General features: G+C 41.0%; 1 protein-coding gene across 1 annotated transcript; it reads left to right on the forward strand.

Moving 5' to 3' along the window:
• The first annotated feature begins 7,758 nt into the window (after positions 1–7,758).
• On the forward strand, positions 7,759–34,052 carry LOC126455497 (hemolymph lipopolysaccharide-binding protein-like). Its single transcript, XM_050091248.1, has 5 exons — positions 7,759–7,841; positions 10,222–10,355; positions 10,434–10,560; positions 26,011–26,310; positions 33,647–34,052. The coding sequence occupies exons 1-5, from the start codon at positions 7,829–7,831 to the stop codon at positions 33,799–33,801; spliced, it is 729 nt and encodes a 242-aa protein (XP_049947205.1). The 5' UTR covers positions 7,759–7,828; the 3' UTR covers positions 33,802–34,052.
• The last annotated feature ends 38,037 nt before the right edge of the window (positions 34,053–72,089 follow it).

The following is a 72,089-nucleotide window of genomic DNA, read 5'->3' on the forward strand; positions in this document are numbered from 1 at the left end:
ATACTTCATACATAGTACAGAAATGTTCAGTAACTAGGCGATGAGTGCCACCAATTACTCAAATCAGTTGATAGACTAGTGTAATTCTCAATGATGACTGGCATAAGACTTAATATCCTTCACCTTCTGACCTAATTACCAGAAATTACTGCAATATCCGTTTGTCCTCTCTAACTTCATAATCATGGAGCACTATATTTGGTTTTAGCACTAATTCTATGTTGGTGTACCTTACAAGAACGTGGTGTTGACACGACATGCTGTCCACCACCTTGAGCGATGGAGATACTATTATGGTCCCACTTTTTGGTGTACCTAATGTACTACCAAAATGATAACATTGAATATTAATACGGCATTTAAGTGTCTTGGCTACACTGATTAATTCTTCAGGGAAGAGAACTTCAGATTGTCTCACTTGGTGTTGTGCTTCTGTAGAAAGATATGGACTTTCAGTGCAGCTACGTGCAACCTACTGTGCTACAACCATGATGCAATTCTTCCCTTTCCTATCCTAGTTCTTGTAAAATGGTAAAAAAAAATATTACAGTGCGTGTGCACTTTATGTCATTTGTTAATATGATTTGTACTCATTGCGTATACATTTTGTGATATCCTGATATGTTCTGTATTACAGTGCGTGTGCACTTTATGTCATTTTTTTAATATGATTTGTACTCATTGCGTATACATTTTGTGATTTACTGATATGTTCTGTACTACAGTGCATGTGCACTTTATGTCATTTGTTAATATGTTTTGTACTCATTGAGTATACATTTTGTCATTACCTGATATGTTCTGTACTACAGTGCGTGTGCACTTTATGTCATTTGTTAATATGTTTTGTACTCATTACGTATACATTTTGTCATTGCTTGATATGTTCTGTACTCAGTGTATGTGCACTATATTTTATTTCATGTTCTGCACTTATATATATATGTATATATTCTGTGACTGTAAACTTAGTTAATTAAGGAAAATTTGTTGCTCATGGCAAGTCCAATTGACTCACCATCGCTGCCAAATTTTTGCCCCCCCCCCCCCCAGTGGAGGGGTAGCATTATTTGGGAGTGTTAATTTTTTTTTATACTAGCAATGCATTGCCTTGGGATCGATAATTAATTGCTGGGGCATAACAATATTTACTCTTGACTTACTGCTGCAAATGAGGATAGGTAACGTCATTCGTCATGAGTCAGCTGTAGCAAGGTTATGAAACAAATAAAGTATATGTGATCGCATTCATGAATGACACACACAAATGGGTAAAAAAAATGCAAGTACTAGAACAGGTTTAATGACCAACTGCTCATAGCACATTAATTTCATGAATAGCTTCTCCTGAAAAAAAAATACAAAATGGGCTATTAAGCTGAAAGAAGAAACGCATATTATGCTTAAAAGTAGTGAACTTCGAATTAACAGGTAATGAAATGTGTATTAAATATGTATGTTCTCTAGCTGTCCTTTCCAAAACCTTCAGTCATCATACCATGCGACATAAGACATACTGTCAAAACGAACTGCAACAAATACTTAAATAACTACATAGCATAAATACATAAACTTCATCATTGTCCTCATCTGCAAAGAAAAACTTAAAAGCGGTGCGTTTAGTGGCCATATAAAGTTTATCACTATCAACACCTGTAACCAAAAACTTCATTATTCGTATCACCATAACTCCATTATTATCATCACCTGTAAAGAAAAACTTCATTATTCATATTACTATATTCATCATCACTATTCATCACCATTCATTATCATCTGCAAAAAGACACTTCATCATACAACTATTCATAGTATAGAGTTCCTTATTTCTAGCATATTTCATCACTAAAACTAAGATGTGTAGTTCTGTCTGACAGCCTGCATCAATCGCCTCGTATTCTGAAAGAAAAAATTAGTTAAGACCGCTATCATACGATGTGTATAGTATATTCTTGTTAATGCTTGTTAATTCTGATCCATTTACTCTTCGTGACGAGGTATTGCATCTTCTTCCGTTCATTCCGAAGGTGAAATTCCCATTTCATAGCAATCCACTGTGGTTTGTTTAATTTATTTCTTTGACACGTTATTGCTTTCTGAAAATGATGAACAATGATTAATGTTTTGCATTTAAATCATATACCCATTAAATAAAAACTGGTTTCTAGTGATATAATTGAGCATACGGCATAGCATGACAGAAAACGTAATATGTCAAAAACATAGACAGTGTGCAGGTGTAAAAAGTGTACACAGAGTATCACAATGTAGCAGCAAAAAAAAAAAAAAAAATGGAAAATAGACACGATGTTGAGATATCATAAGGCAAAGTGTCAAAGTCAACTGGTGTTTGTTATATCTTAAAGATTTCATAGTGCATACAAACAAAACATGAAAACAATCATACATGCATGAAGAATGGAAAATGTGCACGGTCTGATGTGTAACGACAACAAATGCCTTTCTTTGTTCAGCTTGTATGTTGTGTAGTTGATAGAGGCGAGAGTTGAAGACTTTAATGGAGAAAGAATTTGATAAAATTAATATGTCACTAGATAGAATTACATAATTGGTCATAAAATATGTAAGCTTATCTGGAAAAATGTGCACGGTCTGATGTGTAACGACAAGAAAAGCGAGCTGCTAACCTTACCTTGCCGGGCAATTGCCAAGAAAAAATACGATAATCATCAGTAAGTGTTCATATAAATATAATTGCATCATTGGTCATACAAAAATCAGGAAATGGCATTACAGCGTGATAAATCATAAAGTATATTCATTTAATAAAGGGTTTAATAGTGGAGACATGGTGATTGCCTTTACTTTTTCTGGTTCTCAAAGTTTCGACGTGTACTACATTGGGGTGAGGAATGTTGCGAATTCGATATGGACCTGCGTATAGAAGCTCAAATTTACTACACCTATTCTTTCCTCTGTTGGATAAATAATGTGTGCGTACTAATATCTTCTGTCCAATGTGAAAGTCACGGCGTGTACAAACCTGTTTTTGCTGTCTTCTCCGGCGCTCTGCGGCACGTTTGATGTTGTTCAGCGCAATGTCAATTATTTCATGGTGTCGTAGTCGACGAGATGTAGGAAAGGTTACTAATTCTTTAATTTTGTTAGGTGGTTCAACATTTTTCAGTATAACAGTCGGAGATAGCATAGTAGATTCATTTGGTATGGAATTAATTACATCTTGGAATGAGAGTATGTGTGTGTCCCAATCAATATGTTTTTTATGGCAGTATATTCTACATAGTTTACCAATTTCTTTCATTAGTCGTTCACAAGGGTTCGAAGAAGCATGGTACCTGGATATATAGATCGGAGAAATGTTTCTAGCTCGTAACATACGTGTCCATATAGCAGATCGAAACTGTGATCCATTGTCGGAAATTACTTTCAATACATGCCCTACATGGAGTAGAAAATGTTTTACAAATGCTTTCGAAACAGTTTTAGCAGTAGCTTTGCCTAACGGAGTGAAGGTAACAAATTTTGAAGTGAGTTCAACAGCGACAAAGATGTAGCAAAAACCTTTATTAGTTCTGGGGATCGGACCAAAAATATCTACAGCAGCCATGTGTCTCAATTTAACAGGTACAATGGGATGTAACGGAGGAATATGTGAAGCCGTATCTGACCTAGCTTTCTGGCAGATTTTACACGCCCAGAAAGCTGCGTAGTTGTTTCTTCGTCGTAGGGACAGTAATGTCACGCAAAGCTTGAAGTTTTTCCGGGTCAGGCGCAATGCCTTCTGCTGAAATTACATGTCCAAGAAATTTTATAGAAGTTTTGCCAAAGTGCGATTTACTGAGATTAACTGTGAGTCCTTGTGCACGAAAAGTTTGCAACAGTTGTTCAAGAATCAGATTGTGTTCAGACCAGTTAGCTTCTGCAATAAGAATGTCGTCTACATACGTTGTGATTCTGTCTTTCATGCAAAAGTGTGTCTCGGATGTCGTCAAAAGTAATAACATTTTCGTGAACAAGATTCTGCGTGTCAAAAGCATTGCTTGCGTAGCTGGAAGATGCAACCTGTACTGTATCTAGTCAAATTCTATCTGATGTACTATCATTTGCGGGAGGATGCTGTGGCATTTCCACTATTTGTACTGTTCTGTTATTTATTCCTGACGTATTACGTTCGGGATGATATCTACTGTCTGGTTCATTCATGATAATTTGTTGTTGCGGATGATTTTGCTGCTGATAAGACCAACTGTTATTAAACGTACGCTGAAACTTGTGCTCATTACTTTTACGTCTGTCATGATAGCCATTTCTATACAGCGCATTGCGATAGGAACTGAAATGGTGTGTTTTCTGTACGTACTGATTCCCTTGTTGCTGTGCGTTACTATTTGTTGGAGCTGACGCTATACGTGTAGGCGGCGAAACATTAAAGCTTGGTTGACCTTGCAGACTGCATTATTGGTTAGGTATACTAACCGGCTGGCTTTGATGCTGTTGCGGAGAACAACCTGTATTGTTACCAAAATATGTTTGGGACTGCTGAAAATTTTGTATATACTGATGATTAAAATTTTATCTGATACCAAAATTACGCTGGTAGTTCTTGAGTGCCTAATGAAAATTGTCACTTTCGGTAAAATTTGTCATATCAGGTTTTCTTCACTCATTCTTAATTATAGATAGATCGATAGTTGAAGAGCTGTTTTGATAGATATAAAGGATAGTAGAAGAGAAGGCAGCAGTGCAGAAAAATAAAGATGAAATAGCACTACTACGGCTCTAAGTACTTTAGTTGTGGCTGCATGTGTATTTCTTAATTCATGAGCCACAGATCTAATTTCTTCACTATTGTTCCTAACAGAAGCCTTAATTTCTTCGCGTAATTGTTCTTTAGTATCATGACATTGCGCGGCAACGGCTTTAATTTGTTCACTAAGTTGTTTGTTCTGTTCATTTAGGTTGTCGTGTTTTTCATTAAGATTGTCGTATTTTTCATTCAATTGTTTAAGATTTTCATTAAGTTGTTTGAAGTTGTTGTCTTGTTCTTTCTTCGACTGTTTGGAATTTTCATTAAGCTGTTTGACATTTTCATTATTTTCATTAAGTTGTTGTTTGAGATTTTCGTTATTTTCATCAATGTGTAGCAATAATGCCACAACTTGATCCAAGCCAATATTACCTACTATATTCTCTGTGCTGTTTGATGGTGTACCTGCAATTGTTACGTTTTGTATAACCATTTGGACATTATGTGATTCTCGAAAAGGTTTGCCAATCGGATATGCACTGTTAGTTACTACACCGGAACCAAACAAATCTGACGTACATTGTTCACCTTCGTTAGAAACAATTATCTGTTCACTACGTAAATTTCGCAAATTAGGCGTGTCAAACTGGGCAGCGTTCATTGTATCAGAACGTGCCGCGTCATCAATTGTTAAATTAACAGAGGACACAATTGAATTTGTTTGCTCATAATTAGCATTAAAATCATTACTAGTGGTCGGTATGCACTGATTATCTGTAATGAGGGGATCATCATTATTACACTGAATGTCGCAAGTATTATCGGTCAAATTATTCGAGTCGACTATTTCACTCATTGCACATCGCGATGTACTGTTAACAGTTTTTCGCGGCATTTTCACTAATCAAAATTAAACACTAAATGAAATAAAGACGAAGCAAAAAAATGGAACAAACACAATTACAACAAAGAGCAATAAATTGCCGATGATCTGTGAAAGCAAGAGTGACGAATTAGTAAATGCGTTGCGCCAGATGCAAACTACATTTAAGTAAATAAGAGCAGATATGTGACTACTTCTCAGAGATTCACAAAGAATCGCTGCTTCTTTACCTTATACAATAATACTCCATCTCCAGATTCCCGACCAGAGCAGACTGCAGACAAGCGCAGACAACCTCAGACAAGCGACTAGCAACAACTGCTACAGTTACACATTTCGTACTGCAGTCAACACTGCTCTCTGGTCAGCGATTCTCATATCGCAGACAGCGCATACCCCTTACAAGTGCTATAAAAAATATGCACAGATGATGCATGATTGTTGAGCCAAGATTATGTTACAACTAGTCCACCTGTTTAACGGATCCTAGCGAGTGTTTAATAACAGTCAGGTTTGTCAAGGCTGATTGGGAACCAAACACGGGAACATGGAGCTTCATTATTCAAGAAAAGCTCTCTTAAATGCTTGTTTCTGGTATTATGTTATGTTATTGTTACCGTCCGTAATCATTTTGAAGTTCTGCTTTAAGTATTGGTTTTACAATCATTACAGTATGGTTTCTAAGGCAGGTGATGTTGATGATTGGTTTTGTGGGGCGCTTAACTGCGTGGTCATCAGCGCCCGTACACAGTCCCAATTTTAACACAGTCCAATATTTTTCACAGCCAAATCTATCCCCTGTTAAGAATGATGATATGATGAAATGATGAGGACAACACAAACACCCAGTCCTCGGGCAGAGCAAATCCCCAAACCGGCCGGTAATCGAAACCGGGACGCCGTGATCCAGAGGCAGCAACACTAGCCGCTAGACCACGAGATGCGGACTTTAAGCCAGGTGTTTTAATAGTTGGTATCTTCTAGACGTTCTTCAGTATTAGTGGGAACTGTCGAGTTAGATCCCTCACCATCGTCTAATCAGGAGCCTGAGAGTGAAAACTCTTCGCTATTCAAGGTTCATCAGCTTCTGATTTATCATTAAGGAAGTCCCTTCTGTCATCATTTTCCGAATAGATAATGCCTAATACGCCGTCACCAGAATCAGTAGAAGATAATTCAGATTGACGTTTTCTGTGATATTTGATTATTCGCCTTATCAACCTTACCAATGTGGCCCATCTTGACTGTACAGGGTTTTTTCTTCTGATTGGCCGTTTCAACCACGATTCTGTCTTTGATGAGACTGTTATAACAGCAGTAAATCTTCTCTTTCGCGCAGGGTTGGATTGCTGTCGTGGGCTGGCTGCCGGAAAAGACCAGATTTCTTCTGGGTTGATGCGTGTTTAGTAATTTTTTACAGAAATATTAATGAACGGCAGTGGAAGGGTTGTCATACTTATTACAACCGACCCCATGACAAGTTGTGCTATCCCCAGGGCTATATCAAAAACTAAATGGATAACACACGATCCGAAACATCAGAAACAAAAAATTATGTTACATAGTTTTAATCACAGTTAACAACTCTTTGAAAAAACCGCCATCTGTAGCATCTTAATTCGATGTAGCAGACCAAAAAAATTTACGATGAAAAAATGTACTCTGTGGTAAGAAAAACAATGAAATATGGGTCCTTCCTACATGACGCTTCCAAGTAGATTGAAGTTACGGAGGGTGGTGTACCTTTAGAAGCACTCCCCATCAGCACGATGACACTGCTCTGTGTCCACGGTGGCGGGAAAGAGAAGCTGTGTGCCAACTAGCCCCGAATGCCTGATAATCACGGTATTCCCTATTTTAAGTTTGGTATTTAAATAAATGTACAATTCCTAGCAATAATTTAGTCTCGCGTTTCCTATTGTTCAGTAGAGCAACAGATGGTACCAGATGCTCGAATAGTTTAGTAGTATAAGTCGTACTGAATATATCTAGTGGAATTACTTTCCTCATTACGATTCATCACCTGCGACATATGTTAGAGACATGTTATGCAACTGATCTCTCCGTTGAATGGCAGAGGTCGAGAAGATTACGCTGCCCTGTTTTTTTTATAAAGAGTCTTACAGCAGCCATCAGAGGTACAAGTGTCCGAACCTGGCCGGCCAGTCGTCCCTGCGCCTCAGAATCCAGTCTGTCGCTGATCCTAGCTCCACGACATGGTCTCCACAGGTACAGTGAGGACTATAGTAGTCCTTCCACATTCTTAATGTTTTAGAGATGCGTTCTTGACTCTGTGAACAGAACAAACGAAATACTATGAGGGACATTTTCAGTTTAGTATGAATGAGGAAATTGATAGTGTCTTGAGAAGAGATTATAAAATGAACATAAGAAGTAAAACAATGGTAATGGAATGTAGTCCAATTTAATAAGGCGATGCTGAGGGAATTAGATCAGAAAATAAGAAGCCGAGGTAGTAAATGCGTTTTGAAATTTGGGCATCAAATTAACTGATGATGGACTAAGTTGAGACGATACGTCATTTCTGAAAATGAGGAATTTGTTAACAATCAATTTAAATTTAAATGTTAGCGAGTATTTTCTGAAGGTATCTGTCTGGAGTGTTCCCTTGTACGGAAATGAAACGTGGGCAATAAACAGTTCAGAAAAACGGAGAATAGAAACTTTAGAAATGTGGTGCTACAGAAGAGCGCTAAGGATTATGTGAATTGATCGAGTAGCTGATGAGACGGTACTGAATCCATTTGGGAAAAACCGAATTTATGAGATGCTGAGGCATCAAACAATCGTCAATTTCGAAAATGTGCGGGATAAAAATTTAAGAGGGAGGCCAGTGGATGAACTCAGTAACCAGGTTCAAATAGATGTAAGTTGCAGTAGGTGTTCAGAGATAAAGAGGCTTGCACACGATGGGGTATGTTGGAGAACTGCATCAAACCAGTCATCGAACTGAAGACCACAATAACATCGATAAGAGCCAATATTGTGTTTGGAAGCAACAAATACCAATCTAACAGTAAAACTTTTCTACGAATGCATCTAAGTGGCGTTAGTTAATGTATTTAACAACTAAATAGTATATTAACAAATGTTTACTAACTAATATAGTGAAATTTGTCCCGAGTACAGTGTAGCGCTAACGTCTTTATGCCTCTCTCTATAATGTGGACAGAAACTCAGTTATGAAAGTCTTTTGTTAGTGATGGTCATATCGTCGTGAACTTATTATAAGGGACTTAGTGTTACAGAAGTTCCATAGTTTAAAATGAAAAGCAACAAATATCGGTTTAAGTGACTGCGGTTTATTTTAAAACAGAATTTCGATGGATTAGGCTGGTTAATACCTGGCGATGTAAAACGGTGGAAGTAAAAACCGTTTGAAAAATCGAAGTATCTGTGTTGCCCAAACTTTAATTTAATACATATTTTTAATGTTATTTGAAAGCTTTATATGTATAAGCTATTCGTTCTTGTATCAAATCAATTATTTCGAGCGACCAATAATGACACACATGCAGTATATGAAAAATGCGAATTCGGAATAAGCAGAATTGATGAAACGTTTATTAATAGCACTCCAAGTAATGTCTGCCGAACTTCGAAGCTTGCACGAAGATTTTCAGACGTCTCAGTCGACCTCAAAATTATTACAGTCTTACGTTACTGTAGTAACGTTCTAGCATGTTAGAGATACTTTGCTGCGACTGGTCCTTGAAGTGGTGTGTATCTGTCCCTACGAATACAGCCATTCTAAAGAACGACTTAAGACGGCCAGTCACTCTCTCAAACTTATGACATTAATAACTAGAGAGTCTGACATAATGGACTTCAGACTGTCTCACTTGCACATTACGGGAAGGTAATATCTACAGAAACCATAACTTTATTATTTTTGTATTTTAGCTTTTAACAAGGGATGTGTGGTGCAATTAAAGTCGTTGATACAGTGCTACTGGTATTCTCCTCCTCTTGGGAACATGTACGGGGAATGAAATACGTTCATTAAATTCCTGTGGTCAGTTTTAGGGACAAACTGCTACTTTTTGAGCAACTAGAAACAGTTCAGTTCGAAATTGTCACCTCTCTGTTCGACGCCGCAGGAAACAGAACCTATTTATTCTTCTTATTAAAACATTCATATCGAAGCTATACAAGTTTGTCAGCGAAACGTGACAAATTGTACCACATATATTAGAGTATATCAACCAAGAGCTGAAATGAATGAGGACAAATAGAGGCAAGTGTTAAAGATAAGAAAAGTTCAATACGTGAACAAGGTGGTAGCTGATTTCCACACATTCAAGATAGGATATCGTCACTGCAAGTGATCAACCGTATCCTGGTATCGGTAATCCGAACACATAAACTCGCCGTTGAATTAGATGCAAAACATTGTCTCTCTCTTTAATGGAAGATGCTACTATCATTATATTTGGATCAAAACACTGTGTTCATATTTTTCTTCTCACAAATTCGTCGCTTTCAGTAAGAGTCTCAAGTACGTAAACATATAGGCTAGGAACACTTAGAATTCCAAAACCGTAATGGGGTAAAGAGGCATTCAGTTACCTCCTGATTTCTTTTTCAGTGTTTACCATGACTGGAACAATAACCGTGTTTACTGTGGCAGTTTTAATCGTGAGATTGTCAGTGTCTGCAGCAGAGTCAGCACATACTTTGGGAGCAACTTGTCAGCTCCCGACGGTGCACTCGATTGCTAAAGTAAGTGATGGAACGTGTTGTATGAGCTAACAAAACTTAAAGACTTGTTCTGACGTGATGTTACCGCTCCATTTATAGACAACCGTAACTCGCAAAGGACCAAACCCAGGGCATGACGGTGACAAAGCGGCAAGTTGCTCGATATACGAAGTGGAGGTCACGAATCACGTCACGATAAGCCAGGGATCTGAGGCAGCGACACCAGGTGAGAGAATTTCCGTTGTTTTTCATCATCAGCGGCGTCTGATGGATGAATAGTTACTAACAGTATCTTTTAAAAAATTCATCTTTTATTTAGTTATTTACTGATACAATTGTCCGTAACTCTCGACATAATCGAAAGCTCTGAAAATATGTCACCCACAAAAAATCTGAGCGATATTTCCATAAGTCTTTGTACGTATAATTCTGTTGCGAATTTCCATTACATATGACCGTGAATGAATTACAGACTGCGGCAAACGAACAGCACTATGCAGAAATATAGATACTAATATGACTAAGTACCTAGTCGCGAAACCATCTCCTCCCACTCAGATCCAAACGGTTGATCTCGAGGGTCTGCAGATACATAGATAGTTGTCGAAAACTTCTGAAAGGCTTTAGATATTATTGCAACTGAAAAGTTATTTTAGTAATAATTAAATTACCAGAACTTAGCTCGAACTTATAACACACATTTAACTGATAATTAAACAATTTAAAATTTCTATTGCTAATAAGTGACGGCTGCAAGAGTCCTAGCTCAGTGGTAAGTTTTTAATGGTGTTTTAGTTACACAGTGATAAAATATGTCCTATTACAACAGTAAACAAATTTAAATAAGGATAATCTTTCTACGGATCAGCTCATATAAACATTTGGATCCGTTTTAAGCACCACATACAACTGATTAACGCCTACAGAAATGTTTAATAGTTATAGGTTCGTCAGTTGGACACATAAAAACTAACGACGATTTTTTTACCAAGAGCATGTCTCCTTCCTGCAGCTCAGTACGTTTTGTTTAAGAAAATGTTTTGCTTAGTAGTAACAAATTTCTTTATTTTTCTGTACCTTTTATCCTGGAAGTTGTGCTGACGCACTTTCAATATCAGTGTTGTTCTCCCAGGGCAGATTATAATTCAGAACATCTGCAGTTTATCTATATTCCTGATATGCACGAATTCAGCAGCACAAACTACGGATACTAGAAGATGGTTGGTTCAAATGGCTCTGAGCACTATGGGACTTAACTTATGAGGTCATCAGTCCCCTAGATCTTAGAATTACTTAAACCTAACTAACCTAAGGACATCACACACATCCAAGCCCGAGGCAGGATTCGAACCTGCGACCGTAGAGGTCGCGCAGTTCCAAACTGTAGTGCCTAGAACCGCTCGGTCACGCTGGCCGGCGATACATGGTAGGGACCACGGGTGTACGCACAGTAGCAAGCCGCGCCGCTGACATCAAAATGAACCCAAGCAGCGCTCAGTAGTCCGAACTGCTATAATGTATTGAGTTGTAATTGCGCTTACGACCAAAAACAAGGTTCTTTACGGCCGCGTAAATTTTTATTAGTGAATGGCGACTGAGACAGAGTTACGCCGTAATTACCAATGTATGAAGGGATTCCTTAGAGTAAGATTTTAAGTGAAAAATAATGGTGCGCTGTGCAATTGCCAATTGTACTAACCGTAGCAGACAAGTGCGTCATGGGTTCGAAATGCATTCAACACGTTCTTGATAGCCACTTTTTCAAAGTAAGAGGAGTGTCTATGACCGCCCTTTGCCTACCACTGTCTCCCAAAGAACTGTTTCATTCCGAGGTGTAAAGCGGGCGAAATCCTGTCAGGTAGTGCATGCAAGAGAGAGATTCTGATAATTTAAGACAGAAACTCGATGTGCGATTCTAGAACTGTCATCTTCTGAGAAGGACTTATCTTCTACAGGAAAGTGAATGCGAAATAAGGAAGTTGAAGATATTGTTTCAGAGATAGGAGATATTTCTGAGAATTGCACCAAATACAAAGAGGAAAATTTTCAAGATTTGAAGGAAAATGTAGAGCTGTTAGAGGTGACTACAAAGTATGTTGCTTATTGAATCAAATTACAGCACACTATACGTCAGATAAGTGATGATAACCTGAATATGGGATATTAAAATCTCGAAACTGGTCCTAGTTTGAATAAATATTTGTCCAACTGAACCCGATTCCTCTAAATTAATTATCATGCCTCTCAGATGCGGATGTCCTACGTACCAAATCTGTCTTCTATTACTCACCAGAGTAATTTTCATCATTAATATATCACATGCAATGTACATCTCTGGATATGTATTCCGTGGGAAAACAACTGAGGACTATAGCATTCGTTTCTCTGAAGCATCTTTCCTTCTTCTATATTGGCAGTATTCAGATGTGTTTAAAGGAGCACGAGATAGTATAGAAATATAGGGATTTTGATCAATCAGTGGATATTTTAGCTTACTTCACCACATGGACGTGTAATAATTTCTGAAAACGAAATATCAATTGATATTTATTTTACCTTATTTCACCACATGGACGTATTATAATTTCTGCAGACGGAGTCTGATACCATGGAGTAAACAAGTGCAGAGAAAGGACACTATTACATAACGACGAATGTAGGTATTCGCAAGACGTTTACCACCGAAAGTGTAATGAAAATGGCCCGTAGGCCTGCTCCCTCTTGGATATGTACATGTATATTCCACAAACGAAAATAGAATATACGTTACGAATACCTTCGGAACTTCCCAAAGGCTGACGATTGTAGTGTTCTTCGGAAGTGGAAATCACAAAAAAAACTTCCCTCTTTCCACGCTATTATTCCCACTACACCATTTGTATAGTAAACTAATAACACGTAAATGTTTCGGGAAAGAAGTGGCTTCAGACAGTTTCAAGAGGATTTTTAAAGCAGCTGCCTGAAAGTTTTATGGAATTTGCTTTGAATGTGGAAAGAGAATTTCAATAATTACACATCAGTTGCGATGATCGTAGCCTAAAAGTTATAATATGATTAAATGACACTATAAATGAGAAGTAGCCAGGAATGGAACACTTGGCTGTATTGCGTTTCGTAAGGTCACGCACTTTCATCAGAATGAAAACTATCGACAAGAAAAATAATACGAAGGTAGTAAGCGAGCAGAGAGTGATCAAAAATAGGAAGTGGAAAAAATAAAAAAAGACTTTTAACATAACTTTCCAGATCTGAAAAACCTTTTAGCAAAGTTAAAGACATCAAAATGACACTGTAGGAGTTTTCTCCGTACTACAGGTCTATGTGAATGTGTGAGCTTTCTCCCCCAGGAAAGAAAACAGTGTCCACCGAGATGGTGAAAGAGGTTGACGTCCTAGCATTTCACCTGCCATAGACAAAAATTATCTTAACTAATAATAAAGCTTCATAATGATAACAGCAATAATATGCTAAAGCATGGTAAACCTCGATTACATTCATACCTGCGTAAGAGTTGAATATATGTGCGCCGTGTGCCTATAAGCTTCAGTGCAGAGCGGCGTGGCGGAAGGGTTCACCTTGACATCATAGCTCACAACCCTCCTGCGCGTAATTCCTACAGTATATTCTAATATCCATGGGACAAACTGTCCTTTGGAGCAAACACTGGCGGGAAAATCTGTCTGTCATCAACATTCAGTGATTCGAAGTCATAATAGCGAAACACATGCAGATGTACAACTAACACTTCACAGTGGAAATTAATTATATTCGATTAATTCAATTACAAAATTACTTCCGTTACCTACAATACAGAATCTCATTGACAAAATGAGATCAACTACACTGTACATATTTCGTAAACATGTACTGAAATATAATGAGAAGCTACACTTTTCAGAGAATTAGATGGCCATTTAATATTTACACTAAGGTGACAAAAGTCATGGGATATCTCTTAATATCGTGCCAGTCCTCCTTTTTCCCGATGTAATGCAGAAACTCGACGTGACGTCGTTGGAAGTCCCCTATAGAAATAATGAGCCATGCCGCCTCTATAGGAGTCCATAATTGCGAATATGTTGCCGGCGCAGAGTTTTGTGTACTAACCGACCTGTCGATTATGTTACCTAAATGTTGGATGGGATTCATGTCGGACGATCTGTGTGTCAAATTCATTCGCCATAACTGTCCAGGATGTTCTTCAAACCAAACGTGATAACTTATGGCCCGGTGACATGACATCGTTGTTTGGCATCACGAAGTCCATGAATGTCAGCAAATGGTCTCCATATAGATCAACACAAACATTTCCAGTCGATGATCTGTCCACTTGGACCAGAGGACCCAGTCCATTCCAATGTAACACAGCCCACGCCATTATGGAGCCACCACAAGTTTTTACAGTGCGTTATTGACAACTCTGGTCCATGGCTTTGTGGGTTCTACATCACAACTGAACCCTACCATCAGCTCTTACCAACTGAAATCGGGAGTCATCTGACAAGGCCACTGTTTTCCAATCCTCTAGGGTCCAACCGATCTGGTCACGCCGCAGACGATGTGCTGTTAGCAAAGGTACTCGGGTCAGTCGTCTGTTGTCATAGCCCATTAACAGATTTGTTCCTCATACGTCCCATATTGATTTTTGCGGTTATTTTACGCAGTGTTGTTTATCTGTTAGCACTGACATGTCTGCGCAAACGCCGCTGCTCTCGATCGTTAAAGAAGCTCGTCGGCCTCTGCGTTGTCCGTAGTGCCTGAAATCTGATATTAAAGGCACACTCTTGACATCTTGTCACTGTGAATGTCAGAATATTGTATTTCCTAACGATTTCCTAAATGGAATGTCCCATTCGTCTATCTTCAACTACCATTTCGAGTTAAAAGTCTGTTAATTCCCGTCGTGCTGCCACTTTCACGTCGGACGTCTTCTCACATGAATCAGCTGAGTACAAATTACAACTCTACTAACACACTGCCCTTTTATACCTTGTGTTCGCCATACCACCGCCATCTATATGTGAGCATATCGCTGTATCGATACTTTTGTCACCTTAGTCACAAGTGTAATAAGAAATGCCAAGAAAGGAAGGAAAATATATTTGCTTAACAAGAGTGATAGGGCACAAATCGCAGAATATCTGAGTGACCACCATCAAACGTTCATTTCTGAGGAAGAGGATGTGGAACAAAAATGGAAAAAATTCAGAAACATCGTCCAGTACGCCTTAGATAAGTTCGTACCGACTAAGGTCCAAAGCGAGGGGAAAGATCCACCGTGGTATAACAATCATGTACGAAAGGTACTACGGAAACAAAGAAAGCTTCATCATAGGTTTAAGAGTAGTCGAATCATAGCTGATAAGGAAAAGCTGAACGAAGCGAAAAAGAGCGTAAAGAGAGCAATGAGAGAAGCATTCAACGAATTCGAACATAAAACATTGGCAAACAATCTAAACAAGAACCCTAAAAAGTTTTGGTCATATGTAAAATCGGTAAGCGGATCTAAATCCCCTATTCAGTCACTCGTTGACCACGATGGCACCGAAACAGAGGACGACCGAAGAAAGGCAGAAATACTGAATTCAGTGTTCCGAAACTGTTTCACTGCGGAAAATCGTAACACGGTCCCTGACTTCAGCCGTCGCACGGACGCCAAAATGGAAAATATTGAAATAAACGATATCGGAATTGAAAAACAACTGCTATCACTTAGTAGCGGAAAAGCATCCGGACCAGACGAGATACCCTTAAGATTCTACAGTGATTATGCTAAAGAACTTGCCCCCTTTCTATCAGCAATTTATCGTAGATCGCTGGAAGAACGTAAAGTACCTAGCGACTGGAAGAAAGCACAGGTCGTTCCCATTTTCAAGAAGGGTCATAAATCAGATGCGAATAATTATAGGCCTATTTCGCTTACGTCAATCTGTTGTAGAATAATGGAACATGTTTTGTGTTCTCGTATTATGACGTTCTTAGATAATACAAATCTCCTTCATCATAACCAACATGGATTCCGCAAACAGAGATCATGTGAAACTCAGCTCGCCCTATTTGCCCAAGAAATTCACAGTGCCGTAGACACTGGCGAGCAGATTGATGCCGTGTTCCTGGACTTCAGGAAGGCATTTGATACGGTTCCGCACTTACGTTTAGTGAAAAAAATACGAGCTTACGGAATATCGGACCAGGTTTGTGATTGGATTCAGGATTTCCTAGAAGAAAGAACACAACATGTCATTCTTAACGGTTCAAAATCTGCAGATGTAGAGGTAATTTCGGGAGTACCGCAGGGAAGCGTGATAGGACCTTTATTGTTTACAATATACATAAATGACTTAGTTGACAACATCGGTAGCTCCGTGAGGCTATTTGCAGATGACACGGTTGTCTACAAGAAAGTAGCAACATCAGAAGACTCGTACGTACTCCAGGAGGACCTGCAGAGGATTAATGCATGGTGCGACAGCTGGCAGCTTTCCCTAAACGTAGATAAATGTAATATAATGCGCATACATAGGGGCAGAAATCCATTCCAGTACGATTATGCCATAGGTGGTAAATCATTGGAAGCGATAACGACCGTAAAATACTTAGGAGTTACTATCCGGAGCGATCTGAAGTGGAATGATCACATAAAACAAATAGTGGGAAAAGCAGGCGCCAGGTTGAGATTCATAGGAAGAATTCTAAGAAAATGTGACTCATCGACGAAAGAAGTAGCTTACAAAACGCTTGTTCGTCCGATTCTTGAGTATTGCTCATCAGTATGGGACCCTTACCAGGTTGGATTAATAGAAGAGATAGACATGATCCAGCGAAAAGCAGCGCGATTCGTCATGGGGACATTTAGTCAGCGCGAGAGCGTTACGGAGATGCTGAACAAGCTCCAGTGGCGGACACTTCAAGAAAGGCGTTACGCAATACGGAGAGGTTTATTATCGAAATTACGAGAGAGCACATTCCGGGAAGAGATGGGCAACATATTACTACCGCCCACATATATCTCGCGTAATGAACACAACGAAAAGATCCGAGAAATTAGAGCAAATACGGAGACTTACAAGCAGTCGTTCTTCCCACGCACAATTCGTGAATGGAACAGGGAAGGGGGGATCAGATAGTGGTACAATAAGTACCCTCCGCCACACACCGTAAGGTGGCTCGCGGAGTATAGATGTAGATGTAGATGTAGATGTTATACAGCTCATTTTCCGGCATAGGAAATGTGGATTTTGTACACTAGATTATCTTTGCGTACTTTACTGCGTGACATTTTACATATGCGTTATCGTGAGGATCAGGGAAAGCGTTTGATAGTGGCTTCACGCACCAGCATTTTGTGTCCACAGTGTTCAGATGAAGTTCACCGAAGATAGAAAAGTGCCTAAGCTCATATGATGAGCTTCTTCATGAGAACGATCTTCCTGCCTCCCAGCAAATCTTTGTGTGATCCGAATACAGGGACCCATCCTGAGAAAAGACCTGATGAAAGAGGCAGATGTGAGAGACAAAGTTTAGATCTGTGATTTTTTTTTTTGCTGTTTTCTTTTTTGGGTATAATATGTAACTAGTTATGTTTTAGAGCGACTGCAAGTTCGTTATTTGTGAAGGTGTTACAGGAGCAGCCACTCCAAGCTCGTTATTTATGAAGGTGTTACAGGAGCGTTATCTGAACTATGTGCAATTAAACACTGGGGTCGTGGTGCCGGCGGAAACAACTGAAGTTTAGTTACTGGTAACGAACAATTTATGAAAGGAAACGGCCGAGTTCTCGATCCTGGTATGGGACAGTTTCATGGTATCCATGTCAAATACTTTGTGATAAATTACATTTTTCAAGTTATATACACATTACGCAGCCTTTAGCGGCAGTTGGTTTCGACCTCATTCGCCGTAAGTAAACACTGAACGTAAGTATAAGTAATGTGAATAAGATAGATATCACACCTTACATTTTGCGCTCTTTGACTTGAGTGCATCGCATAACAGAATAAATATTTACAAGCATCGATAATTGATGTAAGCGAACGATCAAACCTGCAGATGTCTTCATACATTAACAATGTACGTGGATCAAAAAGTTACACGGAAGATAAATAAATGCAGTGAAATATTTAGCACGTAATTAGAGAGTGAGTATATTAAGACCATACCTGACAGAATTTTTGTTCTTTGAACCATGTAAATATCAGTAATAAAGAGCTAAACAGTTATGAGTAAATAGACTGCCCTACTTGTTACACGAATAAAAGTACGGTAATTCATGCAGCAGATTGAATATATCTTATTTTTGTCTTTTTTCATGTTCTGATGAGAGAATGTCTTGGGAATTATTGAAGAAAAGATTCTGTGTTGATTCATTCTGTTCGTCATGCATTTTTTGAGCTTTTTTTTAAATTGCGAACATAACGATAACTGTTCGAGGATGTCCTTTTTAGTTTTTGCTAGCAATGTGTAACAAACAAAAGTTGTCTTTTATGTTCCCAAGGAAGTGTCCATGACATTGACAATGTGTGATCCAAGGCTGGTTTTTATTTAGAGGGCATCCATACGTCCTTCAAAGCCAAAGCGTGTTGCAAAGTTTCTTCCTGTTTGTCCTACATAGAACCCACAACAAAAGTATGGTAAGTTTATATATGCCAGACTTCTGACGCTACTCTCCAGTGAATTTATTATTGTGAATAATCTTATGTTGTAGTTTATTGTCGGTATGGGAAGACGTTTTCACATTATGTCGAACACAGTTAGTTTGATACGTTACCGAGGAGGCAGATAGGCAAATTTTGGCATTTATTTTTTACCTTTAGGTTTCTTTAGTGGTTCCTTTAGTTTACTTTTAATCTGTTCAGCTTCGATGTTTATGAAAGATAAATAAAGATACAGTACGCAGATATAGTATGTGTATATAGTATGTACATGTATGTTCAAATGGCTCTGAGCGCTATGGGACTTAACATCTGGGGTCATCAGTCCCCTAGAACTTAGAACTACTTAAACCTAACTAACCTAAGAACATCACACACATCCATGCCCGAGGCAGGATTCGAACCTGCGACCGTAGCGGTCCCGCGGTTCCAGACTGAAGCGCCTAGAACCGCTCGGCCACGCCGCCCGGCGTAGATGTAGGGATATAGTACGTAGATGTCCCGTATGTTGTCGACTGGAGACAGATCTGATGGTCGAGGAGGCCAGGGTAATATATTGACACTCTGTAGAGCTTGCTAGACTACAGCAGCTGTATATGGGGGCGCGTTATCCTGTTGCAAAACACCTCCGTGAATGCTGTTAATGAATGACAGCACAATAGAGCGAATCTCCAGATTATCGTATAGATTTGCAGTCAGGGTGTGTGGGATAACCACGAGAATGGCCGTGCTGTCATACAGGAGTAGGTCCACCGTGTCTAGAAAGCAGACAGCTTGGTTTCAGCCCCTCGACTGGTCTCCTAAACAACACACGGCCATCACTGGCATCGAGGCAGAACCAAATTTCATCATAAAACACATCACACCTGGATACTGCCCGCCGATGAGCTCCCGCTTGATACCAATGAAACCTCAAATGGGGTCAGTGGAATGCACGTTACAGGGCGTCGGCTCGGACCTGTCCTTGAAGTAACAGATTTTTAACAGTTTTCTCTGTCACTGTGGTGCCGTCTGCTGCTCACATTACTGCTTCCTATGCAGTACGATGCACCAAAGCCGAAAACAATGATCTCTCTCTGTAGTGCCACGAGAGCGTCCGGATCCTGGTCTTCTTGCGATCATATATTCGTGTAACCACAGTTGCTTGCAGTCATGTACAATGGCTACGTTCCTGCCAAGTCTTTTTGCAGTTTCACAGAAGGAACTTCCAGCTTCTCGTTGCTCTATTATGCTACCTCGTTCAGACTCAGTGAGATTCTGATAATGGGGTCTTTGTCACCTTAAAGGTATTCTTGACTAACATCAATTCACCACGTCCAGTCTCAAAGGTAAGTGAGGCACACCAACATTACGGCGTGTATTTAAAGCAAATCCTGACTTGCATACTCACAGTGGCGCTACTAGCGCTACTGGTTTGAGATCTGAAGAGACATCTTTCATGTACAGAAACGCCAACCAACTCTGATGTATGTCACACAGCTGCTATATATACACTCCTGGAAATTGAAATAAGAACACCGTGAATTCATTGTCCCAGGAAGGGGAAACTTTATTGACACATTCCTGGGGTCAGATACATCACATGATCACACTGACAGAACCACAGGCACATAGACACAGGCAACAGAGCATGCACAATGTCGGCACTAGTACAGTGTATATCCACCTTTCGCAGCAATGCAGGCTGCTATTCTCCCATGGAGACGATCGTAGAGCTGCTGGATGTAGTCCTGTGGAACGGCTTGCCATGCCATTTCCACCTGGCGCCTCAGTTGGACCAGCGTTCGTGCTGGACGTGCAGACCGCGTGAGACGACGCTTCATCCAGTCCCAAATATGCTCAATGGGGGACAGATCCGGAGATCTTGCTGGCCAGGGTAGTTGACTTACACCTTCTAGAGCACGTTGGGTGGCACGGGATACATGCGGACGTGCATTGTCCTGTTGGAACAGCAAGTTCCCTTGCCGGTCTAGGAATGGTAGAACGATGGGTTCGATGACGGTTTGGATGTACCGTGCACTATTCAGTGTCCCCTCGACGATCACCAGTGGTGTACGGCCAGTGTACGAGATCGCTCCCCACACCATGATGCCGGGTGTTGGCCCTGTATGCCTCGGTCGTATGCAGTCCTGATTGTGGCGCTCACCTGCACGGCGCCAAACACGCATGCGACCATCATTGGCACCAAGGCAGAAGCGACTCTCATCGCTGAAGACGACACGTCTCCATTCGTCCCTCCATTCACGCCTGTCGCGACACCACTGGAGGCGGGCTGCACGATGTTGGGGCGTGAGCGGAAGACGGCCTAACGGTGTGCGGGACCGTAGCCCAGCTTCATGGAGACGGTTGCGAATGGTCCTCGCCGATACCCCAGGAGCAACAGTGTCCCTAATTTGCTGGGAAGTGGCGGTGCGGTCCCCTACGGCACTGCGTAGGATCCGACGGTCTTGGCGTGCATCTGTGCGTCGCTGCGGTCCGGTCCCAGGTCGACGGGCACGTGCACCTTCCGCCGACCACTGGCGACAACATCGATGTACTGTGGAGACCTCACACCCCACGTGTTGAGCAATTCGGCGGTACGTCCACCCGGCGTCCCGCATGCCCACTATACGCCCTCGCTCAAAGTCCGTCAACTGCACATACGGTTCACGTCCACGCTGTCGCGGCATGCTACCAGTGTTAAAGACTGGGATGGAGCTCCGTATGCCACGGCAAACTGGCTGACACTGACGGCGGCGGTGCACAAATGCCGCGCAGCTAGCGCCATTCGACGCCCAACACCGCGGTTCCTGGTGTGTCCGCTGTGCCGTGCGTGTGATCATTGCTTGTACAGCCCTCTCGCAGTGTCCGGAGCAAGTATGGTGGGTCTGACACACCGGTGTCAATGTGTTCTTTTTTCCATTTCCAGGAGTGTATATAAGGTGCAACGGTGCACGGTGTATGGGTCTGCGAGGCCTTCTTACTTAAAGATGTTGGACGTTGTGCACCATGATGGGCTTCGGTTGGCCACTGTGGCATTCAGAACTAGCCCCATACCAAGCCTCTGTGCATAGGCTGGTGAAACGCCACTTCACATGCTGCGGCGGCTATTTACGGTGCGCCAGGCGTATAAAACTTTGTCCACACCATACACGCCTGCATACCATACCGTTGCTCAGCTTCCTCTGGCACGGCTATTTCATAACCGGCAACGAGCGACGCGGCCCTATGGGATTCGCGCACAGGATTGCCGCTCAGCGATTGATATGGCTGGTCTTCATGTTTTCGGTCGCGGTTGGAGCAGATTTCCACCTTGGCGCCTCCGGAGACCCAGACTTATTTTAGATTTGACTAATTTTAATAAAGATAGTACACCAGATTTTACATTTAAATCACAGTTTTTTAACATTTTAGATACGCATCACGGTTTTACCGTCGTTTACACTGATGGCTCTAAACAGGAGAATTTCATTGGCTGTCCTGTAGTGTTCCCTGATCATGTTACCCGGATTCGCCTCCCTGATGAATATACCGTTTTCGCAGCGGAGCTCCACGCGATCCTGAGGGCACTGGAGCGGACGAATCGTGTTCGGGGCAATCGATTTCTCCTCTGCTCCGATTCTCTTAGTTCCTTACAATCGTTGCAGAATATGTACCCAACTGAGGAGATGGTCCACCTGATATATGACCAGCTGTACTTGCTCCAACGGCGGGGTAAGGAGGTGTCCTTCTGCTGGGTGCCTGGGCATGTAGGAATATGGGGCAATGAACAGGCCGATCGGGCTGCCAAGGAGGCCTGCAGAGAGCAGGATGTGGTCCAGTGTCCTATTCCCTTGCAGTGTGTCATTTCAGCACCCCACAAGAAGTACATGGAGTTGTGAGAGGAAGAATGGCTGGCGGTGACGGCCAGTAAACTGCGGTTGGTGAAGTCAACAACTCGGCCGTGGCGTACCTCCTGCCGGGTGCTCAGGCGGGAAGAAGTGACCTTCACGCGTCTTCAGATTGGGCACTGTCCTCTCACACACAGCTTTCTATTACGGCGGGAGGATCCCCCGATTTGTGATGCTTGTGGTGTGCACGTCTCTGTCCGGCACATTTTAACAGACTGCATTTTATACCGTGATTCAAGGGCAGAAGAACAAGTTGATGTGGATCTGCCCTTTGTTTTAGCTAATGATGAGACGTGTGTGTCTAGGGTTTTAAAGTCTTGTGATGTGTCTGGACTCTGGCCTAAACTTTTAGGCTGGAGTTTTCAGTGTATTGCAAAGTGACTGGCTCCTCCCTTCTTCCTTGCGGTCAGCCAGCCACTACCATCTGTTATACTGTTTTAGCTCCCTCTACCACGTTCTTACTGGGTTGTCATGTTTTACTGCTGCCGGCATGCTTCGTCCCACCCTTCGGTGTGGGTAGGCACATATTTTTCCAAGCTAGTTTCCTGTGTTTTACGTTCTGTTTTATCTTATTGTTCTGAGTCTTTTCTTGACACCTATCTCAATCTGTTACTGAGCGGGTGCTGAAGACTTTACCGTCGTGCGCCCTTAAAACCCTCTCCATCCATCCACACGATAAAGTAATGAGACTGACGTGAAACTAATGTTGCTTACCGTTTTAGTCAAGTTTAGTGTTGTCTCCTTCAAAGTAGTTCCCTTCTTATTTCACACACTTTTTCCAGCGCTTCTGTCACAGATGGTAACATTTCTCGAACTCATCTTCTGTAATATCCTCCAAGACCCTTCTCAAAGCTATTTGGACATCTTGTGTTGTTTGAAAATGGTGTCCCTTGACCGCCGTATTGACTCTTGGAAATAGGAAAAAGTCACACGGAGCGATATCTGGTGAATAAGGTGGCTGTGGTAGTATGGGATGGCGCATTATCGTGATGCAGAATCCAATTATCAGCAATGTTGGCACGGACACGAAGAATTCTTTCTTTCTGGTAATATTGGTTAACTGTTTGTCCAGGAGGCACCCACTCTTTATGTACAATTCCCTTGGAATCAAAGAAGCACACAAGCATGCATTTCACTTTTGACTTTGACATTCGTTCTGCCTTCACTAAACATTTTATGCCAACGAAAAACTTGACCTCCTCTCCAAAACCGTTCTGAAACTTACCGTAAGTTGTCGTTGCGTTTTCACCCAATTTAATGCAAAAAGAAATGGCATACCGTTGCGCAATATTATGCAGCTACATTTCTGTGACGAGAGACACAAACACGTGTTACCTTATTACAGCACAACTCACTACTGAGCAGTTGCCCAATTTAATGCAAAAAGAAATGGCATACCGTTGCGCAATATTATGCAGCTACATTTCTGTGACGAGAGACACAAACACGTGTTACCTTATTACAGCACAACTCACTACTGAGCTGTTGCATCGATGTGCCGCTTGAAGTAGAAGCACCTTATAGACCAAGGTCAAAGATATTGTGCCCACGCAAGCCTACAGGGGTGCCACATCTTGCAAAGAAAATCATTCTCATTACTTTGTTGTCGCACCTCGTATATATATATATATATAAATTTCTGTATATGAAAGATGACGTCTATTGGCATACGAGAGGCACTAGTAGAGCCACTGTGAGTATGCAAATCGGGTTTTTATATATATATATATATATATATATATATATATATATATATATATATATATGCAAATCGGGTTTATATATATATATATATATATATATATATATATATATATATATATATATATTTGCATACTCACAGCGGCTCTACTAGTGCCTCTCGTATGCCAATAGACGTCGTCTTTCATATACAGAAACGTAAAGCAACTTTAATGTATGTCACACAGCTTCTATATATATATATATATATATATATATATATATATATATATGTGTGTGTGTGTGTGTGTGTACTCGTATATTTTCGCTTCATCTGCGACATTATCTAGTTCTTATTTTGGGCCACTGAATTATAGTGTCATTCATATGTCTTTTAAAATATATCTATAAACTGTGGATGAGTTAAAAAGAATTCTTGTTCTATGTTATGTCTAAATAACTCAACAAGCAGGTCTGCGAGACTGCGACCAATGCCATACCTTTGTTTTGCGTGTGAAACTTGCCATTGAATGAAAAATAGTTATGTCAGGGGATTAATTCAAATAATATATGAGTTTGCATTGTTTAGAATTTTACAGTGGTGCTTGAGGTGGTACAGTGCTAAGTGACGCTTGAAGTGATGTAAAGAGCTCCACCACAGGGCAGTGGACGATTGGAAACGAGTGAATTTCAACGCTGAAATCACACTTCGCCCTCTTTCGGGTTGGTGAATTCCTGGAGAATGTTACCCGCCGTAATGCGTAGTGCCAACAGTGAAGTACAAAACAGGTCGTCTTACAATTTGAGGCTGTTTTCCTTGGTTACATTGTGGTCCCATTATTGGGCTTGGGGAACCGCTAACTGCGGAAGGACATGAACAGATTTCACAGTATTGTGTACCGTGTACAGCAGAGGCAGAGCTCGGACGATGACTTTTTGTATTGGCATTACGACGCATCTGTCTTAAAGCAATTGTTTGTGGACAGCAACATTCCTAAAAAGGACTGCACTGCCCAGAGTCCCGAGTTGAACTCAATTCAGCAGTTTTGGGGTGAGTTATAACATAGACTTCACTCCAGACTCCAGCGTCCCACAACACTACCTTACCTGTTTTTGGGTACTAAGGAAGAATAGGACACCATTCCTCCACAGACATTCAGACACCTCATTAAAATTGTCTCCAGCAGAGTTCAAGCAATCGTAAGAGCGAAAGGTAATCACTCTCTATACCGATGTCTACTAACGGGTGTCCATTTACCTTTGATAAGATAGTGTAGGATATAGGACCAACACAAAACGATCGGAGGCTAACACTTATGCTGTAAGCATGGTCTAAGACCTTTAACAAGTAAGTAACGAGAAGAAATTGTTCAAAAACAAAAACAGAATTATCATACAGATTGAAATTTCGACTGTTTATAGAACGAATAAATGTGTCACTATCTTTTTACGCTACAGCAGTTACTCTGTTTACAGGTACTCCAAATCTAAATCCTAGTGTCAACAACAACAATGACTCATTGACGACGATTACAACACATTGGAGTACGCGATCTGATTACGAAAAATATGATGGAGTTGGTTCTTATAAATTGCACGAGTCACCGAGGACGTGGTCGGAGGCAAAGAAGATCTGCGAAGAAGAAGGCGCCCATCTGCTGATAATTAACTCAAAGGCAGAAGAAGAGGTCATAAAGAAAGTCATGAACCGTCACCGTCGCTTGTTCGTTGGATTCCGCTACCTGAGAGAAGAGAACTACTACGAAACGGTTCTCGGTAAGTGTCACAGCACCCAGAATATAGCACGTTGCAAGAGAATGCGAATTCGGTGTTGATTCGCGAGACAGTTATCCCTCTACCCTAGATAACATGTTGATAGTAGCTGTGCAATATTTCTCAAAAGTCGTCATACATAAATATAACAGTCCAAAGTGGTGCCGGCTCTAACCTTGGCGTAAAACATTAACATCTGCCACACAAATTTCAAAAAAACCTCAAAGAGGTTCCTTGCTTGAAAATGGTTATTAAAAACTTTCACCGTGGGTGGACTAATAATGGCGTGGTCTACAGGTGATTGCGGTATGAAGGAGGACCTACATGCTTGTTGCGGCATTGGAAGTTTCCGCCTGATATAAAATGATGGCGCCCTACATCCGCCTCAGACGCTGGGATTGGGGATTCTCGTAAGTGCTTATGTGACCAGCCATCATGGCGAATAAGGTGCACTGTACAAGAGCTGCCGACAGTGAACGCAATATCATTAACAGATACGAATAAAATAATCACTCTTGAAATTCAGCCTTGAGGGACACGATTCAATACTATAAATCAATCTAATAGGACATTAAGCACTAAATATCTAAAAAGGCATGGAGACAGGAAGTAGCGAAGCAAAATTGGAAGACGTCCACAAATGGCTCATGTGTGACACTGGTCGAAGATAAAACGCTTCAAGCAGTGTCATAATTCGTCTTTTGATCGATAAACATACCCATTATGTAGTGCACACACAGGGAAGCTTGTTGTAGGCTCATAGGCGTTGTCAGCGGAGTGAAGTTATTAATGGTAGAGTGATACCTATCTCGTAAAGCAACTTTGATAACGACTAAGGGGATGTGTGTATTCCAAGATACGGACAAGGGACCGGCTGATCAGGCGCTCTAAGGTCTTTTCCAAGTAGAGGGTGATGTTTCGGCTCGGACATGCATGATATTCATAGGCTTCTGCAAACAGAACCGAAGCCATTACCTCCAAAAGTCTGTGAAATGCTGCGATTAAAAAATTAAATTAAAGAGGTCGTTGAAGATTCTGTTAGCGTTTCAACTGATCTGCCGCAACGTAATTCAGTCAATGACGTCACACCTGGTGTCCTGTCACGTGCCACACGCAATGTTGTCTCTAGCTCACACACTGAGAAAGAGTTGTAAACTTTACCGCTGATAGACAGAAGTCAACACCACCCGTTTCGGCGATCGCTCGATGTCGACAGATAGTTAGGTGAAAAAAAATGCCTCTGACCACTATGGGACTTAACAGCTGTGGTCATCAGTCCCCTAGAACTTAGAACTACTTAAACCTAACTAACCTAAGGACATCATACAACACCCAGTCATCACGAGGCAGAGAAAATCCCTGACCCCGCCGGGAATCGAACCTGGGAACCCGGGCGCAGGAAGCGAGAACGCTACCGCACGACCACGAGCTGCGGACTGAAGTTGGGTCCTGTCGGACAGTCAATATAAATGGTGATTCAGCCACCTATAGATTTTATGGAGTCCGCAACGTCTTCAAATACCACGCGCAGATTTTCAGATTCTCTTGCTCGCTAAACATAAACTGTTGGTCCTACAGAAAGAAATTAATGGACTTTTTGTCGGAAATTTCATGCAGTTAAGTATTGACTGGCGAGACGTTATTGCCAGTGGCCATAGTTTTCGAATTATTCAAGAGAAACTTAACAAAAGTCAACTTCAAACGGGTTTTTCACGAATATCTCGAAGCCCATGCCCTCCAGCGACAACGTATCCCAGTATAAAAACTTAGCTACACTCTATTTCGCTCAAAAATGTCCTCATTTTTTTTGTAGGACTAGTGGATTGCGTATAGCGAGTGAGAGACTGTGAAAATCTCCCACATGGTTTCTGAAGGCGCTGTGGGTTGCAAATGACCCATATGTAGCGGCAGCTGAATTATCCTGTATGAGCAGAATGTCCGTCCATAATCTGATCCCTGTCTCCTTTGTTGGTCTGGAGAACATCATTCCTCATTAAAACAGTAATAGCACGTCTTTCACTTTTTCTCCGAAATCTTCGTCTTTATCTCCCATACTTTCTACAATTCAGTGGAATGATGATTGGAGTGTTGCCTGGCAAGATCTCTTTTCGCTGTCTTTTGAAATGCAGCGATATTTTGCTGTCATGAACCTAAAGCTGAGAGGTTCTCAAGAAGTGGTCGGCACTTGAACCTCTGAAGCGGTGCACACCTCATTCTAGAAGTGACCCAGACGGAATAGACTGGCCTTACCTCTCCTGAACTAACAGGCGTGGTGGATAGTGCTAATCACGTGATCCGCTCAACACTGGACGTCCTCGCTAAGTACAGCCACCTGGCTGGACAGCATCCAGTTTGCATTACTGGTTACCACCGCGTCGACTGTCTTTAGACGACTCCTTCTGGTAGATGTGTCCAGATCGATAAATAGTCACTGACGCGTGCTTCAACGACATTTCCCACAGAGTACTGTGTGCAAGACTTGGATATCGTAACTACTGATAGATGACGGGGAACGATTCTGTAGCAGCGAAAAGTGCATTCTCTGTTCCAGTTTTCGAAGACACAGATATTCTGCTAACTGCTTTCAACAATTTGAGTCAGAGAGCCCATGGTACTGGAGCTCCAAGTACGCTGTGAGCATTAAAATCCTCACATACGACGAAAGGCAAGGAGAGTAGTAGTTCCATGGTAACGAAAATCTCTTGGTCTGTCGTGTAATGGAGAGAATGATAGAGGGAGCATAATGAAGCTCTGTGCTGCAGAAACATAGTAATTACAACTTCTTGTAGACTGATACTGATGGGGAGAAGTGAGGAGTGGTACGTACCATCACACGAAGATTGCTCTCCTCTTTTAGCTCTCTCTTCACTTTGGTCGTTTCCCTGTGGAGGCTACAACAGCTTAGCACAGGGGTATTAGATAATTAAACTAGGTTTCTTGCAAACACAAGGTCTCATCTGTGCTAGAAGCCTGATTTCCTCCACAGATGTCTTCGATCAATTTACGTTCCACTGTAAAATGTCATTGAGACACTTGTACTTCCATTGTTCCTATTTTTCTGTTGAGGGGAGGATTTTGCGAAATAAGGTGATTTGTTTGAGTAGAATCTTGGTTCCCTCGCGTACTTTTTAATGTTCATAACATTCGCAGTCTTATCAGATTTGCCACACTTACGAGTGCAGAATAATCTGATGGCTTCACTTTGTCGCTGACAAGGCATTCAACATTGTGTGTCTGGATGGACTGGCATGTAATGTGAGGACTACGTTTGTCTGTGGGCTTTGCTTGTTGCATGGAGGAGGTAAATGCCTTTACAGCAAGTCCATCAGTGTAAGGCAACTTGTGTGTGCAGTCGTTTGCGGCAGCTTCTGCTGGCTTTGCGTTGGTGAACTCCTTTCTTGAGACGGTCTGAAGTACCAGGTGATCAAAAAGTCGGTATAAATTTGAAAACTGAATAAATCACGGAATAGTGTAGATAGAGAAGTACAAATTGACAAACATGATTGGAATGACATGGGGTTTTATTAGAACCAAAAAATACAAAAGTTCACAAAATATCCGACAGATGGCGCTTCATCTGATCAGAATAGCAATAATTAGCATAACAAAGTAAGACAAAGCAAAGATGAAGTTCTTTACAGGAAATGCTCAATATGTCCACCATCATTCCTCAACAATACCTGTAGTCGAGGAATAATGTTTTGAACAGCACTGTAAAGCATGTACTGAGTTATGGTGAGGCATTGCGTCGGATGTTGTCTTTCAGCATCCCTAGAGATGTCTGTCGATCGCGATACACTTGCGACTTCAGGTAACCCCAAATCCAATAATCGCAACAACTGAGGTCTGGGGACCTGGGAGGCCAAGCATGACGAAAGTGGCGGCTGAGCACACGATCATCACCAAACGACGAGCGCAAGAGATCTTTCCCGCGTCTAGCAATATGGGGTGGAGCGCCGTCCTGCATAAACATCGTACGTTCCAGCAGGTGTTTATCAGCCAGGCTGGGGATGATGCGATTCTGTAACATATCAGCGTACCTCACCCGTCACGGTAGCAGTTACAAAACCAGAATCACGAATTTACTCGAAGAAGAAAGGCCCGATAACGGTAGATGTGGTAAATCCAACACATACCGTGACTTTCTCGTCGTGCAATGGAGTTTCCACAACAGTTATAGGATTTTCGGTATCCCAAATTCTGCAGTTGTGGGCGTTGACAGACCCTCGGAGCGTGAAATGAGCTTCGTCGGTCCACAACACGTTACTCAACCAATCGTCATCTTCCGCCATCTTTTGAAACACCCACACCACAAACGCCCCCCGCTTCACTAAATCACCACGTAACAGTTCATGATGCCGATGGATTTTGTACGGATAGCATCGGAGGGTAAGCCTAAGTGCCAACCAAACAGTAGTGTATGGAATGCTGGTGCGACGTGCGACTGCACGAGCGCTGCCTTCCCCGTGCATAGATGAACCCAACCCGCTAGTCTCCATTTCTTCCTGAACTCTCTCAGCAGCATTACGCCTTGTGCTCGGTCGGCCACTACGGGGTCTATCGTCTAAACAACCACTGGCTTCGAACTTCGAAATCATTCTCGCCACAACTTCATTTGTCAATGGACGTTTACCCGTTCGAATCCCCTTCCTATGGCGATAGGATCGTAATGCTGAACTAGCACATTCTCCATTCTGATAATACAGCTTCGCTAAAAGCGCCTTTTCAGGTAACGTCAACAAGCTGCGACTGCTGGCGCATCTGATTCTCTCCCTCATTGCAGCTCCTTTTATACACGATTGTTATGCGCAGTCACTGACGTTATGCTGTCCAGCGTCATCTGTCGCACATTTTGTGAACTTTGTTTTTTTTTTGTTCTAATAAAACCCCATATCATTCCAAGCATGTGTGTCAATTTTTATCTCTCTACCTACATTATTCCGTGGTTTATTAAGTTTTCAAATTTATACTGACTTTTTGATCACCCGGTAAATGGCCATCGACAGAATTGTGGTTCCAGACCTACTCGAACAATTTTTTTAGAATACACACTACGTGACTAAAAGTATCCGCACACCCACAAAAAATACGTTTTTCGTATTAGGTGCATTGTGCTGCTATTTACTGCCAGGTACCCCATGTCAGCGACCTCAGTAGTCATAGACATCGCGAGAGAGCAGAGTGGTGGGCTCCGCAGAACTCACGGACTTCGAATGTGGTCAGGTGAATGGGTACCACTTGTGTCATACGTCTGTACGCAAGATTTCCACACTTCTTAACATCCCTAGGTCCACTGTTTCCGAAGTGATAGTGAAGTGGAAACATGAAGCGACTCGTACAGCACAAAAGCGTAGAGGCCGACCTCGTCTATTGACTGAAAGAGACCGCCGACAGTTGAAGAGGGTCGTAATGTATAATAGGCAGACATCTATTCAGACCATCACACAGGAATCCCAAACTGCATAAGGATCCACTGCAAGTACTATGACAGTAAGTGGGACGTGAGAAAACTTAGATTTCATGGTGGCCGGCCGGAGTGGCCGAGCGGTTCTAAGCGCTACAGTCTGGAACCGCGCGACCGCTACGGTCGCAGGTTCGAATCCTGCCTCGGGCACGGATGTGTGTGATGTCCTTAGGTTGGTCAGGTTTAAGCAGTTCTAAGTTCTAGGGGACTGATGACCACAGCAGTTAAGTCCCGTAGTGCTCAGAGCCATTTGAACCATTTTTTATTTCATGGTCGAGCGGCAACTCACAAGCCACACATCACGCCTGTAAATGCCAAACGGCGACTCCCTTGGTGTAAGGGACGTAAACATTGGACGATTGGACAGTGGAAAAACTTTGTGTGGAGTGACGAATCACGGTACACAATGTGGCGATCCGATGGCAGGGTGTGGGTATGGTTAGTGTCAGGTGAGCGTCATCTACCAGCGGGTTTAGTGCCAACAGTAAAAGTCGGAGGCGGTGGTGTTATGCTGTGGTCGTGTTTCTCATGGAGGGGGCTTGCACCCCTTATTGTTTTTCATGGCACTATCACAGCACAGGCCTGAATTGATGTTTGAAGCACCTTCTTGCTTCCCACTGTTGAAGATCGATTCGGGGATGGCAACTGCATCTTTCAACACGATCGAGCACCTGTTCATAAAGCACGGCCTATGGCGGAGTGGTTACACGACAATAACACCCCTGTAATGGACTGTCCTGCACAGAGTCCTGACCTGTATCCTATAGAACACCTTTGAGATGTTTTGGAACACCGACTTCATGCCAGGCCTCACCGACCGACATCGATACCTCTCCTCAGTGCAGCACTCCGTGAAGAATGGGCTGCCATTCCCCACGAAACCGTCCAGCACCTGATTGAACGTATGCCTGCGAGAGTGGAGGGCGCCACGAACTTGTAAGTCTTTTTGAGCCAGATGTCTGGATACTTTTGATCACATAGTGTAGGTAGGATGCTTGTTGCTTTAATCCCCTGAATGTCCATTTCACCCTTGCCTGCCTATGCGTTTAACACAGAATAAGGGAGATAAAAAACTAGTCCTAGCTACATGTGCAGCTTTTCCAGATTTTGGACAGACTGCCCGTCTGCTGCTTACTTTTACAGCGTGTCTGTGGTCAGTTAGAGTCATATGGTCTCACTTTTAATCGCAAATCCCAGTCACGCCATAATCTTACCAAAAAAAATTGTTCAAATGCCTCTGAGCACTATGGGACTTAACATCTTAGGTCATGAGTCCCCTAGAACTCAGAACTACTAAAACCAAACTACCCTAAGGACATGACACACATCCATGCTCGAGGCAGGATTTGAAGCTGCAACCGTAGCGGTCGCGCGGTTCCAGACTGAAGCGCCTAGAACCGGTCGGCCACACTGGCCGGTAATCTTACCAAAATTCCTACAGATTCATCATATCTATATGCATGCGACCTCTGCATGATAAGAAACTAGCCTGCCCCCCTCCTCATTACTAGAATGTAGGGTGTTCTGCAGTTTACCCACAACTGAATGTTTGGGTATAACATTTGCTTCCTGTATCTGTTCAGCTTGCTGTTGTGTAGATGTTTCCCCCAGCAGAAGTGTTCCAGTACCCACTGACCGGACAGATTTCATTTTGCCTGTTGCCACATTGCATCCTTTGTTGTAGATAAACGTTTTAACAGAATAAGATTTCAAAAGAAATATAGTCTTAAAGTTTGTCTTCATTGGAGGAACAATGAAGTCTTTTAGTAATACGCGAAAGAAACGCAACGGATAACAATGAATCCCAGCTTCTTGCTTTTAGGACTGCTGTCGAACTTGAGCTATGGCTGAGTGCTCATTTTTGTGTTCTGGCAGGTCAACCTCTCAACTCGACTGGGTACGTCAACTGGGACGAAGAAGCAGACACCAGCGGTAGTGATGAATTGTGCGGCGCTGTGTGGTTCACAGGGGAGATCGTGAACGTCGGCTGTAGCGACGATTATGCTTTCATCTGTGAGCTGTCAGCGTAGCCACTGCAACTGTATGAAACTTAACATGACTGCCGCTGACAGATTTTTGTAGTACCAATTTTTGTAAACATGTTGTAACCTCCCCACAAAATTCTTTCTCATTTGACGTCCCACACAAAATTCTTTCTGATTTAATCTAAGCTCAAAATTCTTTCACACTTAGCGTAACCTCACAACAGAAAAATTCCTAAACCTCTCAACAGTAAAAATTATAATTATGTCGTTCACATTCAGTGTAACGTCCCAATAAAAAATAAATTCAGTAACCTAGTAATAAAACAATGTAACTAACCTCTCAATTAAATTGTCGCTCACTTATGACTTTTCACTGTGAATTTAACCTGGTAAATTTTGGACGACAGCAGTGCTGTGTCATGGCCCTGAAAGATCATTCTGAATAAAAAAAGGAAAAATTCTTACCTCAATAAAGTCGCCGGAAATATCTGCTCTTCCAATAAATTTTTCCGGCACAGCTCTGTGCAATGCCGGCCGATATATCTCTCATTTATGAAAGGAAACAACTAATTTTTCTATTGCAATAATCGGGATGATCATGGATGGGAGAAATTAGTAAATTCTTTAAATTGAAATGAATGGTCGTTAAAAGTTACTTTTTATAAGGAAAATTATTATTACGAGAGTTTTAAAACATTTACATGCGACTTGAGATAACATTACTACAAATGCGCGAGGCTGCTTTTTTACCTTATACAATAATACTCAGGCTCCGACATCGCTGCACCGCGACCGGCCCAGCCAACACGATACACCATACCAGACCAGAGCAGACTCCAGACTAGCAACAACATATTGCTACAGCTACACAGTTCCTACTGCAGTCAACACTGCTCTCTGGTCAGAGATTCTCTTATACCTTGCCTATTGCTGGCAGCGCATCAGCAATACATCGAAATTACATCTGCTCGGACCTCTTATAATGTATGTAAAATAAATGCGCTATAATATCTGAACAATATGTAACAAGTAACTGTGAACGAAGTGTAAGGCAGTACTTACAACTACTTGATGTTTTTATTGTTTCTTCTGTCGATCCTGTAAGACACAAAGAGGATTCTTGAGTATTACCCACTGCGCCCTAACATTGAGTACATTGTCTAGCTCACTATCATACGTCATAAACGCAACTGCCTTCAGGATCTTAAACCTTTCTGTACTGCATATTGTAAACTCGTCTGGCAGGCAAATCTCGTAGATATGGTCAGCGACTACAGCTGATTCACACTGCTTAGACGCATCTGCATGGGGGCTTAATTATTAAATTTGAAAATAATTTTTATTTTTCGTAGCTGTATGTCCGATTACGCTGTGTCTCGTAAACGGTTGGCCCTGACTAGTATTATTACGCAATCTGACTGCATAGAACAACAACAAATTAAGTCCCCAGCAACTATAAAACCTACGAAACCACATCACAAGTATAACTGTTCTGTGTGTGGAAGTGTGATTCAACGTACACATCTGGCACGGTTCTTCTTCAATAAGACAAGAAATTTTAAATATCATTTATACTGAAGTAATTAAAAAAAATAGAAATAGTATAATTGCACAAGAAAACCAGAATTACACTCTAATACAAGAACACAAGCCAGATGCTTTGTTGGCTGAACCTGTAATGACGCATTATTCAGGACATTGAAATAATGAGAAAAAAAAAGAAAAGTAGTTTGTTACCTTCATTTATATTGATGAAAAGCACTCTAATCATTACAATATCTCCACACCGACTCGCTACTACCACATCTCAACAAGAACTCCCTACTACGACCTCTCGACAAGAACTCTTCACTACGACATCTCAGGAAGCACACTACTACGAGTTCTCAACAAGCACTGCACTCCGCTACTTCTCAATAATCACTGCCAGTGGAGGCGGCGAAACAAAACTCTCTGGCGCTGTGGCTCAGTGTAGCCACCTTTCATATGCCCTTCCTCCACGGGCCAGAATTTGATGGTATTTTTGCCAGCATTGGTGGTGAAAATACCACCAAATTCGTCAAAAAAAATACAGACAAAAATAAAAGATAATATCAATACGTAAATATCACATAATTAGATAAAATTTTGGCTTTGCACTGACCTTTCAATAACCTAATATATAAAATACAGTAGGCAATACAAATTCTTTCATACATGTGGCTTTACATAATAGTTTACACAATACACAAGAAATCAGTTTATACAAATGTTCACATAAAATACTTTTAATTATTCAAAAAAAAAAAAAAAAAAAAGCAAATCGTTGATAGTTCCATTTTAGTAAAAGCAGTTCCATCTGTGGCACCCAGTAATGTTGAACAGGTGCAGACAGCAAGAAGCAACATTTCAGTAGAAGCAGTCCATCAGTGGCACCCAGCAATGTTGAGCAGGTGCAGACAGCAACAAGTGACATTATTTCAGTAGAAGCATTTCATCAGTGGCACCCAGCAATGTTGGCAGGTGCAGACACCAACAAGTGACTTCATTTCAGTAGAAGCAGTTCCATCTGTGGCACCCAGCAATGTTGAGCAGGTACACACAGCAACAAGTCACATTTCTCAGCAGAAGCAGTTCCATTAGTGACACCCAGCAATGTTGAGCAGGTACACACAGCAACAAGTGACATCACTCAGCAGAAACAGTTCCATTAGTGGCACCCAGCATTGTTGAACAGGTGCAAACACCAACAAGTGACATCATTTTAGTAAAAGCAGTTCCATCTGTGGCACCCAGTAATGTTGAACAGGTGCAGACAGCAAGAAGCAACATTTCAGTAGAAGCAGTCCATCAGTGGCACCCAGCAAAGTTGAGCAGGTGCAGACTGCAACAAGTGACATTATTTCAGTAGAAGCAGTCCATCAGTTGCACCAAGCAATGATGAGCAGGTCCAGAGAGCAGTCCATAATATTCACTATCACTGATCACACTGTTCATCAGAGTTTATAAGCAGAAATTAAACATGTCCTAGTGGCACCAATCATGTAGAAAAAGTACAAGTAACAGTCCATAATATTCACTATCACTAATCAGACAGTTCAGGCATGAACAATAGTTTGAATGCACATACACATGCTTTTACAAAATTATTCTCAATGCTCTTACACTAAACATACAAATTCTAATAAACACACAAATGATATCAGATAATTGTCATATTAACTATTACAAATACTCAAATATCAGTAAACCTATAATATTTATGGGTGTCAGTGCAAGCCACTACAAACAAATAAAATAATATTTAGGAGATAGGTGGGTAGGATTAGGAAAGGAAAACACACAAAACACACTCACTCATCTTTCATCCACATTAAGTACTAGTGTGTATTTGAATAGTGTTAACTGTGTAAATGCAATTCTGTCAAAGGTTTGATGTTCGACATGTGTATCAAGTAGTAGTGGCAGCAATGTATAACAGTCAATAATAGTTAGGTCAACGTCATAGTCATCATGTCAAGACCAATGTTTGCCAAGCCAGATCAAAATGTACGGTTGCTGAACAACTGTCAGTGAGCCAAGATATGCAATTACTTCCTCTCTCCAAAAAAAAAAAAAATATGTACTGCTTATTGATTTAACAAAGTGTGTGTAGACAATCTTCCTTCTACTTGAGTGTTCTAGTCTGCTATCTTCATCCTCCTTGTTCCATATAGACCTCAAAAAAAAAAAAAAAAAAAAAAAAAAAAAAAAAATATGCACCTCACTTACTTTACCTCTTATCCACCAAAACTCCAATAATCATCAGCATCACATAATCTCAATGCTTCAATAATACCTCTTACGTCGATACATATAAATTTATCATCAATATCATTTACCTTACCTCTTGTCCACAAAAACTCCAATAATCATCAACTTCAAATAATCTCAATAATATCTCAATAATACCTCTTCAATACGTCGATACATATAAACCTTATCGCCAATATCATTTCACTTCCATAACAACTCTTTCCTCTAGTCAGTCTCCTCGAACAAGTACCGATAAAATCCTAATGCAAACCTCATCATCCCATACAATCCGAAGACACACTGTCAACACACAACCTCTGTGTAATCCATCTGACCCAAATCTTCTACTCATTATAAATTATAAGATGGATTTTGGTTACCTTGTCCATCATTAAATAAAAGAAATGCATACATGACCTCTAACAGACTTAGTTCGAATAACTCTCAGTAATTAAGTGCGATTACGGAGTGTGAATGATCATAATATTTCACATTGTGTACACCACTTCAAGAATTATGGCAAACAGAAGCAAACATGTGGAGTATTTCTTGTGTCAAGTGTCACTTCCTATTTCAATTGCTCACGAAAAATGCAGTGTAATAACTATCAATGGTCTAAACCTAGTTTTGGTATGTCATGTCGTTAGCTTCCTTCCTATTAGCATAAATTTATACAGCTTCCATAAAACCTCCAGCTCATGTGACTTCTATGAAGTTTCTTGTACTAATGTCGTTTATGTCGAATTATAGCAGTTCATTTTCCTATCTTAAAAATATAAGGCACTGAGCGTAAGCAAAACATGCAATAGCGAGTAAATATACCAGTGGAGAACAGAATGTCAACAAGTGGATGCAGCCCAATTCTTACAACGAGGCTCTGCCAAGCGAACAATCTATAATTAATACAATAGTGTGACCTAAACTCTATGTTTGTACACAGTATATCAGTATTTCTATATACCAAATTAAAGAGTAGTTATGACAACAAACAGAAATGTATAAATATGCAATCCATACGCATAGCAGCAAACATATATCTTACGTAATAAACAGGTCATTAGTATCATATCAGCATAAGCAAATAAATGTTCATATGTCATCTTAATAAGTAAACATGAAGGCGCAAGCAGATAAATCACAAAGTATAACTTACATACATATCAGCACAACTAATCAGGTGACAATTATAATTTAAATAAATAAGCACAGCAGACACGTAATAAAAAGATATGACATCAGTGAAAAAGCAGTGCAGCCAAGCGATGCATAATATATACAAACAACAACCCTGTTCATTAATAAAACATTGACAAAAATCTGCAAATGTACGCAAGCACGTCGCTTCACAAGTAAATTCATAGAACATGAAATTAGCACAAAGTATGAATCACGTAATTGCGAGCAGCAAATTACGTCTAAAGTACGTACCTAAGTGGAAATACGTTACCTGAAAAAATAAACTCAATTAATAGTTACCTTTTTAGTTTATTAGTTTCTTCTTGGAAATTGCATTCTTTCTGAAATTTTCTCGATAGCAAGTCCTCTTGACGTCGGAGACACACAGAATTTACCTGAAGTTCTTAAATATTTTATACAACCGTATCCAGAAAAATACTGAACGTTAATAACATAATTCATCAAGTCACTATAGCTTTATACTGAATTTAATCGGAGAAATTAGACTGTGTATTTGTTTACGGCTGTCAGTGCATTCGCACTGAGCGCTCGATCAGCTGTAGGCGCGTGACGTAGGAAGCAATTGTTTGCGGTCAACGACTGCCTTGTGCGGCGCGCAGACTTGACTGTTGCTTTGAGTATATGCCGCCGCCAAAACACAAGCGCGGTATCCTTGTATTCTCTGCATGTTTACATGTAGCTGTTAGTTTCTCAAAAGTATGTTATTCCACAAAAATCTTAACGATTGATATATGATGTATTCCCTTAGAGCGCCGAGATTTAAGAGTTTCTACTTCGACAGTGTTATCATGAATAATTTTGCGAATTCTATATGGACCGTTATAAAGCAGAAAAAATTTGCGACACAAGCCTTTTCCTTTGTGAGACAAACGGTGAGACTTAATTAACACCCTTTGACCAACTGAAAAAGTTTTTAAATGACCAGGACGCTTAGCTGATTTCTCTCTTCTAGCAGCCGCAGATGCAATATTTTGCAGATCCAGGTTCACAACTTCAGAATGCCGCAGTTTCCGTGTAGGCGGAAAAGGAACGATTTCAGAAATGCGATTTGTCGGTGTTTTGTTTTTTAATATCAGTATAGGCGGTAAAGAAGTTGAGTCATTAGGAAGTTCATTCAGAATCTTTTGAAAAATATGAAGATACTGATCCCACGTTTTGTGATTCTGATGACAATAAAGACGACTCAATTTATTGATTTCCTTCATCCATCTCTCTGAAGCGTTAGATTGAGGGTGAAAAAGTGAAATGAAAATTGGTTTAATTTTACGACGCCGTAGAGTACAAAGCCAAATTTTAGAACGAAACTGTGATCCATTATCTGATATAACCTTATCAACATGACCAACTTCTTTAAGAAAATGGTTAATGAAAGCATTAGATACTGAACGAGCTGTTGCTTTGCGTAACGGTGTAAAACACACATATTTTGATGTTAGCTCCACTGCTACGAAAATGTACGCAAAACCATTATAGAACGAACCACTGGACCGAACAAATCGACTGCAGCCATGTCCTTTAATTTCGCTGGAATGATAGGAAACAACGGTGCTCTGTGAGAAATTGTTGGCGGCTTAGTCTTTTGACATAATTTGCATTTGGCCAGAACAGATCGAATACGTTTTTCCATATTACTGAAGTAGCAATTTTCCTGTAATTTATGAAAGCATTTTCTGGGACCAAAGTGTGCATAACTGAAATGTGTGTACCAAATCAATTTATTGACCCACTCATCAGGAATACAAACTAACCAAACAGAGTTGTCGACCGATTTTCGTTTAAAAAGAATGTCATTGCGAACTAAATAATGCTGTCTAATCGCTACGCTTTCCTTTCTCCTCCACTTCTCCTTGATGTCCTTCCAGATTGGATCCTTATTTTGCTCCTTAGCGATGTCCTGGAGCGATGACGATATAAAGTTCTCAAACGCAACACCTTGAATATACATCAAACAATAATTGTTTTCCTTGCAGTCCTCTTCAGCACTTTGTTTCAAACCCATAGGTGCACGTGATAAAGCATCAGCAACAATATTTGAAGAACCCTGTATGTAAACAATACTAAAATCAAATTCCTGTAGGTACAACGCCCATCGTGATAATCTGCCATGAGTTAATTTTGTCGACATAAGAAATTCCAGAGCTCGATGATCGGTGTAAACCTTATTATGTCTGCCATACAAAAATATGCGAAATTTTGTGAAAGCCCATACAACAGCTAAAGCTTCAAGTTCCGTAATCGAATAATTCTTTTCTGATTTAGAGGGAACACGACTTCCAAATGCAATAGTTTTCTGTACTACAACGCCATTTTCTTCTATCTCTTGAAATAAATGTGCCCCTAGGCTTTTGTATGATGAGTCCGTATCCAAACAAAAATCTTTAGATAAATCCGGATGTGAAAGAAGTGGAGCAGCAACTAAAGCATCACGAAGTTGTTCAAATTCTGATTGAGCTTCCTCATCCCAACACCAATTAGAATTCTTTCCGGATAGTTCACATAAAGGAGGTGTGGCCAAATTGTCCAATCTAACAAAGCGTCTAAGAAAATTACAGACACCAAGGAAACTACGAACATCACGTTTTGTGGTAGGAACAGCATAATTACGAATAGCATCTAGTTTCTCTGGATCAGGAAGAATACCTTCTGTAGAAATAATGTGACCGAGAAATTTCACCTGAGAACGACCAAATTCAGATTTTTCTAAGTTCACTGTAATGCCAACTCTTGCAAAAATACGTAATAATGAATCCAAAATTTTGTTATGCTCATTCCAAGAACGTCTTGCAATAAGAATATCGTCAACATATGAAGTAATATTGTCACGAAGATAAACAGGTAAGATTTCATTTAAACTACGAATGAATGCTGCTGAAGGTACAGTAAGTCCAAACGGTAATTACCGAAATCACTTCTGGGTAAAATAGTCATATCCAGTTATTCTTTAACGATTCTCTAGATAGATTGATAGTAGAAGAGTTGTTTTTGACAGATGCAAAAAATAGTAAAAGAGTAGGCAGCGGTGCAGAAAACTAAAAGGGATATAGCACCACTACAGCTCGGGGCCCTATGCACGCTACGGCACATATTCACTTAGAGTAGTGAATCCCCTGAGGACTTTAATAGCCACACATAAATTCTAGTTTGTGACTTAATAGCCAATTTAGTGGAAGTGCGTACATAAATTGATAAAACCATGCACATGGATGTATGTCATTCTTAGAATTGCGGAAGATCTTAAATTTCCGAACAGTCAAAAATTGTTTATAGTCAAAGTTTTCTCCTCGTGGCGACAAAGACCTACCGCGTCTGTCCCAATCCGAATGTCGATTATTGTCAAGTTCGCGCTTGGCGCTCTCTTGTTGCATCCCGTAAATGAAACAAATTATTTTCTTCAAAGCCCTTTGGTATCTGTGATTCTAAATTTCTTCTACTGTCTTTTCCTACGATTTCGCCTTCAATTTGTTTGACTTCCTTTCGTAATGCCTCAACTTCCCTTTTAACGCGTTCATTAAATTTTCCCTGTTTTTCAACATGCTTATTTATGTTCTGGTACTCTTCGGTTTCTGCAAATGGCAATGGTGCTGTATCATCTGAATCTCTGTCCCCATTTAAACTAAGACTTGTCAATTTATCTGAAATCTCCTCAACTCTATCCGATAAATCACCTATTTGTTGTTTCTGTTTATTTACGTCTTCCGTAAGTGTCGTGACTCGGGTTTCAGTATTAACACATTTGGTAGTTAGCTGTTCATATTGTTGTGTTAGGTTATTTAATCTGTCATTTGGTACGGATTCCTCGATTCTCTCAAATATTTCTTCCTTATCTTTTGCACGTTGTAAATTTAACTCTGAAAATTTCTGTACTATCACGCGATCTCTTTCTTCCTGTTCTCTATCCTGTTCCTTTTGTCTAATCTCTACTGCAATTAATATGTTATTGTGAGAATTCAAAATCGGTTGTACTTCTTCTCTGATTTCTTTCTTTAATTCATCTTTCATATTTTTGAAACATGTCCCTATTTGTGAGTCTAACCATGTTTCCATTGTTCCCATCTCAGTTTTAATTGTCCCTATTTGTGAGTCTAACCGTGTTGCCAAAGTTCCCATCTCTGTTTTAATTGTTCCTATTTGTGTTCCCAGTGAGTCTAACCGTGTTTCCATTGTTCCCGTTTGTGAGTCTAACCGAGATCCCAAATTTAATATTGCACCCATCAACTGCTCCATATTAAATGGTTCAAAATTCTTTTCGCCCCTAACATTTCCCGCAAAACTAACTTCCTTCTGCATACCCATAAAGCTATCTGTGTTCGATACTATTCGAGAATCTTCTGTCGTTAATCTCGGATCCTGTGAATTTTCTGATTGAGAAAAATTTTGAAATGGTTCCGGACTATTTTCCCGACTTATTAAATTGTTTTCCACTTCATTATTCATCATACTGTTCCCCTGTGTTGGCGAGTTCGCCATGTCAACAATTTCATCATTCTGACTACCCATCATTTTTGCCTTTTTCATCAATCGCGTAATCATTTACAAAACATACAAAACTCGTCACTGTACGAAAATTATACACAATTCCTCCTTATCTCCAACAATACCATTCTCACGAAATGTTTCCCTCAAACACGATTAACAAACAATTGAAATAATTGCACTAAATTGTCAAACGCGTATACAAGACAACAAAATTAAATTCTGAAAAAAATACCATTAGAAGAATGACAATTACCAAATCTACACATGCAATATAGACTACAATTACTAAACTACAAATTACTACAACAATACTACTATCTACTATTTTTACAATCAGAAGAATTCCAAGGGACGATCCGAAGCAGCGGTCGCCACGTGCATGGGGGCTTAATTATTAAATTTGAAAATAATTTTTATTTTTGGTAGCTGTATGTCCGATTACGCTGTGTCTCGTAAACGGTTGGCCCTGACTAGTATTATTACGCAATCTGACTGCATAGAACAACAACAAAGAATGAAATGAAAATTTTCGTTAACACAATTAATTAATTAAGTCCCCAGCAACTATAAAACCTACGAAACCAAAGCACAAGTATAACTGTTCTGTGTGTGGAAGTGTGATTCAACGTACACATCTGGCACGGTTCTTCTTCAATAAGACAAGAAATTTTAAATATCATTTATACTGAAGTAATTAAAAAAATAGAAATAGTATAATTGCACAAGAAAACCAGAATTACACTCTAATACAAGAACACAAGCCAGATGCTTTGTTGACTGAACCTGTAATGACGCATTATTCAGGACATTGAAATAATGAGAAAAAAAAGAAAAGTAGTTTGTTACCTTCATTTATATTGATGAAAAGCACTCTAATCATTACAATATCTCCACACCGACTCGCTACTACCACATCTCAACAAGAACTCCCTACTACGACCTCTCGACAAGAACTCTTCACTACGACATCTCAGGAAGCACACTACTACGAGTTCTCAACAAGCACTGCACTCCGCTACTTCTCAATAATCACTGCCAGTGGAGGCGGCGAAACAAAACTCTCTGGCGCTGTGGCTCAGTGTAACCACCTTTCAAATCTTATGGTGTTTGTGTAAAATATTACAAAAAGCACATTTAAAAACAATAGTAGACGTTCTAGCTGTCTCCAAAGAGAAGAAGGCTTTAAAAAGCCAAAGTATACAGCTGCTTTAACCTTCGTATAAAAATTTAATATTCGCCAAATCGCTTCCTAAAAGGTAAGCTTTTTGAAAAATCTAAAAGGGCCTCTGTATAATAATTTAATACGTCAACGATCGGTTATACGCAGAATAAATATTCACATTACAGGTTTTGACACTTAGTAGCCATCATCAGATCTGCTTAATCCAAAAAAAAAGCTTCTCACAAACAAACAAATACAGTTAGGCATTTTTAACATGGAAAGATGTACCTTTAGGAGAAATTTCCATTAAACATGTGTATATCAAAGAAATGTCAGTTTGTTTCGTAGATTTCACAGTTTATTCGGAATGCTTACTTTTCTGAGCATCACTGCATGCCGAATACATGAGTGATACAGATTCTTTGGCTGCAAGAGGCTGTCATATTATTGAGTAGGATGCGGGTGAGCGAAGGAGTCGTCCAGAGAACGGGAGAGGTGTACTGTCATGGCAGATTGAGGAGCTGGGATAGTGGATGTAACGCACAGAGATTTCTTTTCTTCTTTTGAGATATTCCATGATACGTAACTGAGGACAGAGGATGATTTGATACGACGGTACAGAAACACTGCTCATTTGAAAGAAAGGGTAATTTCCATTGAGTTTATTTTGCTGCAAGCGCCAGGTGAGTAATTACTGTAAAGTAAAGATTTAATCGTGTTTAACAATACACTGATAAGCTAAAAAACACTGCCCACGGTGACGTTGGATGCCGCCTGTTGACGTCGCGGGCACGTTACGCGATAACAAAACTATGTAAGCGGAGCAGACACGGACGGGGAAACACCCTAGCGAAGATATGGGCTGCAAATGGGTAAATCCACTGAGATAAGCGACTTTGACAAACAGCAGATTATTATTACGCTGAGAACGAATATTTTGAAAACGGCGAAGCTGGTGAAATGTTCACTTGCTACTGTCATGAGTGTTTAAGGAAAGAGGCAGAGGGACAGTGAAATTACCACTGGGGCTAAGTGATAGGACGTCCACGACTCTTCACAGAACGTGGGGTTCGGAGGCTTCTGTGCTCTGTAAAGTAGGTTAGATGGCAATCTGTGGCATCTTTGCTGAAAGAGCACAATGCTAGTGCTCGCGCTAGTCTCTCAGTGCAAACCGTTCTTCGTACCTTGTTGAACATGGAGCTCCGCAGCAGACTAACCCTACATGTTATCATGTTGACCCAACGACATAGTCAGCTAAGATTGTAATGGGCACGGGACCATTAGGATTCGACCGTCGTTCAACAGAAACGTGTCGGCTTTTCGTGTGAATGGCATTTTTGTACACCAGGTCGATGGCCATCTCCACAAAAGCCGTCATCGCGGTAAACGGCGGCTCGAAACGTGCTGCTCAGCACGGTGGCAGGTTGGTGGAGAGCAGTATTATGCTGTGGTAGACACTCTTCTGCTCTTGCATAGGACCTGTGGTAGTAATTGAAGACACACTGACAGCTGCGGACCACCTGGATCACTCCATGCTTGATGTCTTTTCCGACGGCGATGTTATCTTTCCACGTCTCGGAGCCAGAACCGTGCTACATTCGTTTGAGGAGCATTATAATGAATTCACGTTGATGTCTCAGCGACCAAATTTGCTTGATGTAAATCCTATGGAACCTATCTTGATCGGTATCAGGTGCTATCGCCGCGTACACAAATCAGCGACTCGTTATTTACGCGAATTACGTGACCTGTGCATAGACATCTAATGCCACATCCAAAAACCTACCAACGCACTGTCGGATATGCATAATCATTGATTTCTTTCGTTTCAGAGGCGGGAAAACGAGGTATCAAGCAAGTGGTCACAATATTTCAAAAAATGGCTCTGAGCACTATGCGGCTTAACTTCTGAGCTCATCAGTCCCCTAGAACTTAGAACTACTTAAACCTAACTAACCTAAGGACATCACATACATTCATGCACGAGGCAGGATTCGAACCTGTGACCGTAGCGGTTGCGCGGTTCCAGACTGTAGCGCCTAGAACCGCTCCGCCACCCCGGCCGGCCATAATATTTCAGCCTGTCATTATATCTACATGTTGATACCCAGAGAGAATCGTCATTGATGGGTTCATTATTTTCGTTTGTCTCCCCCACAAGGTTAACTTAAAGGTATTTGAGATAGGAATCTAAAAGAGTAAAGTTCAAGTGTGTTAAAACGTATTTTAAAAATATTCTGTATGGCATACGACAACACTGAGAGAGATAATTTCGAGAAACAATAATAGCTCTTCTTGATTCGAGTTTTGTCTTGTGTTATCACAAGGCTTCAGTTTAACTGCAAAACGCATTTACGGAACATTTCACAGAAACTTACCCTCACTGTATGTGTGAAAAATGTGTCTGGTTAAAGTTGCACTGTCACGCATTACATCACTACGTGAACAGTGATCGTCATTTCTGAAAAAAAAAGAGTTCAGTTTGCTAATACAAACCGGTAAACGAATGAAAAAGGCAAACTACCGTGCAGTGGTATATTTCAGCTCATCATTTCTGCCAGTGCAGACCTAGCAGAGCCGAGTCATCCGTTGCAAAGTATGAATCTGTTGTACGGCCTAAATGAACTTTTTGAGAGAGAATTAGGATCAGTTTCCACTACCAGAATTTCCAACAAATTCAACAGACGTGTACTTCTAACAGGGCACAGTTTTCATTATATAACAATCAACCACTGTGTGATAAATCCATGACAAAGTAATACTGAAAGTGACAGCTAATAATTCTTTACATTCCAACTCATATACAGATAGATGCAGTTTAGATTAATTGGTACCACATACATCGAAAGTAATTTGCACAATTATAATCGAGTTTAAAAGACGGGTAGCAAAGCCGACTGCAGATCAGACATTGTAACCGTTATTCAGAAGTAATTGCTTTGACATTGTCAGCAAGAGGTTTCGGCACACAAACAGTTTCCAGTTGCTAAAAGCAGATAAATTCTCATGAGTTTCACCTGTCAACCTTTCTGTTCAGGATACTTTCTTTTTGGTGCTATATTTTTGTATAGTGAAATTTTCACTCTGCAGCGGAGTGTGCGCTGATATGAAACATCCTGCCAGATTAAAACTGTGTGCCGGACCGAGTCTCGGCCTCGGGACCGTTGCCTCTCGGGCGCAAGGGCTCTACGAACTGAGCTACCCAAGCACGACTCACTACCCGTTCTAACAGTTTCAGGTTCTGCCAGTACCTCGTCTCCTAGCTTCCAAACTTGAAAGAAGCTCTGCGAAGAAGACAGTGAGAAGCTGTGGCAAGAAAAGCATACAGTATCTAAAAATTATAGTGGCTCAAGTAGGGGCATTGAGGCTGCTGCAGTTGTATGTTCTCCAGATCTGAGGACTAGTATGGTGTTATATATACTAAATATCTCTTCGTTCAAAGCTGTAACAGATAAAAATCTATACAAAACAACAATAGAAAAGTTGGAATGTGTTGGCCACATCAGAAAGACGCTTTGGGGTAGGTTTCGCCGCCTGCTGAAAGAGAAGTAAGGTGAAGTACTTGAGGATGGAAAACCACTAGGGAGAAAAGGCAGGTTTATTGTGAAAGAAACTCATTCTCTTCAGTTATTTTATGGGAGAGCTATCAGGAAAAACACGCATAATTTAGAGGCAATGACGCATGCTGTGTGGGCAATTATTTTCCACAAACTATCCACTGACCAAACATCAATGCATACTCTGTGTCTGAAAGATGATTGGTGTAAGTTAAACGACAGAAATGAGACGTATTCACATAAACACACATTAACAGAACCTGTTATGAATGCAATTAAGCTACATTCAAGTTTCTTGCAAACACTGATTTATTGAGGAAATGTCTTCACAGAAAGACACAAAATGCAGATGATAGCCTCAAAAGTTTGCGTTAGATACTCAAAAATGACATTCTGTGGACTTGAAATACTCAAAATAGATGTCTATGATGCTGTTTTATGTTACAATTACGGAAATAATCGCAGAATTGAAGTGCTGTAGAGAGCTGGTATAGATCCTGGTGTGTTTACAACTAAAGCATTTTACACCGTCGACGAGAGCAGGGTCAAGAATGCTAACAGATCAGTGTCTTACCAGCAAATACAGGCCAGACAGATTGGAAGAGGAGAGAAGAGAAACCTGGAGGATGAGGAATATCAGTACGGAGGATTTTAAAGCTGAGGTAAGCTTATTACATGTAGGAGTATGACAAGAAAATCTTTGGACCTCATTTTTCGTGTTTTACATTTTTTACGTGATTAGAAAGAAGCCTTTTCTCCAGAAGTATATGCGTTAATGGTATGAAATTTTCAGGAACTGTTAGCAAGGTGTTGCTGTCGCCCTGGAACTAAAAAAATACGAGATTCTGCAATTGCATTGTGGTTTTTAGATGATTGTATGCAGAAAAAAAGTTAATTTTGGAAGTGTAAAATTAAAAACTCTGTTAATGATACAGTTAGTACCGTAAATTAATAACTGTAGTTCAGTGGTCTTATAACCTTCTCAGGACACTAGAGTAAAATTTCCAGATTAATTGCATGATTACAATTTGTTTTATGGCTTTTTATTAAAAAAGACAATAAAAATTTAAAAATTCAAATTTCTGGCTAAATTTTAATCGTGCACATTTTATTATATTTTTCCGTTAAAACACAGCTCTTTTGCTTTTCATATGCAGAATTTGAAATATGTACATTATAAATATGGCTGTAGTCAATTTTTAACTAAATGGTTGCATTTTCCATTACATCCCTGCTTAAAAGCAGCTAGGGAAATTCCATTTCCAACCACCTAAAGGTCTAGTTATAGGATTCCTGGGACTCATAAATTTTAATCGTCGCTTCGTTAATCTAAAGAGCTAGTTAGTGCCTAGGTTATGTGGAACTTACAGAGAAGAATGGAGTGTGCCACTAGAATGACAGGGCTCAGGCCAAATTCAAAAGTTTGAATGATGCACTTCTCACTACTCGCAGTCTATGTCGTCCAGATTTATCATGTGACTTTTTCATTGCCATTGGGAGCTCAAAATTAAGTCTTTGTGTATACTTACTTCAAGACACTGGGGAAGATGGTATTCTTACTCAAAAATGCATAGTATTTGCCAGTCGCACCCTGCCAAAGTCAGAACGAAATTACTCAGTGTTAGAAGCATTCGCTATATTCGTGGCCTCCACTGAATTCCGTTACGATTTGTATTGCAAATACACTAAAGAATATACCGATCACTGTGCTCTGCAATTTTTAATGGTTGCTAAGTTAACACTTGATCGATTAGACGTTTAACTTTGAATTTTCAAGAGTTTAATTTCACTATTGTTCGTATTTCTGGGACACAAAACGTAACTCCTGATATTCTGTCACGTTCACCAGCCGCACTAATCAGGGGTAGTGAGGAGGACTGCCACGAAAACGATTTAGTCTGCAGTAAATTCGGTAGGTTGCGTTTGAAAACTACATTTCATTATCAGTGAGTGACATTGCCAACGAGGAACGTAAGGACCCCACTGGGAAGAAAGTGAAAGAGGAGTGGCATAAAAAGACAAATATTGCACTGAGACATTATTATCTTGTACGAAACGATGTTCTGTTGAGACACAAAAATCCTCACAGTTCTCTTTGGAGTATTTTACACTATACTCCGTTATCTCCTATTACTCCAAGTAAATTAAAAGAATTATCTGCAGCCAATCTATTCGGTCCTACGTCAAAAACAAACCATGCTTTTCCTCTTGTTTTTGTAGCAATTGAACTCACTTCAAAATTTGTTTCGTTTACTCCACTGCAGAATACAACTTTGAATACTATATCTGCAGCCTTTGTTAGAAATTTCTTGAAGGAAGTTGTCCATGTTGATAAGGAAATTTCATATAATGGACTTCAGTTTCAGTAGCGTCACTGGTGAGGCACTTTGCAATGTACGAAGATTAAACCAGTATTTATTCGATGTTACCACCCAACTCCAAATCCCTCTGATATCTCGTGAAGAATTAGGAAAACTCTGTAAATTGTACTGTTATCAACAACATAAAACTTGAGTTAAATATTTAGAAAAGTTTAAAGATGTGCTAATGAACTACTTAATGTTTTCACGTTTTTGTCTACGAGTCTTGTACCGAAAAACAAGCAAGCACCTCGGAGTATAAAGAAACTAGTACCTTAACCACCATAGCTACGGCTATGTCTCCATGATATAATCGACTTAACTTTTACTAATATCTAGAAAGCAGCAAAGAAGAAAGAGACTGCATCGATTACGAATAAATGTTAAGGAATTAGATGCGCAACAGAAAGTACTGGTCCAATATCACCGTTTATCGCATGAAAGGAAATCATTCAGTCACAAACGTTTCCTAGTGTACAACAATCTATTCCACATTTGAAGGATTGCACCTGCGAATGCTGTAGAAATGAAAACGTTAAGGATTTCTAAGTCGCGAGGTGTCCACCATGTGTCTAAAAAGCCATTCATTGAATTATTCAAGATGCAATTGTACATAACTGTAAAAATAGTACCTTAGAATCGATAAGTGAGATGGATTTCTTGTAGAAGAACATGGTGTCTAGGAATATGTATACAAGGTAAAGCTTAATAAATTGTAATGCCACCCTGTAGAGAGGTAAGACGTGTTTACTATAGAAAGTTTCGGTGATGATTAGTATTTTTTGCTGCTTAGTGAATTGTGTATTGTCTTATATTAATGTTGTTGTGGTATACTTATGCAGGAATATTTTTATCAGATCATTTGTTCATTTTGTGTGACAGTACATTATATAAAATTTCTTGTCTTGTTATTTATTTCATTGCCTTATTTATATGATAAGCACAATTTCTATGGTAAAGTGAGGGTTCTCAGAGTCCCAGATCCTCACATTGATAACCTTCGTGGACACATGAAAGAGAGCTTCGTTCGTGAACATCGCCTTTCTAAGACAGTCTGGGTCGTCGACGGTGCGACTCAGAATATCAATTGAAAATGCTTTAGGCTTTGGCCTGCCATCAGATGTGGTCTCTGACAACCATTCTACGCACGGTCTACACACTGTGCCATTTGCTGGGGAGCGGCCATTTTCGTCAGTAGCTAAACAGAAAAATCAAGCAAAAATCCAAGTCCGTGAGAACACTGCCGCTAATCACGCTTTTCTGCCTATGCCCGTTTCTGAAATATACGTGATCTTAGACTTAAAGATCATATGGAACACTCTGTACTTTGACGGTGTGCAGTACGAGTACATTCATGGCATGAATTTGCTATTCATTCACAGAAATGTTGTTTACAATATTTTCCTGGTTCGCATCATAAAGCCGGAGGTAAAGGCCACGCAGTCTACGCGAGCGAAGTAGCCGGCGCTATGCGCTAAGCATGTAAGTAAAAAGTTCTCATATTTAAGTACGTTTCTTCCACAGCAGACCCTTTTCGCTCACAAGGAGTAGACGCTACAGTAATTTGGAGGCACAATGTTGAATAACGTTCGTGGGAAAATTTTAGATATTGTGAAACACACGAAGACTCCATACATTGATGTTCAAACAACGCGATAATATCCGGTGTCCATGTCCTCTTTGAAAGACTTGTGGAATGACAGTAGTCAAAGGTACTCCTTTTCTTGAGTGCGTATGCGTTTAAATGACTCGCTTCAAATGATATTATTAATTGCACCTCGTCTATAGAATTCAAATGATAGTGTCCACGTCAGCTATTATTGCAGTCAGGGACAACAAACACTCTTGTTGATGATCGAAATAATGCGTATTCAAATACCACTCCGATATGAATTCTAGCTGACTTGCAAGGCAACAGCAATCTCCCAGAAATCACTGCTATATCGTACAAGTTCTTCAACAACGCGTATATGCTGTTAATAATCCTTATCTGTTTACTTGAAGTGTCTCTCATGTTCTGAATTAACAATCGTAGTAATATCGTTCATTCGTTTTCACCTAATCATCAAATCAATAAGCTGCTTAAAGAAGTATTAACAGTTCGTAAAGCTTCATTAGAGTTCAGTAAGCATTGAATACTGAAGTGCAAAATAATCAGACTAAATCTTTGCAATATTAACTGTCAGAGATACCGCTACTTTCCGATCATACGTGCATAAGAACACTTTCTGTCATTTAAACACTTTCTGTCATGTAACTGATAATTCAAGCTTCTAATAACTTACACTGAGCTATAAGAATAGTCATTTAAAGTTACCTCGATAATCTTCATGCAATTACAAAGTCTCCAAATTAAATACTGCATTGTTAATCAGTTCGCCCAACCGAACTACTTTAATATGTCTTCTCAGAACATATTACGTACAAATCAATCATGAGGACATACAGATTTGATATGTCACAAAATTTTATGCGTAACGGTCGTACGTCAGATACAGAAGCGAATATACGCTCATTTATTAGCAGAACATATTTTATATTTAAATTCAGTCTCGACAGTGTCTTCCAGGTCGCCTGCCACCCGCTGTAGAATGCTCTGGCAAATTCTCAATGTTCCGGAATGTTTTCGAGTGCTTGCGAGTGTTTTGGAACCTTCTAGAAATTTCTAGATGGTGAAACTTCCCAGCCCCTGACCTTCAAAAGCACCCCTTCATGTAAAATCGCGAACCTTCTTCACGGGTGGAGGCAGACGGCCACCACACCATATAACTCCTGTGATCGTAGAGGGACTCATTTCTGAGTTTTAGTGGCTCTCATATAGTACACTCACTTTTACAATATAAAATACTGTATATTAATTAACAGAGTTGGGTTGATTCCACTATCTTGAATTTTTTAATGACTCTTTGATTTCTCATACGATACTGTGACTGGAGATACGGGAGGGGATGGGAGGATAGGAGGGAAAGAGGAAGGGGGGGGAGAAGGAGTGGTACAAAGTGCAACTGAGATAGACGGATCTTTATTTTATTGTTTATTTGAATGACTGATTTTATTGATTAATGCATCATTGATAATTTTGTGGTCACTGATAAGAAATATGGCATCACTGATGACTGTCCTGATGTCACTAATAACTAGGGTGGGACTTGATGTCGTCGTAGATGTTCATCTGATGATAATGTGATCGTATTCAAGATCAGTTATCCTGTTTAACGTCTTTTTGGTCCACGAGTCCTGTTGTACTCCTGCTCCCACTGTGTTGGCGGAGGGTACTTACCGAACCGCCAACCTTCCTCCGCTTTGCTATTCCAACTGTGATTTGTGTGTAAGTAATTTCGCAGGTCACTTTTAGAGATTTTGCATCTTAGTGTTGTTTTAGCTGTGTATAACTGTGTTTTTATATCTTAAAGGTTTCAGAGATCAACAAGAAACATGAAACCGTTACTTCATTTGTTCAGAGACAAAACTAGCACTGCAGTTAATGAGATTACAAACATTGTTATATAATCGGTTAAAGAGATACCTCTAATTTTGCATTGCAGATTCGAGTTAAGGCAGACTCAGTTTTTTGGTTGCTGAGTAAGTAGGTAGCTTTCCAACTTTCCCAGTAAAGATACTGAAATTGTAGTGCTTTGTATCTGAATTTCTTACTCACGAATCATATAGACAAACGATAGTGGGGAAAGAACAAAAGCTAGTGATATGTCGTAAATTGCGAAGAAAAGCGTACTGGTAAACAAAACAGGTGCTACAGAGAATAATGGGATTCTGGAAATCAGAAACTTTTGAGTTATCTTTCCCAGATGCTATGTTAAGAAGAGACTGTAGTAGTCACACTTGTTTCCAAACATTAGACAGTTCTAAAACAAATTTTACATCCCGTTCGTATAGTAGACTGTCGTACAGGTCTCCCATATTTATCAGTACAGCTCTGTTGTCAGTGTTCCTGAAAGTGACGTTTACATTGATATGTTTATCTTTCCTGAACATTCCGTGATATCATTTATCATTTTATCAGCTGCCATGTGAGTATCGGATTCTTGTTATTTCAACTTCCAAAGTCGAAACTCGTGACTTGATCACATGGCGAGCGTTGGAATCCCACGACGTGATATAATAAATTTGCTGATGCATTGACAAGAGATTGTTAACGCAGCCACACAGGAAGTTTAGAAAAAAATGGAGTTAAAATCCTGTTCACACTTCTCTGCAATCGAAACACTAAAGCTACTTCTTTCACATTACCAGTCAATGTTAGTAGGCAGATACACATCTTCAAAAGCATGAACCTATGAAGGTCTGATTGACAACCTTGCTCTCTACTGACTGAAGTAACAGCACATTTCCATGTGCTCCTGTACAGAGGCGCGATAGCACATGTCTTCAAAATACGAGCGTATTTGGCCTTTCTCCGTTACTGTCGTCAACTATGCTACAAGACTCACGGTGGAAGATTGGTAAAAATCTTCTTCAGCATCAGAATCCAGACAGCGCACTGTCTCACGCCCTCCTGCTTCCGATTAAAATTATTGTGTCTTTTGGTAACCTCTAATGACTCCCTGTACAAGATACAGTATCCAGGCGTGGTAGCTAGGACTAGACTCTTATCAAATTGTATCTGGTATTCTCCTGGCTGCAAGGCGGGTTCCGTAATAGCTGACCTACCTTTTTCTCCCGTATTGCTGTTGCCCTTATGTTATCCTACTCGTTTTAGCGACTTTTTAGCAGCCATGAACACCTCCCCGCAACTCTCTCTCTCCCTCCCTCCCTCCCTCTCTCTCTCCCTCCCTCCCTCCCTCCCTCCCTCCCTCTCTCTCTCTCTCTCTCTCTCTCTCTCTCTCTCTCTCTCTCTCTCTCTCTCTCCCTCCCTCCTCCTCTGTCTCTCTCTCTCTCTTTCCCCGTCCGAACAGGCTGCGAAAGGCCCAACGATAACGACCGACAGCCGATGAAGATTTCAGGGGAATGTGATCAATACACCGCTCTCCCGATCGTTGTCAGTTTTCGTGAGGGGAGCAACTACGTCTCATTCAAGAAGCTCCTCAACTGGCTGGGTACACCCAGTTTGTCAACAGCGCTAGGCAGACTCGGATGATCCACAACTACACGGCGTCATGTAAATTCCTACCTTTTTTTCTACTATGCGAGCATCCTTGTCCGAACTTAGATGTTGTATGTTTCGTAAATACTACCTGCATATGGAGAAAAAAGCTGTACAATTAGGAGCGCTCTCATTATCCTCTTCTGTGTCAGAATAAGTAGGTGGGAGGGCTAGGTCGCAGTGATTGTGAAACATTTCTTTTGAGCTGCATTTCAATTTTGTTAGATCAAATATTTCCATGGAAACTCAACAACATTTATAACAGACATTGTCATCCAGTCACATAGATACCACGATTTTTAGACCACATATAATGTTAACTAATTAAATGGATACATCTCCACAGCTTACCAACAAATACTAGAATTCAAGTTACAATAGCTTGAGATAAAGCTCCCCATTAACCCCCAGGACGTGAAATGAATAATTTTTTACGTAGACAAAACTACCATCAACATTTATAAACTCAATTAATGAAAGTTCCACAACATGGTTGATGAAATATCATATAACTGAGAAAGACCGGGGACAGAGTATGCATAAACTCTCGACCCTATCAACTTACATTAGGCCAGCCCACGTGGTTAAGCGAACGGTCTAACGCACGGCTTTCCGGGCGGGAAGGAGCGCCTGGACCCCGGCACGAATCCGCACGGCGGACTTGTGTCGAGGTCCGGTGAGCCGGCCAGTGTGTGGATGGTTTTTAGGCGGTTTTTTATCTGCCTCGGCGAATGCGCCCTGGTTCCCCTTATTCCGCCGCAGCTACACTATGTCGGCGCCCACGTACGCGTACACCACAATTACTCTACCACGCAAACATAGGGGGTTACACTTGTCTGGTGTGAGACGTTTCCTCGGGGACGGGGGGGTGGGGGTGCAGTGGACTGACTGAGGTAGTCGTCGTGGGGTTGTGGATCACTGCGGCTGCGGCGGAGACGGAGCCTCTCCGTCGTTTCTAGGTCCCAGGTTAACATACATCATACAACATACATTAGGCCAAACGTCAGCTGTTTTCTACATCGCGACCGGAAGCTTTCTGGATAACAAGCAAAGCCCACCCAGCATTTCGACGCATCCAGCGAGGTAAACGCGGATTCACAACTCAGAACAGGCAACCTCAACAAATTGGACTAGTCGGTGGTAGTCGCCTTCGTTGAAGATACCGAGCCAGATAAACAAGCGTGTCCAGGACCGGGAAACGATGTCCTCCGGCAGGTAGGGCCCGTCGATGGTCGTTATAGGTTGAAAGCTGGAGGAACAAGACGTCTGCTGCTGCCGCTCGTTTAAAGGCGCCACAGTCGCCGCTCTGTACGGTGCACGGCGGACGAGCGCACCTGAGTTCGAATGCATCGCAGTAGTGACGATTTTTCAATCGTTGCAGCATCATTTCACCCGATTCACAGTTGGCGACCCATGTGTACCACAAAGCGCCGAGCGGGGTTACCTCTGCGTAAAGACAGGGTTTGTCTTTGATCAGGAAAAGTTGTGCACAGCGACCGTACATTATAAGGAAGGAGAGGCACAAAGCAGTCAGTCACAATCTCATTAGTTTCTATTATTGCTGCAAATCTATATTTCGGCTTTAAACACCCCTTGTAGGTTTACGCATCGGAACGCACCTGAGCCTTGAACAGGAATGCGGACCCCAAGATGCTAGGCTAGGTCGTAAACTGTGCTGGGACATCTACGACATAGATTCGGTGCAGTATCATAGTCATGGAATTGAACGCCATCGATACAAATGCTCAACTCATAACAAGTGATGGAAGCTGGAGTATTTAAAGGGAGCTAGTGTGAGGCTATGACGCAAAGCTCGGTTCGTAATGACCGAATGTGTCTTGCTTATTGTGTTACGTTCACTTAAATGGCTGTTAACTGCTATGTGACTCCATCACTATGTGTTCTCATACAATAGGTACAGTTTATTGCAACATGCCTCACGAAATAACTAATATGCTTGTCTCGCTTCCTTTTGTGTTCCTCCTCTTCCCTGCTGAATGCTTATTCCTAACTCGGCAGGCGGTGTCGTCGACCTGATTCACTTGCGACATAATGGCTCGCTTCCGCTTCTGTCTCTGGCATGACCTGGATATTCCTAAAGCAATGTGAGCCAGGTTTAATAATTTTTTTCTAATTTCTACCTCTACCTAAGTCGAAACAAAGCCCCGGGAGTACACAACATTCCATTAGAGCTACTAACAGCCTTAGGAGAGCCCCTCCTGACAAAACTCTACCATCTGGTGAGAAAAATGTACGAGACAGGCGAAATACCCTCAGACTTCAAGAAGAATTTAATAATTCCAATCCCAAAGAAAGCAGGTGTTGACAGATGTGAGAATTACCGAACTATCAGTTTAATAAGTCACAGCTGCACAATACTAACGCTAATTCTTTACAGACGAATGGAAAAACTGGTAGAAGCCGACCTCGGGGAAGATCAGTTAGGATTCCGTAGAAATATTGGAACACGTGATGCAGTACTGACCCTAGGACATACCTAAGAAAATAGATTAAGGAAAGGCAATCCTACGTTTCTAGCATTTGTAGACTTAGAGAAAGCTTTTGACAATGTTGACTGGAATACTCTCTTTCAAATTCTGAAGGTAGCAGGGGTAAAACACAGGAATCGAAAGGCTATTTACAATTTGTACAGAAACCAAATGGCAGTTATAAGGGTCGAGGGGCATGAAAGGGAAGCAGTGGTTGGGAAGGGAGTGAGACAGCGTTGTAGCCTCTCCCCGATGTTGTTCAATCTGTATATTGAGCTATCAGTAAAGGAAACAAAAGAAAAATTCGGAGTAGGTATTAAAATCCATGGAGAAGAAACAGAAACTTTAAGGTCCGCCGATGACATTGTAATTCTATCAGAGACAGGAAAGGAGTTAAAAGAGCATTTGAACGGAATGAACCGTGTCTTTAGAGGAGGATATAAGATGAACATCAACAAAAGCAAAACGAGAATAATGGAATGTAGCTGAATTAATTCGGACAATGCTGCGCAAATTAGATTAGGAAATGAGACAATTCAAGTAGTAAAGGAGTTTTGCTATTTGGGGAGCAAAATAACAGATGATGGTCGAAGTAGAGAGGATATAAAATGTAGACTGGCAATGGCAAGGAAAGCATTTCTGAAGAAGAGAAATCTGTTAACATCGCGTATGGATTTAAGTCTCAGGAAGTCGTTTCTGAAAGTATTTGTATGGAGTGTAGCCTCGTGTGGAAGTGAAACATGGACGATAAATAGTTCGAACAAGAAGAGAATAGAAGCTTTCGAAATGTGATGCTACAGAAGAATGCTGAAGATTAGATGGGTATATCACATAACTAATGAGGAGGTATTGAATAGAATTGGGGGGAACAGGAGTTTGTGGCAGAACTTGACAAGAAGAAGGGACTGGTTGGCAGGACATGTTCTGAGACATCAGGGGGTCACCAATTTAGTATTGGAGGGCAGCGTGGTGGGTAAAAATCGTAGAGGGAGACCAAGAGATGAATACACTGAGCAGATTCAGAAGGATATTGGCTGAAGTACGTACCGGGAGATGAAGCAGCTTGCACAGGATAGAGTAGCATGGGGCATCAAACCAGTCTCAGGACTGAAGACCACAACAACAACAACAACTATTCTGTGTTGTAACAATATGCAAGTAGAGTCGTCTTATGGGTGCACATGTAGCGAGAAGTTGAATATATTAGGATAGGGCCACCTGTGAGTTGCGAAAGGAAGTACTAAAGGCACACAGGTGCCTAAAATGTCTTTGAAATGTATAGACTCGGTTGCTCAGCGGGCAGTCTGCCTGCGACAGAAGCGGCCTAAGGCCATGCATCGTGTTCCGTCGGCAGCCAGTGTTCACAGCCGCTAGCCGTCACTTATGTTCTCAACAAGATTGTAAATACTTCCGATGTTGCTTTGAAAACGATGCTCATGAAATGGAGTCTCTGTTTCGCCGTGCTATGCGTTAACAGCGGCTAGTAATTCCCTGTCGGTAGATGAAGTGGTGATTTCAAGGAACACAAAGTGATTGTGCTGTAATACGACACTACTGGCCATTAAAATTGCTACACCACGAAAATGTCGTGCTACAGCGCTAAATTTAACTGACAGGAAGAAGATGCTGTGATATGCAACTGATTAGCTTTTCAGAGCATTCACACAAGTTTAGTGCCAGTGGCGACACCTCCAACGTGCTGACATGAGGAAACATTCCAACCGATTTCTCATACACAAACAACAGTTGACCGGCGTTGCCTGGTGAAACGTTGTTGTGATGCCTCGTGTAAGGAGGAGAAATGCGTACCATCACGATTCCGACTTTGATAAAGGTCGAATTGTAGCCTATCGCGAATGCGGTTTATCGTATCGCGACATTGCTACACGCGTTGGTCGAGATCCAATGACCGTTAGTAGAATATGGAATCGGTGGGTACAGAAGGGTAACACGGGACGCCGTATGGGTCCCAACGGCGTCGTATCACTAGCAGTCGAGATGAGAGGCATCTTATCCGCATGGCTGTAACGGATCGTGCAGCCACGTCTCGATCCCTGAGTCAACAGATAGGGACGTTTGCAAGACAACAACCATCAGTACGAACAGATCGACGACGTTTGCAGCAGCATGGACTATCAGCTAGGAGACCATGGCTGCGGTTATCCTTGACGCTGCATCACAGACAGGAGCGCCTGCGATGGTGTACTCAACGACGAACCTGGGTGCACGAATGGCAAACCGTCATTCTTTCGGATGAATCCAGGTTCTGTTTACAGCATCATGATGGTCGCATCCGTGTTTGGTGACATCGTGGTGAATGCACATTGGAAGCGTGTATTCGTCATCGCCATAGTGGCGTATCACCCGGCGTGATGGCACGGGGTGCCACTGGTTACACGTCTCCGTCAACTCCTGTTCGCATTGACGGCACTTTGAACAGTGGACGTAACATTGCAAATATGTTACGACCCGTGGCTCTACCCTTTATTTCATCCCTGCGAAACTCTACACTTCAGCAGGATAATGCACGACCGCATGTTGCAGGTCCTGTATGGGCGTTTCTGGATACAGAAAATGTTCGACTGCTGCCCTGGCCACCACATTCTCCAGATCTCTCACCACCTGAAAACGCCTGGTCAATGGTGGCCGAGCAACTGGCTCGTCACCATACGCCAGTCGCTACTCTTGATGAACTGTGGTATCGTGTTGAAGCTGCATGGGCAGCTGTACCTGTACACGCCATCCTAGCTCTGTTTGACTCAATGCCCAGGCGTATCAAGGCCGTTATAACGGCCAGAGGTGGTTGTTCTGGGTACTGATTTCTCAGGATCTATCCCCCAAATGGCGTGAAAATGTAATCACATGTCAGTTCTAGTATAACATATTTGTCCAATGAATACCCGTTTATCATCTGCATTTCTTCTTGGTGTAGCAATTTTCATGGCCAGTAGTTTACTTCTACCAGAGAATCTCATAAAGTGTCCAAGTCGCTTTTTGGCGTGGATCTCCACATCGTCAAGGTGTACAATCTACTATTTGAGACTCCAAACGTGCTAGCGGCTCCTTAAGATGCGATGTATAGTGTTTACCATACATCATGACATACGCTGACAGTTTCCGCTGAGTGACGCCAGGCAGGCAGGAATATATGTTATAATTTTGTATTATATATTTTATATGAGGAAGTTGACTGAAAATGTTTGTATTGCATTTTTTTCATAACTCATGATTGAGTTCAGCGAGGTGTTCCAGAGCTGTTCAGACCACGCGCTGTTTGGGTCCAACCGAAGGCCAGAATGTTCCGGAATCTTCCACATGATGTGGGATTTTCTGGAATGCTCGCAAATAGTGTGGAACATTTGGAAAGATTCTACCGTGCTCGGGAACATCTCGGAACATCCCAGATCATTGTGGAACATTCTAAAATACTCTCGAATATTGCAGAATGTTCTAGAACATTGTGGATCATTCGAATCATTTTTGGTATGTTCTGAAATTCGCCACTGGTGGAGCTACCCATTGATAGGGGTATACAAGGCAAAACCCGTCGTGCATTTGAATGTGAGCTTCTTATCAGTCACGAAGCGAGGAACCGAAACAGTAGTGCAGTGAGTGAATAATAAGAGACAATGAAGTGCAGTACTCAAAGTGATACAGTGACTGAATACACTCGAAAATAAAGCGTATTAAGAGTACTTAGTGTATTTGTTGGTAAAAAGTTTATTTGCTTTATATTTTAGCCAAAGCGCAAACGTAAAATAGGCGGAGATCTTGCCAGTTTTGAAGCAATGTGGAGGAAAGAAAAAGGACAGCGAAAAAGGATACAAACGAAGAGCCTGAAGCACGTTTAAGTTCCCAATGAACGACAATGAGCACCTCGTGGAACAGAGAAACTGAAGAACAGCGAAATGAACAGATTGAAGAATCAAGAATGGCGACACAGTCTTATCATAAAAGACCGCGAACTCAAGTCAGCAATGAAAATATCACCCTACGTGAGGCACTGATGAGGGCAAGTAAACAGTACAATCTAACTAATGAAACATGCATAACATGTGCCAGTTTTGCAACGCGAAAAACTTCAGAAGAGGAAAACCAGGATTCTGTTGCACGAATGTTTTTCTCAACTTATCGACCAAATTTATACGAACATTGATCAGAACCATACTAATCTGGACTGGCCATTTAAAACGGCAATTTTGGCAACTAAAAATAATATTGTCGATGATATCAACTTTAATATTCAGAAGAAAATTCCGGGTGAAGAGGGTATATACAAATCGATTGACACGATGGTAAACGTTGAAGAAGGTGTGAACTTCCCTACAGAATTTCTAAACTCTTTGCAAGCACCAAGAATGCCATTACACTGCCTTCCACTTAAAACTGGATCTCTGATCATGCTACTCAGAAATCTCAGTTCACCAAAACTATGTAATGGAACAAGGATGATCATCAAACAGCTGTCGAACAACATCATCGAAGCCGAACTTACGACTGAAAAATACCAAGGACACACTATCTATCCCCAGAATACCATTCTTCTACACTGAACTGCCATTTCAAGTTAAAAGACCGCAATTTCTAATCAAATTAGCCTATAGTTTTACAATTAACAAGGGTCAAGGATAAACTTTAAAATATTTCGACATCAACCTTAAAGATTATTGCTTCTCTCTCGATCTGCTATAAGTAGCTTGCTCTCGAGTAGGAAATTCGAAGGTTTTGTATATATATATATAAGAATCAAGAATGGCGACACAGTCTTATCATAAAAGACCGCGAACTCAAGTCAGCAATGAAAATATCACCCTACGTGAGGCACTGATGAGGGCAAGTAAACAGTACAATCTAACTAATGAAACATGCATAACATGTGCCAGTTTTGCAACGCGAAAAACTTCAGAAGAGGAAAACCAGGATTCTGTTGCACGAATGTTTTTCTCAACTTATCGACCAAATTTATACGAACATTGATCAGAACCATACTAATCTGGACTGGCCATTTAAAACGGCAATTTTGGCAACTAAAAATAATATTGTCGATGATATCAACTTTAATATTCAGAAGAAAATTCCGGGTGAAGAGGGTATATACAAATCGATTGACACGATGGTAAACGTTGAAGAAGGTGTGAACTTCCCTACAGAATTTCTAAACTCTTTGCAAGCACCAAGAATGCCATTACACTGCCTTCCACTTAAAACTGGATCTCTGATCATGCTACTCAGAAATCTCAGTTCACCAAAACTATGTAATGGAACAAGGATGATCATCAAACAGCTGTCGAACAACATCATCGAAGCCGAACTTACGACTGAAAAATACCAAGGACACACTATCTATCCCCAGAATACCATTCTTCTACACTGAACTGCCATTTCAAGTTAAAAGACCGCAATTTCTAATCAAATTAGCCTATAGTTTTACAATTAACAAGGGTCAAGGATAAACTTTAAAATATTTCGACATCAACCTTAAAGATTATTGCTTCTCTCTCGGTCTGCTATAAGTAGCTTGCTCTCGAGTAGGAAATTCGAAGGTTTTGTATATATATATATAAGAATCAAGAATGGCGACACAGTCTTATCATAAAAGACCGCGAACTCAAGTCAGCAATGAAAATATCACCCTACGTGAGGCACTGATGAGGGCAAGTAAACAGTACAATCTAACTAATGAAACATGCATAACATGTGCCAGTTTTGCAACGCGAAAAACTTCAGAAGAGGAAAACCAGGATTCTGTTGCACGAATGTTTTTCTCAACTTATCGACCAAATTTATACGAACATTGATCAGAACCATACTAATCTGGACTGGCCATTTAAAACGGCAATTTTGGCAACTAAAAATAATATTGTCGATGATATCAACTTTAATATTCAGAAGAAAATTCTGGGTGAAGAGGGTATATACAAATCGATTGACACGATGGTAAACGTTGAAGAAGGTGTGAACTTCCCTACAGAATTTCTAAACTCTTTGCAAGCACCAAGAATGCCATTACACTGCCTTCCACTTAAAACTGGATCTCTGATCATGCTACTCAGAAATCTCAGTTCACCAAAACTATGTAATGGAACAAGGATGATCATCAAACAGCTGTCGAACAACATCATCGAAGCCGAACTTACGACTGAAAAATACCAAGGACACACTATCTATCCCCAGAATACCATTCTTCTACACTGAACTGCCATTTCAAGTTAAAAGACCGCAATTTCTAATCAAATTAGCCTATAGTTTTACAATTAACAAGGGTCAAGGATAAACTTTAAAATATTTCGACATCAACCTTAAAGATTATTGCTTCTCTCTCGGTCTGCTATAAGTAGCTTGCTCTCGAGTAGGAAATTCGAAGGTTTTGTATATATATTCCCCGGATAACAAAATTGAAAAAGTTCATTACAAATAAGTATTATAAATAGTTGGAATACGTTTTCAATAACTTTTTTAATCTCTTACACTTTAACAGAAATTGTAAATCGAATATGTTTCCAATTAAATTTGTTTGCATCTTATGCTTTAATGTTTATCCTTTTATTCCAAGTACCACACATCTCATATCAACTCCTGAGCGAAACCGGGTACCTCATTAGTGGAAAATAAATTTCATCCTCATCTGCTTCTCCCCTTGTCTTTATCTCAAACCTATCACTACGTAGTACCAAAAATGAAAGTGACACTCAAAAAATCCAAGATGGTAGAAACAGTGAAACTGTATTAGTAGGATATTTCAAACCCTACCATGTCATCTTTCCAATCAATCCAGAGTCTTAAAGTTTTGTATAAAAAATTATACGACTTCCATATGAAAGTCAAAGATGTACGTTATTTCAGTGAACGTCCATATCTCTGGCGTAATACTAAAATGAGGTGTAGAAACAGTATCAAATTACATGATTTCCGAAAGATATTTTAAATTCATTAAGTTATTCACTTCCCCCTCCCCTCCTCGCCATGTCCAACCACTTTCTTTCCATCTAATCAGAGTGTAATATTAAAATGATGCGCAAAATGTTGCAGAATTTGCAGGACAAATTACGCGACATCAATCTGAAAGTCAATGACAGACATTATTTCCGTGAATGACACATATCGCTGACGTAATAATGGTGTCAAGTTACGTCATTTCCATACACATACTGATATCTCGAGTAAAAATTGTCTGAAGTTATGTTATTTTGGTTCACATACCAAGCTCTCATGAAATAATGATGTCGAGTTACGATATTTCCAAAAGAAATCTACCTCTGTCGTATAACCGGTTCCATTACTTACATATACTTATATACCTTTGGCGTAAAAATGATGTCACATGACGTTATTTACATACCTCTGTATGTAATCAGTATAATATTAAAATTATGCGTAAAAATGATGTGAAATCATTTCAGAATGAAAACTGTCTTGGTTGCAAAACTATTTAATTTTCAATGATTGTATAAAATTAGCTGGATTTAAAGCCATCTGTCATATAGCCATATAAAGTGGAAATTGGTCGCAGCAGTAACTGGATTTCCAGCTTCGTAACCAAGACTGTTTTTATTTGAAAACGATACGAAACTGTTTGCTGTAGCACCCTGCCAAAATGGAATGGTATGAAATTACATTATTTTCGAAAGGTATTTACCTCTGGCATTATTTCCATATACAGGCTTGTGTGTCTAACATAGTTGTGCTTCATGTCCCCTCGCCAACTCCCTCCCTCCACCAGAAAATACATGGAAGTACAATATTGAAAAACCTCCCGTTTCCTTTCCGCGTCTTTTGTCCAGGAAATCAGATCATAGCGTTAAAAAGACTGCGTAAAAATGGCACCTGCTATAGAGTAGGCAATTACATAGCCTCCACTTGAAAGTCATTTACATCAAAGCTACATACGTCTGGCGTAAAAGTGGTGTCACGTTACATTACACTGAAGAGCCAAAGAAACTAGTACAACTGCCTAATGTCGTGTAGGGCCACCGCGAGCATGCAGAAGTGCCGCAACACCACATAGCATGGACTCGACTAATGTCTGAAGCTGTGCTGGACGGAAATGACACCATGACTCCTCCAGAGCTTTCCATAAATCCGTAAGTGTACGAAGGGGTAGAGATTTCTTCTGAACAGTACGTTGTAAGTCCTCCCAGATATGCTCAATAATGTTCATGTCTGGTGAGTTTGGTGGCCAGCGGAAGAGTTTAAACTCATAAGAGAGTACCTGGAGACACTCAGTCGCAATTCTGGATGTGTGGGGTGTCGTTTGGTCCTGCTGGAATTGCCTAAGTCCGTCGTAATGCACAATGGACCTGAATGGATGCAGATGATCAGACAGGATGTTTACGTTCGTGTCACCTGTCAGAGTCGTATTAACACGTATCAGGATTCCCATATGACTCCAACTACACACGTCCCACACCGTTACAGAGCCGCCGCCCAGCTTGAACTGTCCCCTGTTGTCATGCAGGTTCCATGGATTCATGAGGCTGTCTCCACATCACTACACGTACATCCCCGATGCATCTTGATGAAACGACAGTCGTCCGACCAGGCAACATGTTTCCAGTCATCAACAGTCCAATGTCGGTGTTGAAGGGCGTAAAGCTTTATATTGGACAGTCACCAAGGGTACACGAGTGGACCTTCAGCTCCGAAAGCCCATAGCGATGATGTTTCGTTGAACTGTTCGTACGCCGACATTTGTTGATAGCCCAGCATTGAAATCTGCAGCAATATGCGGAAGGATTGCACTTATGTCACGTTGGACGGTTCTCTTCAGTCGTCATTGGTCCTGTTCTTGCTGGATCTTTTTCCGGCCGCAGCGATGTCGGAGGTTTGATGTTTCACAAATGTTCAAATGTGCATGAATCCCTAAGGGAACAAACTGCTGAGGTCATTGGTCCCTAGACTTACATACTACTTAAACCAGATTAAATTAAGAACAACACACACAGCTATGCCCGAGGGAGGACTCGAACCTCCGGCGGGAGGGGCCGCGAGATCCGTGTCACGGCGCCTCAAACCGCGCGGCCACTCCGCGCGGCGATGTTTTACCGGATTTCTGATATTCAATGCACACTCGCGAAATGGTCGTACGGGAATATCCCCACTTCATCGTTACTTCGGAGATGCTGTGTACAATCGTCGTGGGCCGACTATAACACCACGTTCAAACTCACTTAAATCTTGATAATCTGTCATTGTAGCAGCAGTAATCGATCTACCAACTGTGCCAGACACTTTTTGTCTTATAAAGGCGCTGCCTACCGCAGCGCAGTATGCTGCCTGTTTACATATTCCTGCATTTGAATACTCATGACTATGCCAGTTTCTTTGGCGCTTCAGTGTACATACCTATATTACGAGCAACGAGTCCCAGCAGTGGATCCAATTGATTCTGAATCTTGAGTTCAACTCTGTCAGTGGATTATCTAGCGAAGAACTGTATTGCGAAACTTCTTACAGTTTCGATTGTTTACGGATGAGGCCTCTTCAAAAGGTGATGTTGTCTTGAACAGTCACTATAGCTATATCTGAAGCAAGGGCTTACCCGCACCCATCTCATACTACCAGCAACGGTTCTATAACGACTTGTAGCATGTAACACTACAGGATCAACAGACAGGAGCATATCTGCCGATTCCTTGTTTCAGTGGCGCAAATTACCGCGTGTTTCGTTTCAGATGTACTGCCACAGTAGTTGGTGACTATTTCTGTCTGCTTGCGTAGGGATGTGGTTTCAACAGGACAGTGCACCCTTCCACTCTTATATTAATATCTGTCAGTACCTAACCAACAGCATTTATAGGTCTTGACCTGTATCCAGTATGATCTCCTGATCAAAGCTGTACGCCTTTTCTTTTCTTCCGTGTGGTTACCTAAAGCTGAAATCCTAGCGGAAAATGGAAAGGAACTGGTTGGAGTGTTTTTCTGTGTCACTGTACAACAGAACAGACCACAAGGAGAGGGTCTGCCTAACGTTGAGCGCCCTTGTAGTGCATAAATTAAGATCGGCATTCGTTACTTCGGACAGTTGCTATGAACTTAATTTGTTGGCATAAGGTATCCGCAGTTTATGTCAATAAAAAACCGAGTGTTCATTTCCAGTTATTAGTTCCTGCCGTCGTATGGTGAGTCCCTATCGTCGATGTAATTTTGGCAATAAGGTTTTGGGACGTTTTACACTTACGAAGTTTGGCTAAAAAAATAAGTGAATTTTTAACAGCTAAACAGCACGGGCCTCAAGATTTAACGCTCCACTGCCGAGTCGTTTGACAGCTCCTCTCTCCAGTTCCACCACCCTTTCATCTGCCGACACACATGTTAGACCGTATACCCGCAGCTCATCGAAAACAATGCTTAGTGGTTTCAAAGAGCAGTAAATTAATTTGATATTTTTAATGAGAGTTTTTTTAAATGTCTTTCACGCACTCAAGGTTCTGCGTGGTTTAAGAGGTTCAAAACGGGACATGTCAGAAAGAACGGACAACACGCATTCACATAACTGATTCGCCTGGACGTGCAATGGTTCCACCTTCTTCGTTGCAGGTTCATGAGTACGTCCGATGTCCGGTTCAAAAATATTTCAGATGGCTCTGAGCACTGAGATCATCAGTCCCCTAGAACTTAGAACTACTTAAACCTAACTAACCTAAGGACACCACACACATCCATGCCCGATGCAGAATTCGAACCCGCGCCCATAGCGGTCGTTCGGTTCCAGATGTAGCGCCTAGAACCGCTCGGCCACTCTGGCCGGCTCAGGTCCTTTCTCCCCCTCCTTTTTCAATTAAATCATGTGGTATGAGAAGAGAGAATATGGGAGACCAGAATGAGATTTTCACTCTGCAGTGGAGTGTGCGCTGACATGAAACTTCCTGGTAGATTAAGACTGTGTGCCGGACCGAAACTCGAACTCGTGACCTTTGGAAAGTAGGAGACGAGGTTCTGGTGGAAGTAAAGCTATGAGGACGGGGCGTGAGTCGTGCTTGGGTAGCTCAGATTGTAGAGCATTTGCCCGCGAAAGGTAAAGGTCCCGAGTTCGAGTCTCGGTCCAGCACACAGTTTTAATCTGCCAGGAAGTTTCTTATCAGCTCACACTTCGCTGCAGAGTGAAAATCTCATTCTGAAAACATCCCCCAGCCTGTGGCTAAGCCATGTCTCCGCAATATTCTTTGTTCCAGGAGTGCTCGTTCTGCAAGGTTCGCAGGAGAGCTTCTGTGAAGTTTGGAAAGTAGGAGACGAGGTACTGGCGGAAGTAAAGCTGTGAGTCCGGGGCGTGAGTCGTGCTTGGGTGGCTCAGATGGTAGAGCACTTGCCCGCGAAAGGCAAAGGTCCAGAGTTCGAGTCTCGGTCCGACACACAGTTTTAATCTGACAGGAAGTTTCAATATAAGAGACGTTTAAGGCGACGCTGAACGTCAACTGCGGAAGAAAATATTTAACAAATGGGAGCTTCAATCCTAAACGATCGTCGATTGTTTGTGTGGCTGCTGATGCAGGAAGAATCGACAAAGAAACAGTTCGACAGATTTTAGGTGAACACTTTCACATGAGAAAAATTTGTTGAAAAATAGTGGCCTGTAACCTGACGCCCATGAACTCGTTTTTGACGCAGCATGGGAGCTCTGTGTTGCAACATCCGCCCTACTCGCTACTTTTACTCCGTGTGACTTTTTTCTGTTCCTAAAAGTGAAACCTGCACTGAAAGGAACCAAATTTGAGACAGTCAAAGATGTGAATGAATAAACGACGGAGATCATAAACATGCTTTCAGAAGATAATTTCAAACACAGCTTTCAGCACTGGAAATTTTGCATGGAGCCATGTAAGGATCGCGAAGGGGAATATTTTGTAGCAGGTAATGTGAAAGTTGCGATGAAGTAAAGACGAAGAAGGTTATATCATCAACGCGATTATTTTTTTTCGGGTTCGATTCCCGGCGGGGTCAGGGATTTTCTCTGCCTCGTGATGACTGGGTGTTGTGTGATGTCCTTAGGTTAGTTAGGTTTAAGTAGTTCTAAGTTCTAGGGGACTGATGACCATAGATGTTAAGTCCCATAGTGCTCAGAGCCACGATTATTTTTTAGGCAAACCTCCTTAGAGTAAGTTGTTTAAGTTAGATTACGTAGTTTGCAAGCTTAGCGACCGATGACCTGAGCAGTCTGGTCCCATAAGTCCTTACCACAAATTTCCAAAATCGAAAAGTGTAAAATAAAACCACAGGATAAGATTAAAAGTATTCGAAAACAAATTAAAGGAATCTTTACATATTCAAGAGCTGATAAGATCAATACTCGTATTATCATTACTTGTGGTTTCAGTATCACTTAAAACATGAACGATTTGAACATCTTAATTATCTTGATTCACACTTCTCTGATCTTTCTACGTGAAAGAGTGGCTGTTTACACGCTGCGTCAGCTTGACTCGCCTTATCACTTTGGGATTCCACCGCCTGCCATGTTTCGAGTCACCAGTTTCGACGTTTGAACACGATATACTGAGAGTCAGATCGGTTAGAAAACACACTAGTCATGCACACCTTTGAACTATAAACGAATCAAAATTTAGAAGCGTTCGAGAACAAAGAAGAATGTAGTGGTTATAGGCACACACAGATAAATCAGATAAATGTTCCGAAGTGTAAGAAGACTTCCCCTAAAAATGTGGGAGACGTATTTCATTGTCACTTATCAACGACATTTAGCATGCACTGATCTACCCTCCGTTAATCGCGAAATTTAAACCTGTTGGTCAAGTTAACAACCTCCTGCTAACTTATGAGCACTTATTGCAAGAGAAATAACAAAACTTCTGATGGCTTGATTATTGTACTACGCTGTAGCGGATATTTTTATCTCCGACAGAAAGAATTTTGTCCCAGTTTTCGTGCTTAAGACTAGTTATTGTACTTTTCCTAAGGTAGCACATTTATTCGATTAGTGTACGTGAACAATGTATGACATTCACAAGCAATTTCTTACTCTCAAAGTAAACGAATTATGACAGTGTTATTTTTTTAAATGGGACTTTTCAATTTTTTATAGGGCACTGGGAAGAGACTTTGTAGTGGACTTCGGAGACATAACGTGTGTGGAACTGAAAACGGTAACGGTGCCGAAATTCACTGTCCTGCATTCACGCAATGGGGTCCCCACAATCGTCTGTCCTACCGTCCCAAATATAACGGTTTTTGGCGATATCTATTTTATCAAGTTTCACACATGTTATATCGTTGAATTTCTTTTCGAAAGTTCTTTCCGACGCCGTAGTAACAAAGGCATAATTACACTAAAAGGACTCTGTGTTATAATTAATCACCAACAAACATTAAAAATTGCTTGTGTAACTCACAAAATTCGCCATATTGCCCGCTTTAGCTTAGTGAAAACGAAGCCTCCGTATGTACGTTTGTTGTGGATGTATTTTACGAGGCCTAGCATAGCTGCCTCACCCTGTATGAATAGTGATAGAAGAATTTCTGTTATTTGAGAGCTGTTCTTTTAGACAACTAGAGAGGACTAATGTGAACATTTGATCAAAAGTGCCGTGATACCTATTTAGTGGGCACTAAGATACTGTGTGTCCATCCTTCGCTTTTATGTCACCTTAAAGGCTGCGGGGAACTATACCAGTGAGGTGTCTGAATGTTTCTGGAGGAGTGGTAGCCCATTTTTACTTAACATGTAAAACCAGAAAAGATAGTGTTGTTGGACGTATGGGTCTGGAGAAAAGTGGACGTTTTAACCTGCTAATTCATACCAAAGACAACCCTTGGGTTCAGGTCGGGATTTTGGACAGGCCAGTCCGTTTCTTCAATGTTGTTGTCCGCAAAACATTGCCGCATGGACGCTTCTTTATGTCAGAGTGCATTCTCGTGCTGATACAATCATCGTGTCGATATGTTCCTCTACTGTGCCGAACACAATGCTGTAAAATTGTTTAAAATCCTTCTGCATCATACATCTCTTTAGAACATGCATCGATTGTTCAGTGCCGGCCGAAGTGGCCGTGCGGTTCTAGGCGCTGCAGTCTGGAACCGCGACACCGCTACGGTCGCAGGTTCGAATCCTGCCTCGGGCATGAATGTGTGTGATATCATCAGGTTAGTTAGGCTTAACTAGTTCTAAGTTCTAGGGTACTAATGACCTCAGAAGTTGAGTTCCATAGTGCTCAGAGCCATTTGAACCATTTTGATTGTTCAGTATGGAACAAGAATATGCTAAAG

This window comes from Schistocerca serialis, chromosome 2, assembly GCF_023864345.2.
Source record: "Schistocerca serialis cubense isolate TAMUIC-IGC-003099 chromosome 2, iqSchSeri2.2, whole genome shotgun sequence".
In the NCBI taxonomy this organism is placed as follows: Eukaryota; Metazoa; Arthropoda; class Insecta; order Orthoptera; family Acrididae; genus Schistocerca; species Schistocerca serialis.

Bases quoted from the DNA above. Each gene is read 5' to 3' on its own strand.
- LOC126455497 (XM_050091248.1), top strand. The intron at 10,356-10,433 runs GTAAGTGATGGA...CTCCATTTATAG, and splicing joins CGGTGCACTCGATTGCTAAA to ACAACCGTAACTCGCAAAGG. The intron at 10,561-26,010 runs GTGAGAGAATTT...CTCTGTTTACAG, and splicing joins ATCTGAGGCAGCGACACCAG to GTACTCCAAATCTAAATCCT.